Source organism: Hippichthys cyanospilos, chromosome 12 (genome assembly GCF_059441005.1).
Source record: "Hippichthys cyanospilos isolate Australia breed blue-spotted pipefish chromosome 12, RoL_Hcya_1.0, whole genome shotgun sequence".
In the NCBI taxonomy this organism is placed as follows: Eukaryota; Metazoa; Chordata; class Actinopteri; order Syngnathiformes; family Syngnathidae; genus Hippichthys; species Hippichthys cyanospilos.
The window spans coordinates 3014208-3075930 of NC_142380.1; the positions used below are offsets into that span (position 1 = coordinate 3014208).

The 61723-nt window shown below is 40.0% G+C and overlaps 3 protein-coding genes across 3 annotated transcripts; 1 reads left to right on the forward strand and 2 right to left on the reverse strand.

The window, feature by feature from the left end:
• Positions 1 to 25994: 25994 nt before the first annotated feature.
• dsc2l (desmocollin 2 like) lies at positions 25995 to 38611 on the reverse strand. The gene is made up of 16 exons (XM_088430213.1): positions 38371 to 38611; positions 38206 to 38296; positions 37932 to 38131; positions 36745 to 36843; positions 35025 to 35180; positions 34311 to 34455; positions 34069 to 34223; positions 33852 to 33986; positions 33110 to 33295; positions 32787 to 33034; positions 32569 to 32711; positions 31072 to 31296; positions 30766 to 30987; positions 29333 to 29448; positions 28634 to 28879; positions 25995 to 27899 (listed from the first exon to the last, which is right to left on the reverse strand). The coding sequence occupies exons 1-16, from the start codon at positions 38407 to 38409 to the stop codon at positions 27699 to 27701; spliced, it is 2607 nt and encodes an 868-aa protein (XP_088286339.1). The 5' UTR covers positions 38410 to 38611; the 3' UTR covers positions 25995 to 27698.
• Positions 38612 to 43169: 4558 nt separating this feature from the next.
• dsg2l (desmoglein 2 like) lies at positions 43170 to 52195 on the forward strand. The gene is made up of 14 exons (XM_088428792.1): positions 43170 to 43380; positions 44587 to 44700; positions 45574 to 45729; positions 45816 to 45957; positions 46036 to 46199; positions 46753 to 46887; positions 46955 to 47140; positions 47210 to 47487; positions 47567 to 47709; positions 47810 to 48031; positions 48415 to 48645; positions 49394 to 49515; positions 49591 to 49899; positions 50176 to 52195. Exons 1-14 carry the CDS (start codon positions 43330 to 43332, stop codon positions 51238 to 51240), a joined length of 3318 nt encoding a protein of 1105 aa, XP_088284918.1. The 5' UTR covers positions 43170 to 43329; the 3' UTR covers positions 51241 to 52195.
• A 1828-nt stretch (positions 52196 to 54023) lies between these two features.
• Positions 54024 to 58920, reverse strand: LOC148414400 (tubulin beta-2A chain). The gene is made up of 4 exons (XM_088429651.1): positions 58770 to 58920; positions 57778 to 57886; positions 56275 to 56385; positions 54024 to 55278 (listed from the first exon to the last, which is right to left on the reverse strand). Exons 1-4 carry the CDS (start codon positions 58824 to 58826, stop codon positions 54206 to 54208), a joined length of 1350 nt encoding a protein of 449 aa, XP_088285777.1. The 5' UTR covers positions 58827 to 58920; the 3' UTR covers positions 54024 to 54205.
• Between the last annotated feature and the right edge of the window lie 2803 nt (positions 58921 to 61723).

Here is a 61723-nt window from a genome sequence, read left to right on the forward strand (position 1 = left end):
CCCCCGGCGGCCAGTGCGGGAGAAATAAATCACGCCTGCTTGGTCTTTTCACACGCTCGGGACAGCCGCTGAAATATTCCAGACAACTAGCGGAGGGCTGTCCGGGGAAGATAGGGTTCATGAGTCAAAGCCTCGCCGAGGAGTAGGTCGACGCCCCCGTCAGGTGGAGAGCGCGGGCGCTGGCGCTGCTGCAAAAACGCACAAGTTGTGATGATTGACAGCTAAGGTTGGATGGATGCTTGCATGAATGTCATGTCCATACCTAAAGGTAAGCAGAGCTGCATTGAGTTCTGTTTGGTACACAGTTAGTGATTAAACTTGATCACGCCATCAAAATGATAAAAGTGTTTTTTGTTTTTTCATGGCAGAAACAGCTCATTTCTGTGCGATGTGTATGTGGTTCAATGACACAAATAACTAAACTACACAAAATTAATTATTTTACCATGGAGACTCAGTTCTTTTAATGCCGCTTATGTAAATAATTACTCTTGAGATTTTGAAGAACATTGCAATTATTAACATCATAGTAAAATGAAATTGAGGTTTTCTGCAAATTAGTCTTGAAGCTGTATGTGTATACAAAGTATGTATGTATATAATATATGTATATATATGTATATGTATATATATGTATATATATGTATATATATATGTATGTATATGTGTATATATATATATATATATATGTATATATATATGTATGTATATGTATGTATATGTGTGTGTTTATATGTATGTGTATGTATATATATATATATATATATATATATATATATATATATATATGTGTGTGTATATGTGTCTATATATGTATATGTGTTTATACATGTACTGTATATACTGTATGTATATGTATACTTACAGTATATAGGTATGTATAGGTATACTTGTGTGTGTATGTATATACAATGTATGTATATACAATGTATATAATGTACGTGTGCGATGCTGTATCTGGGTCAAGCCGGTGGAAGTTTCCACTGGGAGAAGACATCAAGCGAAGTAGTGAGAGGGAGACAAATTTGAGAAACATCTTGTTCCGCTGCTGCTACATGGAAAATAAATCAGAGATCAATCAGCAGCACAGCGCACCCACCGCTCCAACTCTCGCCGCCCGTGCCTGTTTTGCCTTTTTCACAGCACACGCCCGTGCGATGAAAAGCGGCCGCAAAAGGCAGCGATGGAAAACTTCCACCGAGCTAAGCCCCTCCGCTACCCGGGGCCCTGGTGTCACCGGCCTGTTAAGAGTTTAATCATGGCGGCCCGAGCTGACAGGCTGTGTTATTGGAGCGCATTGCCTCCTTGGCTGGCCATCCCGCAACACGGGAGAGCAGCGCCGCAGCCGCAGACTGTCTCTTTTGGGGGAAGCGGGGAAAGCGGAGGGGGGGGGCATTTTTAACGGCGCACCAACCCCCAGCATGCTCTCCCAAAGCCGAGAGCACGCGTGATGGATGTTCTTATCGCTCGGTGCACTCGGTCCAGGTGCCCGCGCGGCGGGGAGTGGAAACGAGGGAGATAGCGTAAAGCTCTTCTGTTTTATGCCCTGCTAGCTTCCTTTTGCTGGCAGGTGGGGGAAAAAAAAAAAAAAAAAAACAGCGCTGGGGTGTTGGGGCCATTCACCATCAACTTTGGCTAAATTAATTCCACAAAAGCTGGCCCTCTTACACTGAGGGCTACTTTAAAAAAACTAAATTGCTATATTACATATCTGTAGTTAGTATTTGCAGTTCACGGCTAACAAATTAGCCTATTAGCGTGGAACCTATCCTATAGGTTTCAATTGCCCGCCATCCGACGATTCCGCCTTGCGATCTCAACCCCGGAACGGATTAATTTTGTTTAGCGGGGGTCCACTGTCAAGCACCAGGTTTGGGGGTGGGATCAGGACCTGCTAATTTGCTTTGACAGACCGCATCAAACAATACCGTGGGCCAAGTTTGTCCCCAAGCCTTATGTTTGACACCTTGCTGCATTTATCTTAGTATTTATCCAAAATTGGGACTCCCACACAGCTGTGCACGTTTTTTTTGTTTTTTTTTAACCATCCACTTTTCTTCACTACCACAGGCAAGACGACAGAGCTGTCGAATTATGTCAGGGACCAGATTGTAGACCTGGAAGAGGCCCGAATGGCTTACAAGGCTATCAGGAAAAAAGCCGGGCGAGATCGGACAACTACCGACGCCATTATTCCAAAATGGAAGACGCGCAAAATGACCCTCCATTGTTGTGGGTCTGAAGTGCCCTGGAGCGAGGACCATCGCCGAAAAGGTAAGGTTCAAAGAACATGGAACGGACCTTTTAATGATCTAACCCTCACAGCCCAGAAAGTTGCCATGACAGCCGGATCGGTCCACTAATTTCAAAAAGTTCTATTTTGACCTTGGCAGACATAAGGAAAAAAAAAAAAAGATAATGAAATGTAAAGTGTTGTGTTGCTGGTTACCTTTTGAATCGCGCGAATGTGCGTCATTGTGTTCCGAGTATGAATGTCCCGCTTTCGTTCCCGGTGTTTTATGAAAGCAAGAACACGCGGTTAGGCGGAAAGGTTGACGCTCGTATTGTTCAGGTACAACAATGGAAAAACTGCTGGAGTTTAGATGAATTATCGACAACTTTTTTTTTTCTTTCTTTTCTCAATTTAAAGACTTGGTGTTCCTGCAACGACTCTTCCCTTTACAAAGCGATACCGTATTTATGACGGGGCGACGCGACCCGATGGTAGAGTGGTCGTCTCCCAGTCGAAAGGCCGTGGGTTCGATCCCCCGACCATCAAGACCATGTCTAAATGTCCTTGAGCAAGTCTCTGAACCCCCAGTTGCTCCTGATGCTGCGTCGTAGTAAATGACTAGCTAGTGTAAAGCAGTGCTTCTCAAATAGGGGGGCGGGGTCCCCTTGGGGGGGGCGCGAGGTGATGCCAGGGGGGGGCGCGAATAATCCCAGGACAAAGGCTTTGTTTTTGTCATGTGGAATGCAATGGTCATAATTTTCATCATTTTCTTTTAGTTTCAGGCACTTTGGTGCACGTGCTTCTTTTTTTTTCGTTTTAGACTAAGCTATAACCTGTATAAACGCTATAAAAATAAGTTGCTGAAGGTTGATTTATATTGCGTTTTTCTGTCGTTAATGTTAAAAAGGATACATTTGTAGGTATACTTAAACAATTTTCATCAATAATAATCCTATTTATAGTCAGTTTATCGATTTTTTTTTTCTGGGGGGGGCTGGTAAAATATAGTTGAGAAACACTGGTGTAAAGCGTTTTGAGTACCTAAGGTAGAAAAGCGAAATATAAGTGAAAGTTCATTTACCAAGTCCATGAAAACTCACGAAAAACGTGATCACAAACCGTCGCGTGGAAAGACGACTTGGTTGGAAATTTCCCGGCCAAAACAATAAAATACGGGAGGCGTGACTTCAATCGTCATGACGACGGGCCCGTTTGCTCGCAAAAGACTTAAATAAGCCGCCGACAATTTTTCCACCTGATCTTCAAGAACACCGCCCCGCTGAGGTGCCCTCATTTAAGACTTCACGCCGTTCGGCATTGAAGAGCCTCGGAGAAGGAAAAAAAAAAAACTGGTGCCAATCTTTCATTTGTGAGCACCTCCTTTTGTCACACAGCTTTGTGCTCTCTGATAAGCGCCCTTACCGGGCCAGGCGGGACCTCAAGGTTCTGCGGTAGCGTGAGCTTATTTCCTCCCGTTTGGACGGCGTCGCCGGGCATGATCAAAACCGCACCCCATACGGACTATAGCACAATAAGTCCAATCAGCGGCGCGGGGCCAGCGGCTCGGCTACAAAAAGCAAAATGGGTTTCGGCCCTCCTCGCTCCGGTCGCCCTGCCGGGCGAGCGCCTGGATGAAAGGGCTCAGCCGGTGACTGGGTGAGTCACTTTTATAATAGGCTTTGCGAGCCAACGGGCAGCGGGTGAGACATTCAAGACATTCAAGGAGAACTTGACTCGATAAGCATGCGACGACATCCAAAATGTCTTTGATTTTTGGCTCCTTAGTATACTTGTAACTCTGCTGGAATACTACAACATAGTGAGGGGTTTTGTCAACGTATTATTTATTTATTTTTGCACAAGATATTTTTCCTTTTTCACCCCAAAAAATATATTTATTCCAAGCCTTTTTCTATTTTTTTACTTACTTAGAGGTTATGGAAATTCCCTTTTTTATGATATCATGAAAGAATCAATAGAGAGGGGAGAAAAAACACTAGGGAGCTGAAATTTCCAGCAAATGATTAAAACATGTAAAATTTCAAAACGCAACGATTCTGACATTTCTATGTGATTGCAGCCAGACGTGCCAGATTTTGTGAACAAAACTAATCATTGTCTGTTTTTTGGACCATATAAAACCATTATAATTACAATATTTGCGATGTATTTTAACAGGATTTATGACATTGATTTTCCTGCGGCATTCAGTTGAGTGGCAGTCAAGCTATGTCAGCAAACAGAATTTTTTTTTGTTGAATTGTTCCACCTCAAGACAGTAGGTGGTGGTAGAGACCAGTTAATGGCTGTGTCTTAAAGTGCCACCGAACAATTTGAGTGGTTGAAGGAAAAAATATTCATAAATAACTTTCATTATCACACCTTTAAAAGCATTTACAAAATTAGGGGAAAAATGCAATGTGTATAGTTTGCAAAGTGTGTGCACAATGGTGAAAATAGACTTATTTGGATTTTAAATTTGCCAAACCAACAGGTTAGTAATGCCACTTTGATTCCAGCTAATTATACAAAAAAAAAATTGCCAAAAGATTAAGCGTTTAGAGTGAAGGAGTCCATAAAAATCTCTAAGCACTGTTGGGGTTTAAAACAGACTTGGTCATCTTAAGAACATTACGGGTTCCTCTCTGGAGATGAGGTCGTTAATTCAAATGAGTCATTACTTAAAGTCTCCATCACTAAACAACTAGACTCCCCTCCTCTTTTGCTAATTTCTCAATTTCACTTTCCACACATGTATGCTCGCTTTCACAGGCCTGTTCTTAACAGCTAATTACTATAAATTAAAAAAAAAGATCTCCTTTGGGGCACAAATTTCATCCAGTGTCTGATGAACAGAAATTACATCTCAAATGGAATGGAAGAGTGGCGTAAATTAAAGAAATGACACGATTTTTTTTTTTTTTGGATCACCCAGAATTAGATTTTAATTTGGCCCACACGTACTCATTATGGAGTGCGGTAAGCTTTCTTTGGCTCCTTGCCTAATGGCCTCTGGCTTTTGTTACGCCTGCAGGGTTCCCGCTGTATCCATTTTCAGCTCCACTGGCCCGTCCTTTAGGGGCGGAGCAGGAATAAGACTGCCAAAGTGAGTGAACTCCAACCCAACCCTGAGGATTGAAAAACCGTTGTTGAGACACTCATGCTCCTCAATGCGTTTCTCAACTCGTATGCTATACTATCTCTCTCAAACTCTTGTAAATTCTACTTTGCAAGTAGTCAAAAATGCCCTTTCCGGTTTTTGAAACTTAGGCCAGTGCGGTTCTGCCACAAGAGTACACAAGTCCATGCGGGCATGTTTTTTTGTTTTTGTTTTTATAACATGTCTGTATTGGCAGAATTCTCTCCATTTCGGTACAAACACCCGCATGGCCTCAAGGAGATGTCCATGTCTTAGGACCTCACAAAATGTACCAAATATCTCTCATAGGAAACTTTAGAGAGCTTAGACTTTATTTGTTAAGCGTAAAAGCACAAATAATACTGTATATCTATCTATCTATCTATCTATCTATCTATCTATCTATCTATCTATCTATCTATCTATCTATCTATCTATCTATCTATCTATCTATCTATCTATCTATCTATCTATCTATCTATCTATCTATCTATCTATCTATATCTCTCTATCTATATCTCTCTATCCATCCATCTATCCATCTATCTCTATCTATCTCTCTATCTCTATCTATCTATCTATATCTCTCTATCCATCTCTCTATCCATCTCTATCTATCTCTATCTATCTCTATCTATCTCTATCTATCTCTGTGTGTGTGTGTATGTATATATATATATATATATATATATATATATATAAACAGGGTGTTCATAAGGTCTCTTTACCATTTAAAAAAATATATTAAAAATGCAATTGATTAGATATTCAGTGTTTATTAAAGTTTGGTTTTTTTTATCACACTGCATTTGTGTGATAAAAAGATAAGATAAGGGACACTACTGGCCTTAAGCAAAGGATTACTGGTGCTTTTGCCACAATCGATGAGGCTTTGCTACAGCGAACATCAAGAAAGAAATCGAGTACCGTCTTGATATGCTTCGTGCAGTGTATTAAATAAGTGTATTAAAAGAGGTAAAAAAAAAAAAACGTTATCAAACGCTGAATACAATAGAACAAATCTGAATAAAATATCCAATCAATTGCATTTTTAATACATTTTTGAAATGGTAAAAAGACTTTATGGACACCCTGTGTGTCATCGTATCTATTTAGCATAACTTTGTTGCATCGGTACCTTTTAAAGTCGAATGCTTTGTTTTTGCTTTGCAAAAACGCATTGCAGAGATGTAACAGATGAATTCAACTAAAAAAGTGAGGCCAGTCACATTGAAAATGTCAACTGACAAAAAAATGTAGAGGAACTAGGAAAAGGTTATTGGTCATCACCGGTACCCACGCGTGTTGGCCAGTGGCGATATTTTGTCGTATTATTCGCCATTGTTTGACTTGTATTTGTATGCGCACGGGAGTGAGGCAGTAATTGTATTTATTGAACGCCGTTTATTGGCAACCTTTAGGATCATGACTCCTCACCTCGCAGTGTGCATGCCAGATTACCTTCAATCAACGTGGCTTATTGTTCATCAGATTCAATGGGGGCCCGCGCGTCATACATACTAAAAAATCTGCAACGATTCTGGTTTTACTTTTGTTTGATGTTTTTGTAGGATTACTCGCTTTCAAAGGGTCCTTTTGATATTATTTAGCGCAAACGAATGTGGACTATATGTCACTGCTTATTATAAGTCGATTCTGTTAAATGTAGAAAAAAAAAATGTTGCTTTACATTTCGTGGGGTAGCGTGGACACAAATCTTGACCAGGAACAATAGAAGACGCATTAGTCCAAGCAATTTCGAGCATTGTACAAATATGGCCTTCAATTATTCAAAGCAACTCAAAAAAGGAACCCAGCGCTTAGAAAGAAAGGAAACCTTTTCAGCCTGAGCGAGAAAAGAAGAGAAATTTACTGTGGCAACACAAGATGGCCGCCAGTGGCTTCACTTCTTGCAACAGCGAGTAACTTGCATTGTTCGTTAATTCATATTTAAATCCAATCCTTTTTTATTTTTACCCGATTAAACGCATTCATTCATGTGCAGAGGTAAATTCATCCTTGTGCAGTATTTTAGCCAATAGTACTGGCAGTTGGTACATTTTACTCCAAAAGCAAAGTATTTAAATAAGACACGGGGGAGCTGAAATCGCACCCAGATGTGTGACATCATGTCAAAATTTGACATTGCACAACCAAATTAGTTATCGAGCTTCCTGGAAACTGCCATCCCTTGGCTAAAATTCTGCAAGTAGACTGTGGAGAAATTTCGCAGAAAAAATTGACATATTACTGCACAAGGGTGAAAGAGTAAACTTGCCCGAGCAAAAATAAAAAAAAAAGCTGAACACAAATGGCCTCCAAAAGAAAGTTCTGCAGATTATAAACTGAAGCTATAAAATATGCAGCCAATGCAATGGCCAATTATGTACCTTCTGTGATTTAAAAGAACAGCTGTAATTTTAATATTTAACTCAAAGTATTGTTTATATAAGATTATGAAGAAAACAAACACATCACTCCTTGGTACAAGTTGCAGCACCAGCCAAACTATATAAAAAAAATTGTCTGAAATACAGTATAAAACAATATGTATGTGGTCATAAGCTCAGCATAACATTTGACGTGTGATATATCAAGATTAAGTCTCGTAACAATAAAAGGCCACTTTAAAATGTGCTGTTTATCCAAAATATATTTATTAAACGCTGCCATTTGGCATTTTAGTGCAAGGGACCTTTTCAGTATCTGACGCGGATGCCATTTGTACCGTCTTGTTACCGTCTTGACAGGTGCTTTGACTGCCCTTGGGGTGGTCTTTTTTAAAAATTGGTACCAAAATAGAATAGTAAGTGCGATGTATACATAATATGCATGTACACAATCAGGAAAAATCATAAATAAAAATATAGAAAGGAATTATTTACCTTTGAGTGGCGCTTGTTATGCCCATATTACCTAGCAAGGGTAGGCTAGGCTAGCTTCATATTTCTTGATCATCTCCAGCTTCGTTTCCATATATATCATCTTCTTACTTCTCTCTTTAACATCACTAGCAATCTTGGGACTCATGGCTAACCCATTCAACTTTGAATTAAGCATTAAAATTCACTATAAATACGCTTTGTAACCAATCATGATAGAACCAAGCCGACCAATAGCAGACCAGCATTGCAGTGACATGTTGCATGGAAGCAGTTTGACGGCAATAGTAAATAAGTTCAATTACCTAAAAACGCCAGCTGATGGAGGCAAAACAACACAAATGCAGCCAAGCCCCTAGGGTCATGACAGTTTTATTTGTCACAAAGCTGGGAAAATACCGTAAAGGGGATGAAAAAAGTCAGTATTCCACATCACAACGTGAAAAAAATGTAAGCCAGGGATGCTGTAACATGGGGGTCCACTGTATATGTGGATATGTATATATATTTATATATATTCAATTAATTAATTTGTTTATCATTCTTGCTCTGTCAATGGGGTTGTGTTTTGCAGATGTACAGATGTACAGAACGACAGACGAAATCTACTGTTCCTGCGGTCTTTGTACGCCGTTTTTAAAATCTTTTCGTCATTTGTCGGTTCCACCTCTGCATATCACTACAGTTCCAAAACTCATAGTAATAACCTTCTAACTTTTACTCAGATGTTGTGGGATAAACATACCCTGCCGACAACGTTGGTGTCAAGTGTCTTTTATTTATTTATTTTTAATAACTTTTGTCAGTTCCCCGTGATCCTCTTCTTGCTTAAGAGGAACGGCTCGAGGGGGGGGGGGGATGCCTTGATCTTCTCAAGTGGTCATGCAGACTTGTTTGCTCAAAGCGCGCAACAGCCCGCACTGAGCAAGCTTCGCTCCCCGCTGCGCAAGAAGCAATCAGTAGTTGCATAAGAGTTCTTTTAAGAAAAACCCACAAGCTAGCCGAGGCTGTCCAAGCGCGGTTAGCGTTTACACGCCGCTCTATCTCCAACATGCCTTCGACATATTGTCAACAACGTTCTGCTGCGTGCACGCTCGCAGTCAGGCTGAGCTTAGCCTTTAATAGCGCCATTCTTACCATACACCCGCTTTTCGAATCTATTCCACCTGAGCGGGCTTTCTGAAATCCTTTCATTGTAAATAACCGTGAGCGCCGCAAGAACTTGTTGTGCGGAATGTTTGTCTCCTCCCTCTCGGCTTATCTGTCAGATTTGCCCAAAGACGAAAGCGAAAGAAAGGACAAGGTGCTGCGGCTGAAGTTAAAAATAAATACAAGCGTTGCCCATGGGAGGCCGGTTGCCAAGAGCTTTAGAGTGCGCTTCAAGAGGCCAAAACTAATGGCCCCGCGGGTCACGCTTCTGTTTGTGTTTGCAGAGGAAGTTGAAAATGTCAAACAAATGTTTTTTTTTTCGACTCAAAAAAAATCTATCATATATTATATATGATGTTTACCCTGTGAAAAAGTGTGGGAAATAAACTAAGGTCACCGAGAAAATATCCAGACTTCTGTAGAGCAAAATCATGAATTCTCTCTCTACCCTTTGCGAACTATACACATTGCAATGTTTCCGCTCATTATTTTAAATGCTTTTAAAGACGTAATCAAGTTATTTATGAATGTTTTTTTTCCTTCAACCACTCAAATTGTTCAGTGGCATCAGTTCTATCCTTACATATCGAGATTAAATTTATTAACACCCACAAAAAATTGAAAACTGGAAATCTGTCTTTGTGACGTGACGATGGCACTTTAACTCGTTTCTACTGCCACCTACTGTCATGTGGTGAAACAAGTCAATAAAGAATTTTCTGTTTGCTGACATAGTTTGACCGCTCAAAGGAATGTTACAAAAATCGCACTAAAATCAATGTCACAAATCTTATTAAAATGCATCTCAAACATTGTAATTATAATGGTTTTATATTGTCCAAAATTTGGACTGGTTATTTTTGTACACAAAATTTCGCACGTCTAGCTGCAATCACAAAGAAATGTCAGGATCATTGTATTTTGAAATTTTACATGTTTTCATCATCAGCTAGTAATTTCAGCGCCCAAGTGTTTATTTTTTCCTTTGATTCTTTTACGATACAAAAAAAAAATCAAAGCAGTTTCCATAATTTGTAACATAATACCACAAGGGTTAATAATATTGACACAATCAGTCAATCAATCAAATTTTATTTGTATAGCCCTGAATCCTTCAAAAAAAGCCATACACAGCGCCATCGTTTTTTAAGTATTACTCTATAATTCAAGGCAACTTTAAATAATAAAAACAAACTTTTGACTGGATAATCTGTGTACAATCATGAGTCACAGTAAGTGTAAATAGGAAACAAAAAAGCAAAGATGGAATTTTGATAGCGACAGATGGTAATCTGCACTACCTATGTGAAATTCTAGCCAAATAAATATGCAAGCGGTGTGTCAATTAAATCAGCGACTAATTGCCAACAGAAGTTGGCGGAATATTGATGAGATCACCCACGTTTAAATCAATGCGGAGAAAGAGTCAGCTCAGGTCAACCAGATGGATTGTAACCTTTTAATATCTTTGTTGTTGTTTATTTCTGTGTTTTCACATCCCGGTGCTGATGCCTTTGGAGTAATTTGCATGCAATGTCATATCCGATATGCGTGTTATTTGAAATCTACTCAAGGCCTTGAATTGGAAAGTTGGTCTCTGATTCCAGCTTTTTCATTTCTTTCCCCATCACAGTGGATATCCAGAGTTTCCTTATTTCCTTTTTTTTAATGTGAGTGTTAACCATCATCCGGTGCGAGGGTTTGTCCACAGCTCAGTTAACCTCCCCAACATATTGAAAAAGCGTCCAGAGTTATTGCAATGCAATGTTGAGCAGAATAAATTCAAACGCTATGGGGACAAAGGGAGCGTTACAATCCACAGATACAGTGTCCAATTTGTCGCATTGAGAATTACCTGCGGTAAATGAAAGCTCCGGAAGGGTTGGGGGAGATAAAGCGTGAGTGGGCAAAAATAGAGGAATACGCCCGCCGCTTTGCGATTTGTTATGCGAAATAAGCGTCCATTATCTAGCCCGGCCAGGCTGGTTTGGCACTGTGAGAGGAATGCTAAGGCTTTTAGGTGCGCGCGTCCGTTCTCACGTGTAATTAACAGATAAAAACTCTTGGTTCATTAGGTGCGCATATGCTGTTTTGCATTCAATATTTTAGTATTGATCACCCTAACATTCCTGCTCACACCTTAACCCTAACCCGCCACCTTCATATTCACAGAAATGCAAAAGTAGACCCTTCTTTTTCCAGCAAACGCCGCTCCCAGTCTGAAGCCAGACCAAGGACGGCGCAAAAAGGAAACGCGGAGCGCGGGAGTAAAGGTTGACAGTTTAAAATGACAATGAAAAATGGAAGTGGCGGAGAAATGGGGGGGTGAGCATAGTGTAACGCGGAATGCAGGCAATAATGTCACCTTGGAATAATTCCAGTGTGATTAACTGAGCAGCCAAGTCGTTTCTCTGTGATGACAGTATCTGAAAAACAGTCAATAAAAACGGAATCCCAAGAACATACCTGTCCACTTGTACATGCTTCAGATAACCGCTGCGTAGTACCTCATAGGAATACTTGGAGGAATGGTAAAAAAAAAAAAAAAAAGAAGTGGAGAAAGATTGCGAGGTCGCTAATTTCCCCTGTGGATGTGCTGTACTTAAAGGAGACAAATTATGCACTTTTTCACTATTTAAAACAGTTCCCATGCGTCTTAATAATATGTCTGAGACATGCTTTCATCTAAATACCCAAAGGATGGAGTATTATAATACAATTTATATCCTGTTTTTTTTCCTTGCTGAAATTTGCCGGTGTGAGGGGGCGCTATCGCATGCTAATGAGTGACTGTGCGGACTGTATACCGCCACATAGTGTACGTTTATCGCTGGAGAGTCTGACATTTTTTGGCTGCTATTGACGTCTGCGGAGAACTCAGTTGGCATATCGCCATTGATTCGTCTTAGCATTGATCTAAAAAGTCTTTTAATCTAATCAAGTGCTATTTTTCTTCCATTTTTCAAATCATCTTTATTCATAATTTCTGATTGAAAAGTTTGACTGACCTATCCGTTTTGTTGACATTCCCATTCGCGCAGCGCCATCTAGTGGATGCTTAACGCAACCCCAGCCACTACTGTAGCTTACATTTTATTCTATTCTATATTCGTTGAAGGTACGGCTTATAATTCCATGCGCCTTATAATGCAAAAAATATGGTAGATATGCAGGAATCGGTACACTGCAATATTTTGATGCCTCTAAAATATTTTTTCTTCTTTTTAGTATGATGTCATTAGTGTCATTTAAGATGTTTAAAAAAAAAAAAAAGTGTTTTCAATGCAATGCCCCAATGGGTGGGTGCTAATGTGAATTAGCTGACATCACAATTTGGCTAAATAAAAGTTTTATAGGTCATTCGGGAAACATATCGCGTCTACTCGTGTCACCGCATGGATTGTCGTTGCTCTTAGAAGTTTTGTTGTTTATTTGCGCAAAAAAAAAAGAGCCTAATTGATTGTACAAAGCTATTGCTTGTTACACCAGCGCATTGGAGCTTGCTTGTCTTGTCAGCGGCAATCTGAGCGAACGCAACACACTCATGCGTTATGCAGGAGACAGACAAGCGCTGTGATGAAGATGATGATGATGATGATGAACGTGTTCAGGCTCCATTATTAGCAACAATGCTCAACCGCTGTGTTTTGTCAGCTATAATGACTCTACGCTCATCTGTGGAGAAGACAGACATGACAGTTCGGGTAAACAGTATGCTTAGGAGTCTGAAACATGCCTGTCAAAACAATCGCAACTTACATCATCCCGTACCACGCAACTGAAGATGGCTAAGAAAACGTAGCGATTACCTTGTGGTATTATGTTATACACTATGGAAATTCCTTTGAATTTTTTAGTGATATCGTAAAAGAATCAATGGGGGGAAAAAAAGACAAGGGAGCTGAAATTTCCAGCAGATGATTAAAACATGTAAAATTTCAAAATGCAACAATTCTGACATTTCTATGTGATTTGCAGCTGGACGTGTGAAATTTTGTGTGCAAAAGAAAATAATTTTCCAAATTTTTCACCATTTAAAGCCATTATAATGACCATTTTTGAGATGCATTTTATTAGGATTTATTACATTGATTTTCCTGCAATCTTTGCAACATTTCGTTCAGCGGCGGTTAAACTATTTTTGTTGACGTGTTTCACCTCAAGGCAGTAGGCGGCGATAGAGACCAGTTAAAGTGTCATCATCACATCGCAGGCTACAAAGACACACCATCCAATTTTTCAATTTTTTTGTGGGTTTTAATAAATGTAACTTCCATATGTACGGATAAAACTGATGCCACTGAACAATTTGAGAGGTTGAAAGAAATTATTACAAAGAATTATTACGCTTTTCAAAGCCTTCACAAAAGTGCGCAAGGCTTATATGCGCTCTTGGTGGGATTTTGAAGAGCTCACTGTATGTTCTCGTTCATACGCTACCGCGCGACGTTTACTTGAAGGTGATCTAATTAAGCCGAGGGGTAGATGTAATTACATGCAACCTTCATCTGCCCTGTTCTCTTTTGTTCCGGCCACTTGCAGCCCATGGTCAAAGCCGTCGTATGATGCGGCTGGGAAATAAACATCGTTTATATTAATAAACACGCAGTATGTGCCAGCCCGAAGTCTATCTTATCTTTCCGTGCGGATGTGTACGCAGATCCCATTAGGACCTCGTCACTTAGTTTGATAATGGAATGTTATAAAATAATTATTCGCATGAATAATGAACGGGTCCTTGTGTATTTTAAATGAGCAACAATTTCAAGTGGAATTTTCTATTCGCTAGTTCTGCGTGTGCTCCTAATGAACCTGAAGATTTGAAAGCACTCCGTTACGTTCGTCACAGGCTAAAAGCAGATTATCTCTTCAAGGTTTTATTTCCACTTTCCAGCAACCTTGCTGTTTGGTTTTCGGGTTGTTAGTGGGAAAGTTGTTTTGACTGAAAACTGCTTCTCAGTTATGTGAATTGTTCTTGAAACTGTTTTTTTTTTTTGCGTGTGTGTCTTTAAAACGCACTTAAAGCAATGCAAACAAATTTGAGTATTATTCAGTTTATAGTATACTGAGAGACAGCAAGTACAATAAAAAAAGACAAAAAAAATGCAGTGTTACTGCACTTGCATTGAAAAAAGTTCTATTTCATTTCCATAACGCATTATCTATTGCACAATGTACGTCAGTCATCCTGCAAAAAAGATATTCATTATAAAATGATCCTACAGCCTTGCTTTTAGCAAAAATAAATATTAAATAGGATCTGACATTGAATAACCCTCTGAAAAAAAATAGACTGAGCAAGAAATCTTTCCTGTTTTCATTCTTTCAATTTTAGTAATAAGAAAATAATACTAGGCCATCATCTAGTGGCCGAGAGTGGTATTACATCTAAAACTCGCAGGAGTTGAACCAAATTAAGCAGTGCAAAAATGAATGTTAACTCTGTTTATTGCATTTCCTTACAGTTCAGCTGCCATCGGAATGAAATGAAATATGTTTTCATTTTTAATGCTGATAACATGTAAATTAATTTTCAAGATAAAGATTTAACAATGACAGCCCTAATAATATTTTATACTTTATTTGCTCACAGATTTATTATTACAATCAAATCTAAGTGCCGATGGGAGTGACCAAAACTTTTCTTAAGAGAGTTATTACCCAGATACAATTAATGCGCTGCACGCTACCTTTGGACAAAGCAATCCTACAAAATAAAATCGCGTTGCTAAATTAGCTCCTTGGGGATCTCACATGTACGAACAAGCAGTGTTTTCAGTTTTTTTTGTGTGTGTGTTTTTTACACCATTAGTGTTTTTTTTCCGGTACTCCTGCCTGGACCTGTTAATGGCCGTCTGATTGTAAATTAATAATGTTGTTTACAAACCCAGAGAATACGATGGTGTATTTGGATCAATAGAACAACATTTCCACAGATCCGCGCAACACGCGCAGAATAATTCTTCCGCCGGCACCGTGACCTTATCACATTTTATTTACAATTAGCGCTTGACGTGATTGTGATCTATCCTACTGGTACCAATTAAGGATAAGAAGGCAATGTGATATAATGTGAAGGTGAAATTACTGTAGGTATTAATTCCGTTTTTTTTTTTTTAATCAGGAACTCGATCATCAATTATCTCTGGCTGTACGGAAAACTTTGGTGAGGGAAGCTCTAAATCAGGACTGCATGAGTTATGGCAGGGTCCGGCGATGGAGGTCACTGATAAGAAATGTTATCACGCAAGCTGTCACCCATGGCAGCCATTTGCTGTTTGTAATTAATCACCGGCAGAGGCTAATACATTCATTACACCTAAAGAGGATTCATCGTCTCGGACCCTCCAAAGGTCAAATTCCAAAAGCGGCTTTGACTTTTGGAGATCTGTGTTTGTAGGATGTCAATATCACTGAACGGAGTCAAACACTTCCTGTTGTAATTGACTTGCTTGAAAGTAGTCGCGGGATTCGGTTAAAAATGGATTAGTAGGCTTTGTTTATTCATCGCATTGAATAGAATAAATGCGATTTGGTCAACAAGTAGGCACCCTGGAACGAATATTAATGCGCTCACTAGTCCCAACACGGCATTCGGATTGAAGATGATATCACCTGTTTTTTGAGTTTGGTCACATACTTTTGCAAGTTGAGTCGTGATTGGTTGTTAGTCATGAGCAACTGTGATGTCGTTTTCAGTCAACTACTGGCAAAATACGCACCCCTTGAGATGGTTTAAAAAGAGATGATTTTGCTGCTTAATGTACATATCGCGGACACAACAATGAGAATATGAGGTTTGTTTTGTTTTTTGTTTTTTACTTCTGTAGTTAGCTAAAAAAAAAAGCTCATGGCTGTAGTTAGCTAGAAACGCTAATGGCTGTAGTTAGCCACAAAAGTTAATAGTTGTTGTTAGCTGGGAAAGCTAATGGTTGTTGTTCTTAGCTAAAAATCTAATGTTGTAGTTAGCTAGATAAGCTGATAGCTGGAGTTAACTGAAAAAGCTAATTGGTGTAGGCAGCTAGAAAAGCTCATAGTTGTTGTTAGCTGGAAAAGCTAATGGTTGTAAGCTGGAAAAAATTAATGGTCGTCGTTAGCTGGAAAAGCTAATGTTGTAGTTAGCTAGATACGCTGATATCTGTAGTTAGCTGAAAAAGCTAATTGGTGTAGATAGCTAGAAAAGCTCATTGTTGTAGTTATCCGGAAAAGCTAATGGTGGTCGTTAGCTGGAAAAGCTAATTTTAGTCATTAGCTGGAAAAGCTATTGTTTGTATTTGGCTGGAAAAGCTAATGCTCTTAGCTGTAAAAGCTGATGTTGTAACTAGTATCGTTGTAGCTAGCTGGAAAAGCTACGTTTGTACCAAGCTAGAAAAGCTAATGGTTATAGTTCGCTAGAAAAGCTGGAAAATCTAAAGGTTGTAGCTAGGTAGAAAAGATAAAGATTGTAAGTAGCTGGAAAAGCTAATTGACATGGTTGTCTAGAAAAGCTAACGTTAGTTAACTAACGTATCTTTTCATTATCCTTGTTGGCTGTGATACGTTTGTATTACGGTAATCGTGTAGGCTTGAAGCGCTGCCGGAATAAGATAAGTCTTTGTGGAGTCTTAACACATTCAACTCCCAGACCTTCTTTAAAAAATTCTTGAGTACGGCCTCCCTATTCTAGACATATTTAATACGTCTGGAAGAACGATGCTAACACACGCAGCGATTCATTCCTCGTTGTGGGAATTGCAAATGACGTCGCTTTGATTTGACCTCTCTGAGGCGAGGATTAAAGGTCAGACGAGAGGAAAGACTGTGGAATGTTCCTGCATCGATTTTCCCTTCCTCCATCACTCCTTTATCTGTCACTCAAGATGGATGGGGGGGGATTTATTTGGTGACTGGGACACGGTGTGTCAGTCAGTGGAAAAGAGCACAAGAATTCGGAAGGGTGAAGACCAGGGGAAAAACAAAAAAACAAACATTCATCATCTTGAATGCATTTTGGTGAAAAAGCAACATCAGCTGTCTTGGTCTTGGATTTTGACACTTCTGGTCCCTCAATAAAGTGACGTTGTGTGTACATTTTTGCTTATTTTTTCAAATCAGCACTCTTCTGCAACCCGCCCGGGAGCCCGGGAAACAACAACAATATATTTTTTAATCATACCTGCCTATCACACTTTGTCATTGGATGAAATGATTGGCGCACATTGAGGAGAGTATACACGCGTCTATTATTTTATACACAATATTACAGATTTTTTTTTTTAATGTAGATGTCCCCAACCGCCAGTCTGCATTGGCATTCATTTGTGCATTGTTTGGTTTTGTTTTCTGGCGCCGCCTCTGGCCGCCTTTGGTATTACATTTTGTAGTGAGGAAGGACGGTGACGCGCGTTGTTCTGTCTCTATGTGAAATCTGACCCACAAGTGTCAAAGTTTTTTGTAAAAATGTCATTTCTGATATGTACTAAATTAAATTGTTGATCCAACAACCTGTGACTGTGGATAACATGCTAGCTAATGTTAGTTCTTATCTTCAGTATGTTATATAGTGCTGCTTTGTGTGCGTTTAGCTCGTTAGCATTTTCGTTTATGCCAGGTATTTCCCTTTGTTAAATGTTAGCATATGCAAAGCTTTTGCCTTGATATGTACTCATTTGCATCTAATTAACATTTTGTATTGAAATAAATCATATTTGTAATTCACTCCCCTGTGGAATATTTTTTCAGCCAAGTAGCCCCTACCGAGCGCACAGCAATTTTAATGGGAAAAAAAAGGGTCTTACATGTGCATGTCTGTTTTTTTTTTTTTACATTTGTAGTGGTATTTCTAGACAGATTTTATTCTAAAACAAGACAGATCATGATACATAATTTGTTTTAATGTTTAGCTTAAAAAAAGCATACAGTGTTTTACAAAGGAGCCACTCAAAACAGTTTAGTAAAAGGTTGGTTCATGTTTCAGTTCATTTACTCTTAATTTGAAAATACGAACTTCACATTTTCACGCAATTCATCACATTTTTCACAAACAATTTTCTTCAAAGTTTGTACAGAACATTCTTTTTGTCCGCAAGAGTGAAACAAACATGGCAGACAATTTTTTTATGGAGGGTAGTCGACACTCCTGACTAACGCCACAACAGCACACTACCATCAATGTGTTTTAGTAACTTATATTTCCCTAAAACATTAATTTAATAATTTAACGAAAAGATTTTTGCAGACTTGCAGGTTTTTGCATGTTGATTTGAAAGTATGCGTCCCTGTCAAAAATTATGCAAAAATTATACCTTTGGTTCTGCAGGTTGAAACCTTCCTCAATCCACTCATCGACCAATCAAAACACGGGTAAGGCCGCAACCGTGTGGCAACGGCCGTCTAAAATATCAATGCTAGGAATCACCTTTGACCACATTGTTGTTTAAACAAACCCTTCAAACCCAGATTCCTTTCATGTTCTAAAGCCGGACTTCGGGCGGCTCGGGAAATAAAACCGATCGATCTTTCTGCCAGTCTTGGCTCAGCGCTCTTCTATCAGGAGGTTGAGCACCTCGCCTGGCGCCAATAGAACACAAATAGACGGCAAATGACAATGTGTGCCGTGGAAAACATAGGCTTTGACCCTCCGCATGTCATGCGGCTGGCAACGGAAAAGGCCGGCTTGAACCCAGCCGAGTCCCGGCGAGCACACTTGGATTGTTTTCCCCAAATATTGGCAGTCGAGTGATAGATGCCAGTGAAAATCTGATTCAACTGAGTGGGTGTATCGAATTATCAATAGCAAACAAAAGACTCACGGCAGCTCGGTCGAGCGGAATGGATCGAGCTTGTGTAGCAGACGCGTGGCGCGCCAATAATTTGAATGAAAGTCAGTCATTATACCTTTCGTGTATATATATATATATATATATATATATATATATATATATATGTGTGTGTCACAAACTTTTATAGACCTTATTCAATTCATACATTTTCACAATCATTGATTAACATCCTTCAGTTCTATTTCATCGTTATTCCATAACTTGACATCTTGAACAGATACCTGTAGTTTGTCTCCTGGTGGCTAGCAAAAAAAAAAAAAACTGCTGTGGGGCTGCAGGGCTCAAGTCACGAGAAAAAAATACGGTATCTAATTTCAAACAGTGGTAGCTAAAGAATGGAAAAAGGTAGAAACAATTTTTTTGAATATTTGAATGATAGAATCTAATCTTTTGCATGCTTCCACTCTAGTTTGCTTCAACGTAGCAACCAATATTTTCTCTGCCATGAAAGACAAGTGAAAATGCTCAAAAATGGACGGCGCTCCATTTGTTGCTTTTTCCCAAAACACGTGGCACTAAAAGAGTGACTGACTCTGGCTAGGTTGTCAATTTACCTTTCTACTTGGTCTGTTTTCCCTGTTACGGATGAAATTGTTTACCCAATCACCTTGTGAGTTATTTTCAGCCGCGAGCTTGATTTGTTTTTTGTTTTTTTTCACGTTTTTTTATCAGCTCTTTCCCAGATGGATTTGTAAAACAACCCCCCAATCTGTGAAAGCAACCATCTGGTCCATCGTGTTGGAGAATCGTGGCCTTTTCGTCCACAATTGTTCCCATCTTTTTGTTCGGGGCTAAGACGCCGAGTAGACCTGTTCTTCCGCGTGGAGCCTTCTTTTCGCCCGGGTGGGGGAAGAAAAACCTTGAAATGTAAATGCGTAACCAGCCAATTAAACTCCATTCACAGTCTGCGCGGTTATCCGGCCACGACCCCCGCCTGAGACGACAGGTTGGCGTCTCTCAGCCTCAAAGTGCCGCCGGAGAAGGCGAAGCGGCAAGTCGCGCGGAAGGTGGTCTATAGATCCTCGCGGCGGGGGGAACGCGTTGAGGCCGGCTGACTTAAAACCTCGACATCGAGCTCCCGATTCAGCTCGCGAGCCCACACGCCGCTTTTTCTTCCTTTCCTCCCTCTCCCGGTGCAAGACACCTTTCATTGTGAGGGGGATGTTTGATCCGCGTTTCGGATTCCGACAAGGCACACTGTGAGGCGTTTAGGCTCCGCGCCGTCTTTCTGACATGTCTGTTATTGACGCTAATTGTTTTGCCAGCTGCGCTTTTTGGTTTGACGTTTTGTCTTGAAATCCCGTCAGTGCTCGTTTTCAACTACAGTGATAGCCTAAATATAAGAGGCACTTTTTTTTCCCACTCCAAATAATATTTTATACCCCAGTGGTTCTCAACCTTTTTTTAGTGATAAATATCTTTCCAGCCAAGTACCCATTAACCAGTGCAAAGCATTTTTTTTTTCTTCAAAACATGCCATCAGTTTCTGATTTATTAAACTTTGGACCCTTTCAAACATCATTTGGATTGGTCCTCAAAAAAATAATCAACCTAAAGTGTCCTCTATTGGATCATAGAAGAAATCTGTCATCAACAAGAAATAATTAATTATTAATACATATTTTTCCACAATAAAATAATATAAAGTGTCAGACATGTTGTAAAAAAAGAATCAGTATTAATAAACATTTGTCCACAGAAAAATATTCAACCTAAAGCGTCCTGTTTTGGGGTTGCTGTAGAGCTTTGCAAAAATAAATCATAAACTTAATTATTAATAAATATTTGTCCAGACAAAATAATCAACAAAGTGACCTGTTGACAAAAAACATATATAAATAAATATTTGTCCACAGAAAAATATTCAACATAAGCATCCTGTATTGGGATTACAGTAAAGATCTGTTCACAAAACTGAATCATTTAATTAATTATTAATAAATATTTTTCTCTAAAAAAGTAATCAATATATAGTGTCAGAACTGTTCTTAAAAAAAAAAAAAAAAATTTCCACAGAAATATTAATCAAAGCATCCTGTTTTGGGGTTACAGCAGAGATCTGTTCACAAAAATAAATCATTAACCTAATTATTAACAAATATTTCCCCCTAAATAATAATCAACGTAAAGTGTCAAACTTGTTCTCAAAGAATATTTTTCCAATGAAAAATGTTCAACTTATAGCATCCTCTTTTGGAATCATAGTAGAGATGTTCACAGAATAAATCATTAACTTGACAGGTAACGAGCGGAGCCCCGTAAGTCAATAATTATTTTGAAAGGATTTTTGCATCTTTATTTAAAATCTCGAGTACCCCCTGAAGTTCCCTCAAGTACCCCCAGGGGCACTAGTGCATCCATTTGAGAACCACCGCTCTAGACTTCCTAGAGTGTATCTCACCAAAGTGTTGGGCGCCTCACCTATCTTTTCTTTTTTTCTCACATTGATACATCACTGGTTCCAATCATGCTGCGCCGGACTTTAATCATGTCTTTCAGAATTTTTGCTCCGAGCTGTGGGATCTAAGGTGGATCCCGGCTACAAGGTGGACAGTAATGAACAGGAAGTGCACCCTGTTGCGCTTTTATGCTATTAAAGCAACAAGCGGCTAACGCGGCGGGTTCTGCTGCGACCACACAGATGAATAACCCGAGGACCACCGACTTTTTGCACCTAATGGTAATAAATGTGTGACATTTACTCTGCTGTGGCGCACACTCCACAGCGAGACGCGTTTGATGGATAGTGCAGTTTGATCCGCGTTAGATCCTCATTAGGAGGAACGAGATGAAAGTTGTGTTTTCATCCCACATTTTTTTTTTTTTTTGGTTTCCTCCCTTTTGTCATTTGCTCTTGGTTAGTCTCTTATTTTGCAGTCTATTACGCTTTATTTGTGATTTATTCATACAAAAACCGCCCACTCTGTAACTTCCTGCCACAGTGTCTGCGTAACTATTTGTTACTTTGGTATAATTCAGGTTTCAGGGGATAAAAAAATGATTTAATGATTACAAATCAGATCAGAGAAAGGTGAAACTTACAACTGCTTGGGTTAGGGTTGCTTTTTGATTGTTTTTTTTACTTCAAATATTTATTAATTCAATTAATGGTTTATTTTCGTGAACAGATCTCTACTGTTGCCCTAAAAGAGGATGTTTAATGTATTTTTTGTGGACAAATATTTATCATGATTTTTTTTTTTTTAAACAAGTCTGACACCTTGTTTTGAGATTTTTTTTGTCGACAAATATTGATTAATAATTACACGTCTTACATTTTTATTACATTTTCTATCGCGGATTGTCATATATGATTGTTTTTTTTCAATCAGACCAGTCAAAAATAGATTTGTTTTCATTCATGACCGTATCTATTGCAGTTTTATCTCACAATTATGCTTTTTTTTTCCCCCCACACTTTTACAACTTTCCCATCTCCAGCTTCACACTGCAAACATCAGTTGATTCATCTAACGTCACAGTTTGTGAGTGGTTGTGCGTGTAGCGTCGTCGTGTAGCAGTCTTTTGTGTCTTTTAACGAGACAGCAGGTGTGTGTGGGTGCGGAAAAAAAACTGAAGTTGTCAAACAAGTGACAGTTAATGCTTAATTGAAGCGATGTCAGGTTGTTTGCCTCAGATCCGTTGCTTTCAGAACTCTTGACAGCAAGTCTTCATAAATGAGAGGTAAACACTGCCATCTAGTGGCTGTGGTGGTGATATAACAGCTTGGACAGCTTTTTTTGTGATTAAAGAGGAAACGAATGAAACGCAAAAAAAAAAAAAAAAGCTTAATTTGTTTTACCTTTGTTCGAATTTATTTTACATATTTACGACCACCGTTAAATTCATTAATACGATTGGGAAGAAAAAAATGCAACATAACAACATGTGTGCATTATCTGGAGCAATATTTATCTCATGACACGACTAAATATTTTCAAAAATTACTCGACAGTTTTAACCCTTGTGAAATATTTTCCTTTTCAGCGCCTAACCATATTTGTAAATATAATCTCCAGGTTACATATTATTGTGCAACTCCAGATGATCGTATAACCTCTGTTTTAATTCAAGCTAGTCTTTTTTTAAAATTAAACTTAATAAAACTTAACCAACTAAATATATACACTCTTTTGCAAAGAAATCACCATAACATCTTGTTACAGTTAATTTCCTCTTAATTTGAAAAGAAAACGGCACTGTTCCTGGCATTAAAAAACGTGATAAAGGACTTGGTGATTCCTGCATGAACCCTCACTTCCCCTAAAGTGCCACCAGAGGGACTCACAGACCCACTGAGAACTCATTCACTGCCATTGACGGCTATAGACGTCAAAGCTCCATTCTTACTCAGCCGACAGTGAATACGCTCAACTGATTTGAAATGTTCAAAGAATTTGCACGTGACTGCATCCTATCTTTAACCTGAGTGAAAAAAAATAATCACAATCACATCTGTCACAAATGTCACCTCAATAAAACCTGGCACAATCGGGAGGCGTCAAAGCGAGTCTTGTCCTTTTAAGGTGAAGGAAGGAAAGAATCCTATCTGATGATTGTTTTCACACCCGGGCTGCAATCTTTTTAACAAGCAAAAAATTAATTTCACGCTACTGCTTGGGAATTAATTGCATCTTAGCAGAAGTAGCTCTGATAAGGATGGACACCATGCTGTCTATTAAATGAGCAGCTTCTATCACACGGGCTTTGACTCGATGAACTTGATGATCTTTGAGTCACATACTGTACATTATGTGTATAAAAAAATAAATAAATAATATATATATATATATATATATATATATTATTTATTTACATATATATATATATATATATATATATTATTTATTTACATATATATATATATATATATATATATATATATTATTTATATATATATTTATATATAATATATATATATATATATATATATATTATTTATATATATATTTATATATAATATATTCAGTAATTATTCAGGTTTATTTTTACTTTTCAAGATTTTCTTAATTGGCCTCAGTGGAATTTGGGTTTGATGTTTACATCTCGAATACATGCAGATGATATCGTTGTGTTTTTATACAAGCGTTGTATTTTGTAATGCGCAGTATGGCACTGACGCATGATCTGCATGCTTTGGAAACAATGGTCTGCGGATGGTTTACCGCGAAACCGTTTATGAATTAATCATCTTTGCGTCTTTGTTAAAGCGAATTTCAATTTGGTTTTTATTTCATTTTTCATCATGTATTACTTATTTATGGTCGTCTGAGCGTACTGTGGGTAAGCTTGTTATCTACAGAATCTTCCTTCATAAAAGATGCCGTAAATTATTCATTTGAAGGGAATGTTGATTGCGTGATACATTGCTCTTACGTATTGTTCTTGTTTTATGTTTTTAAAGACGTTGCCTGTTGAGTATTACTACTGACGTCTTTTTCTTCAAACAAAATAATGATAATAAATGAATTATCAAAAATCTGTCAAACCAGATGCCAACACATCTGTTGTTGGGGCCTCCAACGTTAAATAAATATTTATTTTCCATTTATTTAGTCCGGAAAGTGTGAATCTTTAGAGGTCAGTTTAATATTTGGAGGAAGGAAAATCAAGCATCAGCCCAAAATAATCAGCAAAATGGCCTACGTTTGCAGGTTATTTTCACTTTTTATCTTTTGTGTACTCCATAAATCCATACCATAACCTTATATCCATCTATAATTGGCAGAAAACATATTTCATAGAGAATACATCACTGAAAAAAAGGTTGTGAACCACTGCTCTCGTCTAAAAGACTGTCATACTAGATGCGTACTCAAAGCTCAACTGGTCAAATTTTAATAATATATATAATAATATACTAATATTCTTATTAGTGCGCAGAAATGTCAGTGATGAACACTTTTTTGTTCAACTCGTACACGGATTGGCGTCATCCTAGTTAGAACAAACAGCGTAGCCCGAATTCAACCCTTATGCACACACTTTGTAAAGTATACACATAGCATTTTTGTAAATGGTTTTAAAGGCATAATAATTAGTTATTTATGAAAATTATTTGTTCTTCAACCACTAAAATTGTTCAGTGGCATCAGTTCATCTATGCACATGTGTAGGTTCATTTTATTATCACAACAAACACGTGAAAAATGCCACTTGAAAACGTAGCCATTAACTGGTCTCTACCGCCACCTACTGTCTAGAGGTGAGACACAAGTCAACAAAGAATTTTCTGTTTGCTGACAGTTTGACCGCCGCTCAATTGAATGTTGCAAAAATCGCAGGAAAATCAATGTCATGAGCCCTATAAAATGAATCTCAAAAATTGCGATTATAATGGGAGTTTATGCTCCAAAATTTGGACAATGACGATTTCTGTACACAAAATCTCGCACGTCCGCATAGAAACATCAGAATCGTTGCGTTTTAATATTTTTCATGTTTTAATCATCTTCTGGAAATCTCAGCTCCCTAGCATTTTTTTCCCTATTGTTTCTTTTATGATATCATAAAAAAAAATCCAAGGAATGTCCATAATTTGTGAAATAATGCCACAAGGGTTAAGTAAGGCTCAAACGGCTTTCCATAGTCGTAAAGGGTTGTGCACCGTGTAATTTGACCCATCAAGGTAGGGCGCTTTGCAGCAGGTGTCCCGCAGCACGTTTGAAGTATGCAAGCCCAGACTGCCACACCCAGTAAATCATTCACAGCGTCCGCCAGCACAAAGAGCAGATTCCTCTTCCCCCCCCCAAAAAAAATAATCACACTGGTACAAGAGAGCATTTATTATCTTACAGTCGCACACAATACGGTTGTTACAGTGAAAAGACATTCAGCCCGTTGAAGTCGAATGTTCAATAAGTTAAGGCAGATCTACCGTTGCGTTCTTCAAGATGATTAAAATGTTCGTAGAAGGTAGCAAACCGAAGCGAAACGCGGAGATGCCGGATTCGTCGTCTTCAACTCGTCTCCTGTCGTCAGTCTTGTGTCAGTCACACGTCGATCGGCGAGTTGACGCCCTTGTGCAGACTTTCACACGTTCGGCAGAATGTCGCAATAACCGCTGACGGCGGCCGCACCCGCGAGCGCCGCTGGAATGCGTCTGCACACATCTCGCGCGGTTCAGATCAGAGTAGTCAGAAAAAAAAGTAGGGAAGGCTATTTCAATATTTGCTCAGTTGATCAATTTTCAATTCTTTGAAAATTTCCATTGCCAAAAATGCTTCACGCGGTTCCATACGTATGTCATGTTGACCAATTTGTACAAATTTTCACCCAAAAGTTGGCCGTGTGGGTAGCAGCCGACAAGTGCCGATAATTTCTGGTGGTAGTTGATACTAGTCACCGATACTTAACTCTTTAACTCCAAAAGAAGAAAAAAAAATGTCTTTTTTGTTTTTTTCAGTCCAGAAATTCAATATTAGGTATCTATTTTTTTCTGGTAGTGAAAGAGTTAAGGCAGGGGTGTCAAATTTATTTTTATCGTGGGCCACATTGTTGTTACAGTTTCTGTCAGCGGGCCGGAAGAACTGTAAAGTCAAATAAGTTTTCAAGTTGGTCACACACTTATTTTGAAATCAGATATCAGTAAAAACTGTTCAAAATTGAGATAAAAACGGTTCTTTTTTTTCCCCAAAAAACTATTAAAGACAAATTGCAAGTTTAGTATTGTAGCCAAAAAACTCAAGTCAGCAATTGACGGGCCACATAAAATGATGCGGTGGGCTGGATATGACCCCGGGCCTTGAGTTTGACACCAAATGATTCCCAAGTCCTCCTGTGCACTAGTTGGCGCTATACTTGCAAGACCATAGCGAAGTCAAGAGTCAATTTTTCCTCAAGTTGTCTAAAAACTTTCATCAAAGTATCTTTTTCAGTGAGTACTGAAAATTCTGGTGTTGAAAATCCTTATTCCATTTTTTTTTCCTTACCCAACCCTACTTTAAAGTCTGTTTCAATGTCTTCCAGGCAAACTGTATCATTATTTTAGCTCATATTTCATCATAGAAAAATATCAAAGCTCTTTAAAAAAAAAAAAGGGGGGGGAGTATTTAAACAAATAACCAACCCCAGTTTGCACAATGTGTCAATTGCTATCAACATGTGGAATTAGTAAGACCCCAAACACCTTAAGTTGTTACGAAATTATGAAAAAAAAAAAGACCCAAAGCCAGTCACTACACATCAATGCGTCAGCTACTAACGACCTGTAAAACCAGAATGCAAAAAAAAAAAAAGCGCAATGCAACAGGTATGTACAAATGACAGTGTCAGCGAACGTATCAGTGCTTGGGACTAAGGACAAGGCAGCAGAGATTAAAAAAAAAAAAAAAAATCCAGCAAAGTGACAAACACGTCGACTCCACTCGTCTTCCCTTTCATTCTTCGTGTTCAGGCTGCGGGGAAGGGGGGGGCGGGGCCTGCGTCCTGTACACCGAAAAGGCAAAACATTGCGACTCTTCCGGTTGGATCGCTCATGTCTTTTTGCAGACGCTTGCGAGATTTTTGAACTTGGGTCCAAGCGCGTTTAGGAAGTCCAGGTTGTCGTTGTTGGCGCCGTCGTCGCTGCAGCAGCCGACGGAGCCGGCCGGCGAGCCCGCCCCCTCGAAGCCGTACTGGTGGATGATGTCGTCCGCGTAGCGCCCGTCCTCCTCGCCGCCGAAATAGGAGAGTTTCTGGAAGGCAAATGAAAAAAAACCTTAAACGCTCAAAGGCCTCTATCAAATCGATACTTCCAATAATTATTCCAAAAGGGAATTTCTATACATCAAAATTTGTATGTTAGTAATTGTAATTAGCATTAGCACGTTAGCGAAAACCATTTAAAGTCTGCCTTTTAGTTGACACATATGTAATGTGCTATTGTAATAGTGTCCGTAAAGTAAATATTCCATGAGTAAACTTCACAAATAGAGCTGCTATGAGGTCGGTAACTTCCTGTTTTTCTTCTTGATTAGCAGACTGGGCACATTTTATGCTTGACTGCCTCTTGGTTAAAATGTAACCACCTTAGCCTATATACATTGTTTTTGCTGTGATGTTATGTTTCGGATGATTCAGCCTTAGTGACGTTTGAGAAGTTTTTTTTATTTTGGGATGCTCTATGTGCTAATACCTCGGAGGAAAACCTGCTTATTATCAACCATGTAACCACTAGGTGGTGCAAAAAAAAAAAAAAAGATGCTTGTAGAAAATTGTCACAAATGGTAGAAAATTGTGGACTTGTTTTTAAGGTGGATTGACCCAACTTGGTCAACTTTTTTTGAGTAATTTTTAAAAATTATTTTATTTTGTCAACTGAAAATTTCACGCCGTCAAAGATGAGATGGCTGAAAACTAAAAATGATTAAAAAAAAACTTTTTTTCCCCTTCTAACAAAACAACAAGCAAAAGAGTTCGAACCCCTTACCTGGTGCAAATAGCGTCCATTCGTTTGCCACGTGTTGAGAAAGTTTGCGTCGTAGTTCATCTGTTGAGTTCCGTACTGGCTGTCGTAATGCCCGGTGAAGTACTCGGTGTCCATGGCCCCGAAGCCCGTCTTATAGAGGGCGGTGTCTTGGCGTCCGATGGTGGAGCCCTTAGTTTGCCATTCCTGATTCACCACTGAGCCTTTGATTTCAGAACCGGGGACGGGGACCTTGATGAGGCTCGCGTCCTAACAAACAAAAAATAAAAAGCGTGCGTTTAGAAAAAAATAAAGTGGACTTTTAGTTGAGGGGTTTGCAACCTTTAACATTCAGTTTTTTTGACCCGTTTTCCACAAATTTAGTTGGGTGTTAGCAGCCAGAGGAGTTGCTTACAGCAAATTTGTTAACCAATGTTGTACCATATTATTTTCATTAAGAAGCAAGCAGACCGAACCAAAGTCTGAATCCATCCGCGTTCACCAACAGGGGCACTGAGATTTATCCTATCCAAAGAATTCTTCAAGCACTTTAGTTGTAATGTTCAGTTATATCTTGCTCTGAAAATGTGTGCTTTTTATTCTGAAAGGCTGCGCTATATTTCCGCTTCCTGTTTTAAGGAAACAGAAGGATGAAAGAACCCCAGGTTGCCGACCCGTTTCGGTCGATTTGCATTCAAGGAAGCGGCATTTTTTCGTCCTTACCACTTCTTCCCCCGGGGCTTCTGTGTTTGACTTGATGAGGATTCCGCCGCTGTCAGTTGTGTCCTCCAAGATCCGCAAGTCTGGCTTTGTCGTGCAGAAACAAGCAAGCAGCAAAACTGCAAGAGCAAAATGGCTTCCGTTAGATGTCGGCGGAAAGAATACAAGTCAATTTTACTGTATGTCTACTGTTACAAAAAATTCAGTATACAGAGGGTGAAAATCATCATCACAACCCGTGAGGTCTATTTGTTACACTTTTTCATGCATTTTTATAATTTATCAATATGTCGGCTTGTCCACTAATTAGAGACACTAGTTCTTTGCACCGATGTTTACTGTGGTCTTGCATTTTTCATCTTTACACGCTTCAAGCACACTTTCCAGCAACAGAAGTTAGTTCTGTAGAACTAATAAACACACAATACTCATTAGCTACGGCTAATATTGTTCATATTCACATACTATATCGGGCTGTCGTGTCTAACAGTAGCAACGTTAGGACATTGTTAGCACTTTAGCAAGAGTGCTAAATAACATCACACAGGAAGCACTTCACATGACCGCAAACAAAATGGAAATAAACTTACATGCTCAAAATGATTTCTAAAGACTTGTAAATGATACCTAGATCACTGGAGATGTGAAATAAAAATGAACAAATAAAACGACCAAAGAAAGCTTCCTACATTCACCACCAACAGCGAATGAACTCCATGCATATTGTCAACTGCTACGATTAATATGATTAAAGGGTTTAGGAGCGTATTTTAGAATTGATGATGTCACAATGTACCTTGAATTCCATGATTATTATACACTAATGTAATTCTAATAAGTATTTGTTATAGTTTTTGATTTATAATTTGTTAATACTGTTCATTAAAGGATTTGGGAGCAATTTGCATTTACAAGGAAAAAGGAATTAATTTTGTAAGTAGAGGTACCACTATCATATTTTCCATTACACTACACTGTTTATGCAAAGTACTACATTTTCCACACGATAAGGCGCACTGGATTATAAGGCGTACCTTCAATTATGGCCTATTTTAAAACTATATTTGTATATAAGGCACACGGCATTATAAGGCGGAAATAATAGAAGCTACAGTAGTGCCTGGGGTTGCATTATTTATCCACTAGATGGAGCTGTGTTAAAGAGAATGTCAACAAAACCATCAAACAAGACAGTCAAACTTTATTAATAGAATTTCAATTCAATATTTTTTTAAATCAAATTGCAACCCAAAACATTCAAATTATTGTTTTGTTGATTTAAAAAGAGTTTCTGGCTTTATTTTATAAAATTGCGCTTTCTTTTACAAAACCTCGCGATTTTCGCACCTTTTCCCCTTTCTCCCACTTATCATTTTGAAGCTTTTTGGCGCGCCTTATTGAGCGGAAAATACGGTAGATAAGGAGGCGTAACCTACGTAGCAGCAGGAGGAGGAGCAGAGGCAGGAGTAGCGCCAGCCAACCCATGGGGCCGAGCGAGGCGGACCAAGGCTTGGTCAGGCAGGCGCCGTTCCTGCACTGGCAGAGCCTGACGTTCACCGTCTGGATTTTTCCGCTGCCCTGCAGATCCTTGATTTCCACGGGAACTTTGTGAATCCTCAAAGGAAGGTCTTTGACCTGACGCAATGTAGCTGCGGTTTCTGCGAAGGGTCAGAAGGACGCCGTCCGTTTAGGGCGCGCTTGGAGTACAAAAGAACGGCTTGGCAAGGAAAGCAAGCTCCTACCGTTGAATCTGGTCAGAGACCATTTGCCTTCTTCGTTGTCGGGCAGACTAAAGGTGAAGGGGCCTTTGAAGGGCGCGTTGTCGGCGTCTTCGGCCACGAGGAGCACGGAGCCCATTTCTCCTTCCTTCTCGCACACCACCCTCTCGCCAGGGGGGACGATTATCGGGACGTTGTCGTTCACGTCTTCCACCTGGATGATGACGGTTCCCGTGCCGGTTTTGGAAGCTATTCCAAGGGAAGTTCAAGCGTCACTCATGCACGTTCTCATTTATGCGGGATTTTGATCTCCTAACAAATATTTGGGCCCGAGCCAGGTTTGCTGTGAGTCACTGAAAATCAGGTCGGACAAAACCGGGGCGGACGGAGCTCAGACGGATACTGCCGAGGAGAGGGTGGAGTTGGTGCTCCTCGTAACCTTGGGCGGTGCCAAAACGGCCAAAAGAAGCAGAGAACCTCGTCTGCTGTGACTTGAGATAGGGACGCCTTCTCAATTTGCCGAACCCAGTCACGAGCAAGAGAGGGCAGAAGCTTCGTTTTTCTGGACATGCCTTATCTCACGCAATTATTAGACGACCAAAAATTGTGCGGTATCAAACAGATGTTCTCAGACGGGCGTGGCCACCGCGTTTTGAGTCTCGCAAAGTGACATCAACCGATCCAGAGATACTGGAAGTACTGGTTGATTTATGGTCCGTTGTAAATTTTGCCATTCAACACCTGATTATGCAAGGGAAAGTTGAGCAAATTGTACAAGTGCATTTGAGAAGGCTAGCAAATTTGTCATGAAGTTAAGCAGTCAATGTGTTTTAGCTTATCCTGAAATTTCAGCAGAAGCCGAAAATCTCAAGCATTTTGTACAGTGATCCCTCGTTTTTTTGCAGTTAAGGGGGACCGGAACCCCGCCCTGCGCCAATTAGCATACACACTGCATGGAATTTTCATGCATGTGTATGTAGGTAGCTGATTTTTTTAAATGTGAATGGTATTTATACTTTACATCTTTTATAGACAGTATATTATATATATTTATATTAGTATATGCCCTCCTGCTATCGACCAATGAGGGCAGGAGTTGTAATCTACTTCAGCCCCAACTCCCATTGTCGCGCCGGGAGCCAATCACGTGTCTTGTAGGAGTGCCCCAGAGCTGTGCTTCCTCAAACTCACACACGCGTTGACTGAGGTGCAAATGGAGAGCATTGTAAATCTCTTACCGAGATTTCTTTTGTAGTAAATTGAAATTTCAAGTGTAAACTGATTGTTATCACGTTTGGTCAGCTACAGGCTTGGCTTTAATCAGACTTGCGGGCGCCGCTGATATAACCGCGGCTCTCCGCGAGACTGCAGCCAAAGGGAATGAGAACGGTACAGTTAGCGTACAGTTTTAATGTAAATGTTTCTTTCCAAAACAAAAAACAAAAATCTGCACCGATAGGCGAGGCGCGAAGTGGCGAGGGATCACTGTACTTGAAAGCATCCGTTTCAAAAGCCACATACTTGCGTCGACGGCTCTCATGGTGATGTTGTAAAGTCCGTTTTTGACAAAGTGAGACTCTCTGTCGATGGTGTTGGCTACCCTCAGCTCGCCCGTGTTCCTGTCCACGTTGATCCAGGCGGCAGGGTCCATCACCTTGTAATACCTGGAAGAAAGTAAAAAAATAATAGATTCCCATTCTTTGGTAAGGACCACTAAGAGAGCGGAAGGTTCCGCTTACTTGATGCCGTCGCTGCTCTTGGTTTCCGGATCGATGGCTTTGTAGGTGCCGATCGCCGTGCCGTTTGGCGTGTTCTCTTTGACGGTGAAACGGACGGTCGGCGCCGTGAATTCGGGGCCTTCGTCCACGTCGCCGACCGTCAGGTCCACGGGGACGATCTCCCACTGGGCCGTGGTGCCGGTCAGATCGGCTTCGTTGCGGGCCATGACTTCCAGCCTCATTTTTTGGGCCTTCTCATAATTCAGCGGCTGGGAAGACGACAGGACTCCCAAGATGACTTCGGCTTCTCGCGGTGTTGACCCCAAAGTAGAAAATCGACTCACCTTTGAGATGTACAGAAGCCCCTCGTTGGTTTTGGGGTCGGTCTCCATCCGGAAGTTTCCATTTTCATTTCCCTTCGTAATAACGAATTTAGAGTTCCAGTTGGGGGTGTCTTTTAAATCCTTATCTTCCACAGGCATTCGGAGAATAAGAGTGTTGATTTCATTTTCCTTTGCGGTGGCTTCAAACTGCGAGATGAGACGATTGCTTCATTAATAACAAAATCATTGCCGTACATCTAAGAAATAGGATTTGGAGGTACAACAATCGAATCAAGAAACAGTCAAATTAATCGATTTTTAGACGATTAGCAATTAAAAATCTAAAATCAGGCTCTTTAATTATAATAGTAATAAAAATCAAATATTAAATGCAATATGTTTTTTATAGAGGGCAGCTGACACCCTTGACTAGTGCTTATCTAATATTGAGCCAATTGTAGTGATACCTATGCCCACTGGATGGCAGTGTTGCCATATATACTAAACATAGATGTAATTCTAAGTAAAGAATGGAAACCAATATTTCGAAAACACTCTTAAGAATTTGGGATTGAATGAAAAGACATGTAAATTTGTATTTGCAATGGTATGCTAATTATTAAAGTAGCAGGACTAAAATCCTTTTAATGCTGAAAGCTGACACATCACATAATAGGTCAATGATACACTCAGGAATTTAGCCAGACTCCATTTTACATTTGGGACAATCCCATTTTGTAGTTTTGATTCGTCAATCGGTTACCAATTTCTTCGTGAAGGTCGGCGGGTTGTCGTTGATGTCGCTCAGTGTGATGGTCGCCGTGCCCGTGGTGAACAAACCGTTGGCTGCGCCGTCCATATCTTTGATTTGCACGATCACCTTGTACGTGTCTTTGATCTGGTGAGGGAAAATTCCATACGCGTCGTACGTAGAAGAATCGATTTGGGTCGAATGCTGCTCAGGCTCCGCCCATCCTCACCTCTCTGTCTAACGTGTTAGTCGCCGTAGTGAAGACGCCCGTCGTTGGGTTAATGGCAAATCGATCCAGTTCGCTCAAAAGCGAATAACGGATCTTCACGTGGTCGGTACCGGGCTGATCCCTGTCCGTGGCGTTCACCTTACCCATCATTGTCCCTGTGACGTGACAAGACCATTTTTTTAGGTCGTTTTCGACACAATGTAATCGGCGAGCCGCAGCGGTGCGTAGATCGTATTCCTCACCCGCTTTGCTTTTTTCTGCCACGGAAAACTGCATTTGGCCTCGGAACTGCGGCGCATTGTCGTTCTGATCGTCCACGTGCACGGAGACGCCCAAGGGGTCATCCGTTTCCTGCCGCGTAGTTCGGTCGAAAACTCTGGCTATTAACTGAAAGGAGGAAGTTGCGATTAACCGATTGAGTTTCGAATATTTCGAATATTGGGTAGGTAGCGAGGTGTGGATTAGCGGTTCTCATAGGGGTCTCTGTGAAGTCACCAGGGAGTATTTACATACTGTTTTTGGATATATAAACAGATATCATACCTTTTAATGCCAAGACAGCATCGGTAACGTTTTCTTTTCAAACTAAGAGCAAAACGATTGAAACGTGAAGTACCTTATTGTTAAAATTGTTTTTATTGTTAGGGGTGACACCACGTCTTTCAAAATGATACGCGTACGAGCAGGCAACTGCTAAGGTGTCGCCGATTCCAAGTACCGATTCCACTAGTACTTTTGAATAGAAAATTACCCCCCAAAATGCTATCTATTCCAATATAGAATTTTTCTTAAAAGAATGGCATTCTTTTAAATTGTCCATTTCAGCAAAAATACGGACACGACTCAGATGGGCTGACGTTGCCAGTACCGATATCTTGAAAAAAAAAGTTGAAAACTGATTCCAAAATAAATGAAATTTCACAGAAAATTCCGAAGAAGGAAAAGCGCCAACTCACAACAAACTCCGGGAACTCCTCTCGATCGACTGCCTTGAGCACAGTCAACATTCCGCTGTCGCTGTCAAAGCGAAACACTCCCTCTGGGTGCTTGTCATAACCGGGCCCCGACAGAGTATAGTACACTCGGTGTACTGCTTCCGAGTCAGACACAAGCTGCAACGCAAAGACAGAGACGAGCCCCAAAATATAAATTCCACCTAGGCGGATTCTCCCTTTATTGCTGAAGTCAAATTTTTACCATAAGAGTGGATGCAAACGATGCTTAAATTCATATATTATTTTTTATGTACTCTTTTTGCAATGTTAATGGGCAATACAGTGTTTCAGATTTTTTTTCCTCCATCAACGTTTAGAGGTTCTTAAATGAAGCTTCATGAAGCACCTGTGCTTATATTTTTAGTCCTCAAGATAAATCTCGGTTTGAAAATAAACACTAGCGCAGTAGAAATGTATTGAATTTCCTTTGCTCCTTTGAATTAACAGTGCCATCTAGAGGAGTCAAAAAATATCACAAGTGTCTCATGAAGCTTCGTTTGTCTCTCACTAGTGGTGGATTTTTAGTGGAGCTAGTGCTCATGTCCCGATGAAAAAAATTAAACTGTTGGGGGAGAGGTTTTACTGATTTATTTTTCTTATTTGATTTATTTACTTTGTTATTATTATTTCTTTATGAATTCATTATTTTCATTAATAAAAATAACTGTAAAATTAATGTAAAAAAATCTGTAAATGGAAAAAAAATAGTCTAATAAAAACATGAAAAATATGAAAAAGCACGATCATAAACAAAAATATTATTTTAAAAAAAGTCACATACAAAACAAAATAATATACTTTAAATTGAAAAACATACAGTACAAGAAAAAAACTGATAAGCAAAAAAGCATATATTGGTAAAACAAAAAAATTAAACAAAATTAAATTAAATAAACCCCATAAAAAATTATAGTAATTAAAAAAAAATAAAAATCAACCTCTACTTCATGGAATGCATTTATTTATTGCAGGTGTTTTTTGGAACGTAATCCTCGTGATAAACTATGAAAAACTGGATTATTTTTGTGCAGCCAAACAACTCAAATAAGGCTCAAATGCATTCTCTTATGAAAATAGTTTTATCGTGCAAGAATAATTGAAAATGTGAATAGCTAAAACAAATACAAAACAAATTACAACACAAATGCAACATATCACTTCATGATATAGTTGTGTGTATCTTGTAAAGCTTATAAATGAAGGCGTTTCCCTTTTTTTTTATCTCAAAGCCATCGAGACGATTTTTTTTTTCATTTTACAATTGTTGGCACATGTACACACACGAGCATGCGTACTATAAAGTGTGAGTCACCTGTCATTAAATAATTGTCCCAAGTGGCCATGAGAAATACTTTTATGGCATAAATGTATTATATAAGAAACGTGTGTTGTTTACCTGGCTTTTTTTTTTTAATATATAAACAATATTAGGATTTACAGGTATCAGTTGAGTGTTGATATGTGCTTATTGTGTGTAATGAAGCCGAATACACACAGTTAACGATTAATTTAGGGTTGGGTGGCAAAATATTGTGTACTTTGCTCAAACAAACGTGAACACATCAAACAGGATCTTATTACAACGGAGCAAGATTATGTGTCAATAAACAGTATTTTATTGTGATATTTGGCATTGATGAAAAATCGCTTGCGATGTGTAGTGCGTGTTTTCATACATTACCCTTTCAATGTCTCTTGGGTAGGGACCGGGGTCATTCTCCAGGATATTGAAGGGTGGGGGGCTCCAACGTCTTTTGGACCGTTTCAGAACATCCGTGGGCTACACGCAAGTCCAATAAGGTCAATTCAACTTCAGGCAATTGCATTGGTACAACAGCACATCAAGTATCCCGGTTTTTCATTTTTATTTTTACTCTTTATATTCCAAAACATCTGTGTTTTTACTCCTTGCTTAAAACGTTTTGATTGATTGAATTTGTATGACATATTGTGATATATTGAAAATGCCAATCTGATATATAAAACAACAACAGTGTGACCCCCCCCCTCCAAAAAAAAAGAGAGAAAAGGAAATTGTATTTATGTAACACTAGAAATTGCAAAGTGATTGGTTGAAAACTAGAATATTTACACACACTAATAAGCGAACATTAGAAACAAACAGAAGCGGTTTTAAAGAAACAAGATATTCCCAATCGACATTTTTACTTAAGAGAATTGAGTTCTCGCTTTAATCTGGATACAAACACAGGTAATAAAATTTGTAGTAGTAGCATTATAATACACTAAAGAGCTACCAATAAAAGTTTATAATTGATTTGATAACTACATTTTTGTACAATGTACAGTTAATACATTTAAAAGCATTTTCACGTTTGCTGTCAACTGAAAAAAAATGACATCACCAGTGCTGCAGCTCACCTGTTGGTCATGTGACATCACAAACTGCACTGTGATTGGTCATTACCTGAGTCCAGCACAGGGGATGACATTTCGGATGACAGCAAGGGGCAGAATATTTTGAAAAGTAATAATTGCACTTGAAAAATTATTGTCTTAACTTTTGCCTGTGAACTATCTTTTTAAGGTAACATGTTTTGACTAGCTAACACCTGAGCATGTTACCTTTGTTTCCCCCATGTAAGTGAATGCAAGAAAGAAACCATTTTGTTTGCAACCTTTTATCATCGAATTGCTTATTTATAACTGCAACCTTTTATCATCGAATTGCTTATTTATAACTGACTGCCAAACTATTTTTTACATTGCAGTTCACCTCAGTATTTGTTTTTTTTTGCTGAAGAAACAAAGTTGATCGAGTACTACATATTGTGAGAGAGTATTTTTTTTTTTTTTACTGTGCGAGTACTTTGCAAGCACGAAACGTGTTTCGCATTTTTTTTCTACCTGTCTGCCCATTTGTTCGCTGGCGATGAGGTTGACGTCCATCTGCATTTGCGACCCGTCGACGCGTTGAGCCCACAAGGAGAAAGTTCTGCCTTTGGACGGAAACACCTCGACGCTCGTTGTAGCCGTCACCGAACCGTTGGGCCAAACCGTGAAATCGCGGTCATCGCAAGTGACGCTCGCACAGCTCCCCACATTGACTAAAACACACCAGAAGAATTAATAGTGATTATTTATTTATTTTTCAACTTATTTCATTAATAAAAAGAAATACCTCTCGTTATCTCGTATCCGGCGAGGATACTTTGCGGCACCGGGACGAAGAGGACGTTCGGGATAAAGCATGACTCGACTCCGGCCAGGATCTAAAGTTACACAGCGTTCGTGTCAAATATCACACGCGGCTCGAATGTTCTTAAAAACCACACGTTCGACTCACCAGCACCAGGCACAAATGAAAAATGACAGCCTTCGCCATTTTTTCTCTACGCAAACGTGCACTGCACTTTGCCACTTTGCCCCGAGCAGAAAGCGGTCCTCTCACAGCACACGAAAAAATGAAGAAAAAGTTACAAGTGTTCGGATGGTGGGTTTTGGAGCCTTAATGGCGAAGAAGAAAAGAACCCTGCTGCTCCTACGCCTCCATGGCACCTTTTGCGACGCTGTCTCCGTCGCTGCTGGCGGTGTGTCAATAATCCGGACACACCTTGAACGCCCCACCCTAAAGGCAGAGCCTCCCCAGCAAGGAGGACTGAACAAACTTTTACAAGTTTGAAAATTCTCCAGCAGGAGGCGTCGTTTCCCCAATACTTTTATCGGTAATTCCGAGTGTATATTTGTGAACAATTAGGGATTTTAGAGCGTCTTTTTACAACGCCTCATCGCCTTAATATCAATATTGCTGTAAAGTTCAAGTTATATCGGCCTCCGAAGGAGAGCACGCGTGTTTTGTGTGCATCCAGTCCCGAAACAATTGTCTCGTCTACTTGTTTTTCTAGTGTATCCGGTCTGTGGAAGCTTTCCCAAGTCAGCACAGATGAATGACCTCTGCCTGCCCCTCCTCTTTCCTTAACACAGCTAAGGCTCCTCTCTTAGAGCTGCAGGAATGTGCACTAAATGAAGCCTGGCAATAGGGGAGTCTGTCCTCCCACTCACTATCTCTAAAAAGTGTTTGCAAAGAAGAAAAAAAAAGGAAAGAGTGACCAACAACACCGTGGGCCAATGTCCTCAAGCGTGAACTGAGCAGAGAGAGAAATAAAGTAGAAATGAAACCAGACTTTAAGCGCGTACAGGAAAGGTGAGAAAAATGTCAGGAAGATTGAAGTGAGTCATGGGCGTGGATGCAAGAAAACCGCCCAGAGGGCCGAGAGCCATAACAGTAAACGCAAAACAGACTCAGCAAATAGTCCTGTCACTCCCAGAAAGAAAGTGACTTATGAGCCGTGTTCAAGCTGAGACGTGTGTGTGTGGACACACACACACACACACACACACACGAGTTTTCCTCCCCCAATAGCACTCCACCAGTTCTGACCTCTTGGCTTTTAGTGATAAACTTGAAAATGAGTCATTTTCACTGGGAACTTTGCTGTTTCAGTAAACTCGCAAATGTGGAACTTGGCGGAAAAATTATGTCAGAAATTTGTACGAAAACGTCTTTGCGATCATTTGTAAACAATTGCATCCTGACCTCCTGAGGGCACAAAGTTCATACAATAGAAAAATATGTTTACATTCTAGGGGTGATCATTTACTACAAATTCAACATTTTCTTTTATTAAAGTCATTTTTGGTGATATTTCTCTTTTTTTCTAGTCATATAAAAACATACTTTTATAGCAACGATGTATTTATATAGTAACCATTTTTTCTAAAACGCATGTATAGTATTACATTCTTAAAACAAAATTACTTGTAAAAAATTGGCTTTACATAATATGACATGTTTAAAAAATGCAATGCCTTCTCTCAAATATTTTTTTGGCACTATTCTCTTTATATATATATATATATATATATATATATATATATATATATATATATATATATATATATACTCACATTTGTTTAAATATCAATATTGCTATACATAAAATATTACATTAAAAAGCATAACTTATTTCATGAATTATTGTTATTGGTCACAGAAGGTTTATTTCATTGCCTTTTTTTCTATTAAAACGTGATTTCATTCTTGTGACGTCATAACGTTTCATTTTTAAAGGGGAAATCGACGCCTAAAAATATTTTTACGATATTTTCTTTTCAGCCCCACTAGTCTAAAATTTATATTTGGATTAATTTTTAGTTTTAAATGTGAGTTAGACAGTAAAATTGGGTGGCCATTTTGCTGTTTTCTGTCACCTGGAAATGACATCACAGTTGCTCAGATAACAGCCAATCATGGCTCAGTTTGCTTACATGACATGCACAAACTCAGTAAACAGCTTTGACATGATTGGACATTTCCTGATCCCAGATGACCTGTGGACAGCAAATGGCAAAATGGCCGCCGACTAAGATGAATAAAAATGGTGGATTTTGCTGCTTTATTTATATTCCTACCAATACAAACGCTACCTCGACACGTAAACTAGCATGACTGCTTATCACACAAATGTTTGACACTAATATCGCTTAACATTTTACACATATAAACTAGTTGAAAAAAAAAAAAGCTGCCTGGAAACCATAACAAATGAACAGTACCAGCGTTTAATTTGTATTTTATAAACATAAACACAATGGACACGTGTCCAGAGTTAACGCTCCCTCGGAGCCGTCGTACATTTAATCTCATTGCAAAGGTCGTATCAATGTCACAAGATTATACTGGTGTGCCTGAATGGACTGTCAACTTAGGAGGTGCACCTTATGTAACCGCTCTTGTCTGGGAGTGTGTGTGTGGCAAAGTGGCGACTCCCGACGGGCACGCCACGTGCGCTTTGCTAGTGTTTCCGGCGAGACACGTTGCTTGACAAACACACCCCCGCAAATATTATGATAATGAGAGTTTTGGATGAAACTCATTACTGACTGCGCACTAAAGAAATAATCTATTGAATATTGAGATATCCTACTCTGTGTGTGATAGTTAAACGCATCTCCAGCCGACTGCTAGTGAATACAGTTCTCGATTTTTTTAGTTTAGAAACGTCAGCTGTTGAATGCGAGCGTTTTTTCCCCCTGCAAAATCGTGATCATAAAACTGGCAATCAGTTGACTTTATTTCCCATGATTCATTGACACTGAAGCAGGAAGGTGTTGTAGTTCTGCTATGACGTGAAACTGCCGCCTTGAGTTTGGTACTGTAATTATTATAAGTGAGTATGGATATAAAATATATAAAAATGCACATTTGTGCCTCAATATTTGGCTTATGTGGTTGACAGATTAATCTTTTTTGATTGGTGTTGAATTAAAAAAAAAACATCTAATTTTTATTTTATCATTTATAGGACGCACCCATACTTTTGGCCTTCGTTTTGGGGGGGTAAAAAGTGTCTTATGCATCTGGAATTACAGTCATTTGCTTTTTATTTGAAAAGAAAAATACACTTTTATGGCATAAAAAGTAATTAGATTTCATTTGAAAACCTCTTTGACATTTTTATTCCTAAACTTGCAGGTATGATGCACACATGAACGTTTTCACCTTTTTCACAATTACTAATGCCGGCTGTAAATTCATTCCAGCGCACCCTAATTCGGACTAGCGGAAAAATACGGATGAATTTTGACAGAAAAAAAAACACAAACTCCATATTGAAACATATACAGAGTACTATTTAAATACATTGGTCAGCCTTAAGACGGATGTGTTCTCACACTGGCGTCAAAGTTGCCCCATACCTGTGACATTCCCTTAGAGCACACCTTTGGCACCGCGTGGCCTTCACTGACTTTTCCAGTGTGTGTTTGTTTAATGCAAGCCGGGGTGGGGTGGGGGCGAGCGGGAACAGATAAGAGAGGAGCCTGGCATTGGCTGACAATGTTGTCCAAGGCAAAGGCGTGGCACAGGATGTTATCTGGTATAATTACACTTTATTTTTTATTTTTTTTTTACAGGGAAATGTTGTCTGTGTGTTTCTGGGATACACACACGCTGAATTGAATGCATCATTTAGAGGTGGGGTAATACAAAGGTGGAGAACAGATGGTTTTGCTGATTAAAACGGCTCTGACAAGTACATGATAAAAATCCTCCCATTGTGTGAAAGGTTCGTATTCACGCTGTTGCGAGACGCTTCGCTAACCTTGAAAATGAGTCACTTGGTCTGACGTCGGCGGCGTGGACAGTACGCAAAACTGCCGACGCATAATGTTGCAATACCAAGTGTGCAAGGAAGGAATTACATGAATAAATAAATTCTATTTGGGAACGGGAAGGATGGGCTTGCACGTGGCTCCAAGCTAAAAAAAAAAAAAAAAACACAACAAAAATGTAACATTTTATTATAATAATTACTCATGAAAATTGGTAAAAAAAATACATCCTGGGGGCCATTTTTTGGCCTGTGACACATGAAGTAAATACATTTTGATATGGCTTGTAATGCTGTAAAAAAAAAAAAAAATCCTTATTTACCTCATTACCGTCTCCAAAAAAGGAGCAGTTTTTTTTTAGTTATTCAATTCAGATTCCCCCACCCCCATACTAGAATGGTTTGATCCAACTTGTCACGTGCCACCTCTCGTTACCTGTCAAGTTAATGATTTATTTTTGTGAACACATCTTTACTATGATCCAAAAGATGACGCTTTAAGTTGGATATTCATCCGTGGACAAATATGTATTCACAAATATTTCTTTTTGAGAACAGGTCTGACACTTATTTTTGGGGACAAATATGTATTCATCTATTTTTGCGATCCATTATTTTTCTGTGGACAAATATTAATCCATAATGATTTCTTTTTGATAACAGGCCCGACACTTTATATTGATGATTTTTTTGTGGACGAATATTTATTAATAATCGAGTTATTTCTTTTTGTTAACAGTTCCATGATTCAAAAGATGACACTTTATGTTGATTTTTTTTTTTTTAACCCCAAAACGCTGGTTAAGGGGTACTTGACATATTTCCCAGGGGGTAAAAAAGGTTGCGAACCAGTGATCCAACTAAAGGGGCGTTTCAACGGGGCAGTCGTCGGTCGGATTCCCACCAAGCGAATGACCAGCGGTGCACCTCCTTTCTCCACCTCCTCCCTCCGGTTATCAGCAGCCCAGCCAGGCGCAGGAGGGAAGGAGGGAGGGAGGGACCAGCCCGTTGCTCTACATGTTCTTCCTCCTCGCCCCGCGAAGGGTCAAAGTTTGCCAGCAACAATAGACGGGAAAAAACGGCCCCGAATTTCGCGGATTATCAAGCGGACCCGTTCCATTCCCATCACGGCGATGCCTCGGCTGTTGAGATGCGCGCTTTTCGGTCTGCTTTGCTGCTTTACGGTGAGCGTGGAGAGGTTCAAAGTTGTTTCACTTGCGAGTAACGGACTCGCCTCGCAGGTGGGGCGAGAGTGCGTGCGGGGTTTACGGTTTGCGTGTCAGGACAAGCCAGCCAAAAATCAGAGTGGAATTTATCCCGTTTGGGCCGCGAGGAAAGTGAACGCGTTCACTTTCGCGTCGACGTCAGACAAATTCAGAGTTTTTTTAAATGGCATGTTGTGATTTTTTTGTACTAGACGCGGATTATTTCCTGTGCAGACTCAAGGGAAAAAGTTGAACCGGAATAAAGTAAAGATAATTTTAATAAATCTACAGTATAGATTACAGCATTAGAACAGCACAACGTCATACTCGCAACTGGATTATGGCTCAGATTGATATATTTTTTAAAGCAATAGCACATTAAAAGGTATAGTTTTTACGTAGTTTTCAAACATGAATTTAAGGATTACTTACGTATTTTTAATATAGCGAAAGGAGAGCCGTAAATGGTGATCAGTTCTTAAAATTCTTGTAATCATAGTGAATGTATATTTTTAATTTTATGGGCTAAAATGGGGAATCAGAATATGTAATTAGTGAGTTATTAGAGAGTGAAATGTACAGTAAAAAAACGTTCACATTGAAATTTATGACAATAGAATGTTGTATTCAGAATGTGACTGTGTTGTTTTTTGTTTCAAGGATTGAAACAAAGTCTGTTGACAAAAAAATAAAATAATATTTGTATGCATGTGTGCAGATGTTCAGTATATTAGTATTTCTCATTTTATACAGTATGGTTATATTGTTTTAAGTGAGTGTATACAATCTGCAATTAGAATGCTAATTTTTAATGTAATAAGTTATTAACTTTAAAACCTGAAATGTATTTTTTTAATGGATCTTGACACCTACTTCATTGTTTTTTGTTTTAAATATCCAAATATTGAGTCATGTTGACATGAATGATTCAAAATCAAATAATCTTATTTCATCATGAGTGCAACATTAACAAATTATCATTTGTGGTTGTTTATATTATTGTGTCTCGTTTTATGGTTATTTTCTTGAAAATATAGAGAATAATTGGTTATTACCTCACCTGTCAATACCTACACCATTATGATCTTGAGAAGCGCCGCACTTTTGTACATTTGTGACACACTTCTCATGATGTGTGTTTCTTCCCACCCCCATCCCTTCTCCTTTCCCTGTGCATACCTGCAGTTTGTTTCTGTGCGGGCAGAAGGAAATATCCTGCACAGGCAGAAAAGGGATTGGATCCGTCATCCCAGGCAGCTGAAGGAGAACCATGACTACTCAGGCATAAACATTGGCAGAGTATGTTTTGTTTTTTCTTCCCCTACACGTGTGTTTTTAATAACATTGCAAATATGCAAAAGCACTTTTTTTGTGGCTACATGAGTGTCGAAAATAAGTTGGTACTGAATCAAGTATTAAGATATCAATTACTTTCGGTAAGTATTGAATTACTTTGTGTATTTTAGTCCCTAAAGTAATAGTTTTCTTTGGTCCTTATCACTTAAAGCAATCAGTAATCCGTTATTTTAATAGTTATTACCTAGAGGAATGACTCAGTTTAGGATTTGATCAATAAAGTCATTAATTACCAGAATACTTCTGTGCCAAGTAATCAATAAATTACTTTAGCGGTTTTGATCGTTTGAAGTCATAAAATAATTGATTACTTTCGGAACTAAGTACCTCGTATTCAATACAATAATTACTTATTCACCTGCCATTTTAAGACGCTCTTTTAGCCAAACACTTGAAAAAATATATAAATACAAATAGTGGGTAATAATATCAATATAAATATTGAATGTCTGTATACTCCTGTATATCCTCATATATATATATATATATATATATATATATATATATATATATATATATATATATATATATATATATATATATATATATATATATATATATATATATATTAGTGTGTGTTTATGTCACATTGCCTCACACGATGGAAAGTTTAACTGGTGTGTTAATATTCATGTTAACCTATATTTGAGTGACAAACTGGACCAGCCTCGACACATTTTCACATTAGCACGACTTAGCATGCTACTTTTAAGTCGTGCGCCAAAATGGAGCCGTTTTATGTCGCGCCCGGCTGACATTTCACCATATAATTGAGAATAGTGAGCTCATCGTAAAATTCTTTTGTGTGTGTTCCAGATCCGCTCCGATAAAGAGAACTTAACAACGATACTGTATTCGCTCAGAGGGCCCGGCGCTAACGAGCCTCCCATCGGTGTTTTCGGGGTGGACCAAAGAACTGGATTTTTGAGAGCCTATAGAGTTTTGGACCGAGAACAGTTTGCCTTTTATGACGTAAGGTGGCTCACGCCTACGTTTATTTGAAAGCCAAAACCGACACGTTGTAAATTCGAAGGTTTTTTCGTTTTGTTTTTTTGTAGCTAAAAGGAGTGGCGAAATACGAAGACGGGACTCGTGCCGAGAAGGACGTTGACATCAGAATTACTGTCATTGATGAAAATGACAATACACCTGTCATTAAAGTAGGCCAGGTGGGATCCGTCAAGGAATCATGCGCCGCAGGTATCAGACGACGTCCCCTCCAAGTGCTTGCAACCTTCCGTCGGTTGTTTTATTAACGGAGGATCTGTCGGTCGGCAGGCACAATTGTCATGAGTGTGATCGCCACCGACGCGGATCAAGAGGGGACCATCAACTCCCAGATGTTTTACAGCATCGTGGAGACCAAAAGTACCGCCGGCATGTTTGTGGTCAACTCCAAGACCGGAGATGTCTCGGTTCTGAGAAACACCCTGGACAGGGAGGTGAGACGCCGACGGCGGAAAATCGCCAATGGCTTTTGGGCTGACTTTGTTTCTCGTATTACCAACGTTTCGAATGAAATCAGCTCATCGAAGCTAATGCGTCCCTTTCTTCATCCGCACTCTTTCCCGCATTTCTGTGTCTTTCTCTCAACCCAATCGTCCGACATGGACGGTCCCCCGAAAGGTCCTGGGTTCCCATTGGGTTTATTTACTTGCCTCCATTGCCGATTGTTAGCTCATGCGGGTGTTAAATTGGTTTTTCTTTTACGTATGAGGAGAGTGGTTCTTGATAGTGTTGTAGTTCTCAAGACCGGTCCGGGTCTCAAGACCGCTTTTTAACCAACCGACAACCCTCTTTTAAATCAGGGTTTGCTTCTGCAAACCTTGCTGATCAACTGATTATTTGAATAAGATATTTTGGTCGAGGGGAAAACTCAAAAACAGGCTGGATTGTTCCTCTTGAAGACTGAACTTGGCAACGGACCGAGAATAAAAGTTTAAGAGCTTTCAAGGTTATAGTAGGGTTATTCATGAATGTTCTCTATTCTTTCAGACAAAGGATTCATACAAGGTGGTTGTCAAAGCTGCCGATTTGAATGGACAAGCTGGGGGGAATGTTGGATTCGGCGAAATCGAGATAAAAATCCTGGATATAAACGACAACGTCCCCACGCTGGAAAAAGAATGGGTACGTCAGACAAAATGACTAGTTTTTAAAGGATCCCTTCGGCGCACTTGAGCTCCTTTGTGTGCAGTATGAAGGCAGCGTGGAGGAGAACACCATCAACGTGGAAGTGCTGAGGATCCAAGCCGTCGACTTGGACCTGAAGTTTTCGGACAACTGGCTGGCGGTCTTTCAAATCATCTCTGGGAACGAAGGAGGCTATTTTAGCATAACGACGGATGCTAAAACCAACCAGGGGATAATAAGGATCCAAAAGGTAAGCAGTTTGTAAAATAACGTAAATAAAAGAACGCCCGCGATAAGAGGTCGCGCTTTGCCTTTGCAGGAGCTGGACTATGAGGAGATAAGGTCTCTCAACTTGGCGGTGGTTGTTTCTAACAAGGCCCCGTATGATTTCGGAAGCTCTTCCAGCTCCACCTCCATAATCTCAAAGTCGTACTCGGTGAAGATCAACGTGATCAATCAGAAGGAGGGTCCCCGCTTCCAGCCGTCCGTCAAAGTGGTGACCCTGTCCGAGGATCACACGTCCATCTCCATCAACTCGGTCATCACCACCTACGCCGCCATCGACAGCGACACGCACCAGATTGCCACCAACGTCAGGTCCGGCTTGTCCCGACGCACCGCTAGCGGTACTGCGTCTAGCTAACATTGGAGACAAAACGTCTTCTCATTCCTTCAGGTATGTCAAATACCGCGATGACGACAACTGGCTAATCGTTCACGAGAAAACCGCCGAAATAAGGCTGAATAAACTGCCGGATCGAGAGTCCAAGTTTTTGATCAATGGAACGTACTACGCACAAATCATATGCATCAGTGAGGGTAAGTTCTGTACAAATACGTTATTGTTATTTTCCCTCTTTCAAGGTCAAGTGGGACGGATGTTAAATGATTTGAATGGAGCAAATGCTTTACGTTCTAGAAGTTTCCTCAAAGACCGCCACGGGGACCATCGCCATTCAAGTGGAGGACTTCAACGATCACTGTCCTAGATTGACGACCACAAGTCACACCATGTGCTACGGAGAAAATGTCATCTACGTCACAGCTGTGGACGAGGACGCCTTTCCCAATTCGTCCCCGTTTGAGTATAACGTGATTTCGACAAAGAGCCAAGGGAAGTGGTCAGTGGAACATCTCAACGGTAAGACGGAGTACACGCTTTTCTGCTACCTTCTTAGAAACGTTTTTTTGACAATCAGATCCAATTCATCGTTGGTGATAGTCGATGAATCCTTTCATGAAAATTCAAATATGTTTTTGACATCCGATTAATCGACAGATTAATCGACTGTTTAAATAATCGTTACTGTCAGAGCTCTACTATTGACACTTTACCTTAAATGCTCATACGACATGTCTCAACACCGCTGAACACACATGCTAACCTTAGCTTAAGTTCCCTCATGTCCCTCGTCTACGATTTTAACTTTATCGGCAATCCTCTTGTCTTCGCTCACTTGCGATACAATTATGTGATCCCCTGTTTTGCCCATTTTCAAATGCATCCACTGCCTTTGTCTTCAGGGACCACAGCAATCCTGCGAGATCAAGAGCACTTGTGGCCGGGCATGTACAAAGTGGTTGTTGAGATCAAGGACCAGCAAGGAGAGTCATGCGCTGACATTCAGATGCTGGATGTGGTTGTGTGCACCTGTGAAGAAAATACTAAGACGTGTTTGGCCCACATCGAAAGGCGTTCAGATTTCGGTGTTGCGGGAATTCTACTTTTGCTGTTGGGACTGCTGTTGTTGCTCTGTAAGTGTTTACCTTTACCTTTTTTATTTTTACCTTGGAAGTGAACTCTTCCCTTGAAAAAATGAAATTACATGTTTGTTTTTCTTGTTCTGTTGGTTTAATTCACACTGACATTAATCTTTATTACTCGTATGGGCAATCTATTACTTGCTGTAAAGGTCAAAGTTTGACTTTATCCAGGAGAATATTACTCAGGTGTTATAAACGTCACTTTTCTCCCACAAGTAGAAAATTAATATAATATAATATAATATAATATAATATAATATAATATAATATAATATAATATAATATAATATAATATAATATAACGAGTCTTTGATTAATTTGAGGACCTCGGGCAAAAAATGCTCTAGACATTTTTTGCATTACACCTGCTTATTAGCATACACGTCATAAATAATGTCAAGCCAGAAACGCGGTGAGAAGCCCAAATAAAATGAACCAGTTTACCCAAAAATATATGGAGATGAATGTCTTGTTTGTTTGTTTTTTATTTTGAAGTAGGTGTCGTGGCGTAACAGCATCTGTTGCTAGCATAAATTAGCGAGCAGCGTTCGGGTGCTCCATATAGGCTGGCGTGATAAAGATAAATGACTCTACATGCTTTGATGCTGGCAACCCATCCCAAAAATCAACCTCTAATTGTAATCTAGAATCCGCAAACCGTGATTCACCAAGATTTTGATAACATTATACTTCCAACCTGAAGGAATGAATCTTCTGAATTGGTGTTGTGTTTCCGTAGTGGTGCCACTTCTGCTGTTATTCTGCCTGTGTGGAGGAACTGCGGCAGATTTCAAAGCCATTCCGTTTGATACCAAGCAGCAGCTGATCTCCTACCACACTGAGTGCCAAGGAGAAGATAGGGTACTTGGATTTTTTTGGTTATTCCGTAGCGATAAAAGATTCATGTCTGATGGCTTTTGGGCTTTTATCCCATAGGAGGTTCCTCTCCTTCACACACCAGATGGTGGACAGGTGACTATTTCCAGGGACATAAACACCTTGGGAGGAAAGGGCTACCTCGGCGGACTGGTTGATGGGGGTGGAGCAGGCTTCAACGAAAACGGCATCTTAACAACAGACAACTTACATCTGTACAATGAGTACAACCGGTTTTCTGGCCACGGAAGAATGACCGGCATGGAAGGTGGGACGATGATGGGACAAGGTCACTTTTCCCAGTACGGAGGCGGGGCCTTTGACGACTTGGCTGTATCTGATCATTTCCTGGAGGAATACTATACCAGCGTGAGTACCATTCAACCCCAGGAACTGCAAAACGCATAGAGAAACTTTTTCCTCCGAGGGCCTGATTGAGGTTTTGACAAAATGTAACCAGACACTGATGGTTGTGACACACACAAGTGGGAAGACCCTCTTGAAATCACAATACTCATTCTCAAAGCTTTTTTCACCAGGTATCACCTTGTTTCTTTTCGGAGATGAACGCCGGGCTTTCTCCCTGGAATACTCAGTCTTCAAGATGACCACAATTCAATAAATGACCGTTCTGTTTTCTTGCAGAAATCCAACCATGCTGCCCAGCAGTCCCAGGAGAAGGATGGCTTACTAGTCTATGACTACGAAGGCGGGGAGTCTCTGTCAGGATCCGTAGGCTGCTGCAGTCTCCACGAGAACGACAACGACCTCTCATTCCTCGATGACCTGGACCCTAAGTTCAAAACTTTGGCAGAGATTTGCAGGGGGTCTACTCAAGTGGATGCTGGTCCGTGTATCCAGCCACCAAGACCGGCGTCTCCCATCAGGCCCTCCACTCACATCCAGACCCATACTGAAATTCGAGACAGGGATCGCGTCCATGTGGACACTCTCAACACCTCCAAGGTAACGTCTGGAACATCCACAATTGTCCAAGAGGGATCCTCCACCCTCTCAAAGGTTCACGTTCAAGACAGCGTGGTGATTCCCAGTCAGACTCTGCTCGTGCAACAACCCGCCTTGTACTACGCCACCGCGCCCATGTATGTTGTCGAGCCCCAGTCCCAAATGGTGCTTGTTGCCGGAGGCGCCCAGCAGGGAGTAGGGCAGGTTGGGCTGACACAAGGCCTGGTCCAAGTCAATCAACAGGGAGTGTCCCAGGTTGGGGTCACCCAAGGCTTGGTTCAAGTTGGTGGTCTCCAAGGATCTCAAGGCATGGTCCTTGTGGATGGCCAAGTAGGGCAGGTGGCGCAAGGAACCTTACCAAGACAGGTAGTAGTGGTGGAGAACGGGTCCACGGGTGGGGCACACGGTGCACAGGTGGCCCTCGTCCAGACCGGTAAGGGGTCTAGTCAGCAAGCAACCTTATCTAGACAAGTCCTGGTGGTGGAGAAGGGATCTTCGAGCGGGGGTGCGCAGGTAGCCTTAGTCCAGGCGGGTCGGGGGTCAAGTGAGCAAGGATTGGACATCAGGGGTCAAAGTGTGAGGGCTAAGAGTTTCTCACTGGCTTCTCAAGATTCCAAAGGGTCAAAGGAGGACTTTGTCCTGAAAGCCGCACCTAAGTCGCAAGTCGGCCAGAAAGTGGTGGTGCAGCAGCGGAAGAAGGTGTCGGTTACAGAGAGGAATATCGAATCTTCGTCTAGAGCTTAAAGTAAATGTTTACCATCGGCATGTTCACTGGAAACTCCATATTCGCTGTATTCATTTTTGTACACTATGCTGGACATACCTGTCCGTGTCTCCCGTTTTTGATTATTAGAATGGGCCTTTGGAAGGGCCTTAGAATGGGCCAACAAAATTCTTTGTTGACTTGCGTTTCACCTCAAGACAGTAGGTGGCGGTAGAAACCATTTAATGGCTACGTCTTAAAGTGTCATCATCATTTCACAGGCTACAAAGACAGACCATATCATTTTTCCACTTTTTTGTGGGTGTTAATAATTTAAACCGACATATGTATGAATAGAAGTGATGCAATTTGAGTTTTTTGAACAATTTGAGTGGTTGAAGGAAAAAAAAACACAAGTAACTTTAATTACTACGCCTTTAAAAGCATTTACAATATTAGAGAAAAAATGCAATGTGTATAGTTTGCAAAGTGTGTGCACAAGGGTTTATACTAATTTAATGCTCATTACATTTGCTGTTATTCTGTTAAAAAAAAATAGTAATATTTTAACTTTCGGCATGCCTGGAGCTGACCTTGCAAGTATTGAACTTTAGTTATAGTGCAACTAATCTGTGACTGGGTTTGCGTTGTAAAATAGAGCTACTGAAATAAGTTGAAAGCACTTTTGCAAACAAAACAAAAAAAAACGCTTTTATTTTTTAAATCCTGCAATGAAACTAAAGAATTTACTGCAGTACCTTTTTTTTTGCACTCCTGTCTTGTTTTACAAAAGTGTTGTTCAAAGTTGCGTCCTGTTTGTATGTGTTGTGTGTGTGTGGGAGGGGAGTTGGTTGTTTTTCCAGGAAATGCTGTGTATTTCTCCCCTATGCTTTTGATACGCAGATGTCTCAAACAAGTTCTAACATTATGAATGTAAATAGCCCCAAGTGCATTAAACACGGCCAGGTCTGTCATAATAAAATTGACTAGACGGCATTTTGTTGTCTTTGGGGTCTTTGTTTGCCAAAGTGCAAATACAGAACAACTACTTCCTTATTCAGAGCAGGCCGGTCACGCATCCTTGCTTTGAACAAAAGCAGGGTCAAAAAGTCGGAATCAGGTTCCTCTCATAGTTCAGTTAGAGAAGAACTCGTTATTTTCGACTAAATTGAATCTGAAGCCTCCTTTCAAGTACTACAAACTCACAGTGTATAACAATCAAACCGAATTTCTTTTCAGTTATTTTTTTCATTCTCATAATAAACAATGGAGCTGTTTCTTATTGAACCTTCTTCACTTCAGCAAAAAATAAAATAAAAACAAAACGTTCCTTGCTTTTTTTAAATCAGAAACAAATCATTACTGAGGTTGAATATATTAAAAAAAAAAATCTTTAATTAGTTAAAAGAAACTTCTATCTTGCATTTCCTGGCCAAGAGCCAATCAGAGAAAGAATGCAAATTTGCTCTGCATTCATTGGTTACTTGAATCGTACCAGCAAGAAAGCTGAAACCAGGACTAAGACAGGGAGCAACTACCAAAAAACAAAAACAATCTCTGGTAATGTCAGCCATGTTATCAGCTGTTGTCCAAATTGCTCACACAGAAACCCGACTTGCGTTGACGTCATTTGTTTTACTGAACTTGAACAACGAGCCCCGCCAACACGCACTCCCACTTTCTGGTCTACACCGAATCGATGGTGAATAGCAGAAGTGACGTCAAGCCACTTTATCGGCTTCCAGCGAAATTTCAAACAAACGTTCTTTTCGTCCTGTTTGGTCATCTGCCATCCTATTGTTTCTGGTGAAAGTTTTTTTTCTAAATCTCCTTTCCTTGAAAAAGATTTGAGGCTTAAAGCGCTTGTGTGTTCTTCCCCTCTCAGGCCTCACCGCTGCACTGATGTGTGTGTGTGTGTGTGTGTGTGTGAGGTCATCAGTCATGTCAATGCAGATGTTTTCATAATGAGACATTCCAGCCTGACAGACAGACGAGATAGGGTGTGGCCGCGTTTAAAAAAAAAATATCCACCCCCTCCCTGTAACGCTGATGGAGAATTTTGGAACGCTTGTCAATGATTAATTGCTTCACGACGCTCCCTTCTGGTGTGACTTGCCGTCCGTCGCTCCTCGCAGTTTCATGTCCAAATTACCATGACTGATCGAAAAGCAAAAATAGAACTTGGATTTATTCCGGTATTGGCGGTTATTTCACATTGAACATATTGGGATTCAATCATTACCAGTAAAAGTAAAAGTACTTTAAAAGTAAAAGTAGTTTTTTTTTTTTTCATCTACACCCTTCCCGATAAAGCACATTAGTTTCAAAGTAGTAGTACACTCCTTCATAATCACAATATTATTTTGTATAATAGGATTTGGCACACATTTGACAGTGATTTATGTTTTGGTATTTTAATTTATAGACAGTCAATAATAATCAAATTGATTACAATTGATTGCAATTGTATGAAGATGCTTTCTACACCTAGAAATATTTTTTGTGCAGCACTTTCAGTTAACTGTATTGTAAAATGGCAGTGTTTTTTTTCTATTGTTTTTGGACCTTCTGTCACGATCGCAGTAATCCCGCGTAGACGTTCCAATCGACTGCTGCTGTTGTAACCAATGGGGAAAGAGGGGCGCGACCTACGCCATAAAGCAGTCAGCACATTTGTAGTTTTTTAAGTTGCGCGGTTCCTGCCACCCTCCTTGAAGTCGCTTAGTGTCGGTAAAAATGAGACGGGCCCCTATGCCACAGTACCATTCAAATACAATGACGATGAGTTGAAAAGTTATTTTGCGTTGTGTTTAAAAAGACGACGTTGTTAATTTCGCATGTGACTTTTATTTGAGGATGATGGATACTCGGTTTTGACCAGACGATCACAATGGCGGCTTCGGGGTCGAGAATGAGTCACACGTACTAACCGGATGATCTACATTAGCATCTCTTCTTTTTCTCGTAACTTTACGGTCGGTTTCCAGTTCCCGAGGCAGCGGCGTCTCAATGGCGGCCGTCGTCGTCGTCCTCGAGCTCGTCCTCCTCGTACTCCCCCATCTCGTCGGCGGTGGCGTCTTGGTACTGCTGGTACTCGGACACCAGGTCGTTCATGTTGCTCTCGGCCTCGGTGAACTCCATCTCGTCCATGCCCTCGCCCGTGTACCAGTGCAGGAAGGCCTTCCTGCGGAACATGGCGGTGAACTGCTCCGAGATCCTCCTGAAGAGCTCCTGGATGGCCGTGCTGTTGCCGATGAAGGTGGCCGACATCTTGAGGCCCCGCGGCGGGATGTCGCACACGGCCGTCTTCACGTTGCTGGGGATCCACTCCACGAAGTAGCTGCTGTTCTTGTTCTGCACGCTCAGCATCTGCTCGTCCACCTCCTTCATGGACATGCGGCCGCGGAAGATGGCCGCCACGGTTAGGTAGCGGCCGTGGCGCGGGTCGCACGCCGCCATCATGTTCTTGGCGTCGAACATCTGCTGCGTGAGCTCAGGGACCGATAGGGCTCGGTACTGCTGGCTCCCCCTGCTGGTGAGCGGGGCGAAACCCGGCATGAAGAAGTGCAGGCGGGGGAAGGGCACCATGTTGACGGCCAGTTTACGTAGGTCGGCGTTAAGCTGGCCCGGGAAGCGCAGGCAGGTGGTGACCCCGCTCATGGTGGCCGACACCAGATGGTTGAGATCTCCGTAAGTAGGCGTGGTGAGCTTCAGCGTGCGGAAGCAGATGTCGTAGAGGGCCTCGTTGTCGATGCTGAAGGTCTCGTCGGTGTTCTCCACCAGCTGGTGCACGGACAGCGTGGCGTTGTACGGCTCCACCACCGTGTCGGAGACTTTGGGCGAGGGCATGACGCTGAACGTGTTCATGATGCGGTCGGGGTACTCCTCGCGGATCTTGCTGATCAGCAGGGTGCCCATCCCCGAACCGGTTCCGCCGCCCAGCGAGTGGGTCAGCTGGAAGCCCTGCAGGCAGTCGCAGTTCTCCGACTCCTTCCTCACCACGTCCAGAACCGCGTCCACCAGCTCGGCTCCTTCCGTGTAGTGACCTTTAGCCCAGTTGTTTCCTGCTCCGCTTTGACCTGCGAGGCACATCAGGGGTGTCCAAACCTTTTTAAGTGCCACATACAGCCAACGATTAACTGCAAGTTTTGTTTTTGTTTTTTTTATCTTGTATTGTATTTCAAAAACAAGCAGAATATGGGCAGTCTGTCGTGAAATATTTGGTGTTAGCATGCTAGCTCCACAACTAAACAACAAAATAGTCTAAATATTTGATACCAAACTATTATTTATCTTTTTCTGCATCACAAAAACGCGCAGAATAAGGGCATTCTGTTGTGAAATGTTCGGTGTTAGCATGCTAGCTCCACAACAAAATAGTCTAAATATATGATAAACTTTTTTTTTATCTTATGTTGTATTACAAAAACAAACAGAATATGGGCAGTCTGTCGTGAAATGTTTGGTGTTAGCATGCTAGCTCCACAACAAAATAGTCTAAATTTTTGATACCAAACTATTATTTATCCTTTTCTGCATCACAAAAACGTGCAGAATAAGGGCATTCTGTCTTGAAATGTTCGGTGTTAGCATGCTAGCTCCACAACATAATACAGTAGTCTAAATATTTGATGCCAAACTGTTATTTATCTTACACTGTATAACAAAAACAAGCAGAATTTGTCCATTCTGTCGTGAAATGTTTGATGTTAGCATGCTAGCTCCACAACAAAACAACAAAATAGTCTAAATATTTGATACCAAACTATTATTTATCTTATGGTGTATATCAAAAATGAGCAGAATAAGGGCATTCTGTCGTGAAATGTTGGGTGTTAGCATGCTAGCTCCACAACAGTTGTCAGCGTATTGGCAGTCCTCCCTCACGACCACCAGGAGAGCTGACAGCGTGTCACGTAGCGCCACGCTAACAACTCGCACAATACCGCCAAGGATCGCGCGCTGCGGAATGTGGCGGCTGCTCTTGGGACACTCAAACTGTCAACGTGTTTGTGCGCATGCGGCGTGTCTTAGTGTCCGCCTTTGGCTCTGGGGGACGTCATAATTCCACTCACCAAAGACAAAGTTGTCAGGCCTGAACAGCTGGCCAAATGGGCCCGAGCGAACCGAATCCATGGTCCCGGGCTCCAGGTCCACCAGAATGGCCCGGGGGACGAATTTGCTGCCTTTGGGATGACAAAGAAGAGACAGGAACTGGATGATGTCATTCCATCTCCGTCCGTCCCCGACGGGTTCAATATTTTGTCCCCGACGCGCCTTTTTTGCTGAGCGACATACTGCATGGTTTCTTCCAGACCACTGGGCCTCTTAAAGTGCTGAGGTCGGCACAGTGGGTTGGAGCGAGGACCTTTCCAAAAATGTGTCTTCCTTTCAAGCCGTGCCTTTGCTCCAACAATTGAGTCCCTGTGCTCCCAAGCGGCCAGTAAGCCGCTTTTTGTTCTCCTAGCAACTTTACGACTTTTTGCAAAGAAAAATGACTTTGTTCTCAGAACATTGCCACATCTTTTTACGTGTCGAAAAAAAAAAAAATCACATATACCAGTCAAAAGTTTGGAAAAATGCTCTATTTCATTTGGATGAATTATCAGCCTTTTATGATGAAACTGATGGAATTATTTGATGGATTAAAAGAAAAACACAGTTTATATATATATATATATATATATATATATATATATATATATATATATATATATATATATTTTTTTTTTTTTTGCTTCAAAATAGACATTGTACATTATTTACATATAAAAATATATTATATTCTAGCTACTTTTTCTGAAAATATTTTTTGTAGTCATACATCTCTCTCCCAGATTTTTTTTCTTGGAGAAAAATGAATGAAATGACATTGCATTATACATTTTTTTTCCCAAAAATACAATTTCCATGTTTCCATTGTGTGTTTTTTTTTTTTTAAATCAATCTCGGGTAGCCATTTCATGACTTGTCGTCGACTAAAAATGACAAAACGGAGGTAAAAACCAATCACGACTCAGCTTGCTGATGCCACATGACCAAACTCAGGAAAAAGATGAGCCGTGATTGGTTACCTGAGCAACTATGATGTCATTTTCAGTTGACAGCAAGTGGCAAAATTCCTCATTCCACAACTGCAATATTAATCCGAATGCTATGTTTAGACTTGTTGGGATTTATATTACGTATTTTTCTTTAAAAAAAAAAAAAGACTTTACCTTTACCATCACTTCCCCAAGACTTTTTGTTAACAAAATCAATATCCGTTTGTGACATCATCACATAATGAAGATGAAATTGAGCCCCTAGGAGGAGTTGCAAATGAGTGTGAGGAGCTTGAAGGCCCAGCGAGACGTGACCTGAGGTAACCTCACTGCAGCAAGATGAGATGAGATGAGATGAGATGAGAGTGCAGATACCTGTGCTCCCTACGGACACGCGGGCGGAGGCCGACATGGAGATGGAGACAAAAAAAAAGGAGGACAGATATTTGGGCTGCCGTTCACCGTCCTCAATCATTTGTGGCGCAGAAGGTTCTGCATGATCATATTGTTTTTTTTGTTGTTGTTGTTGATTACCTGACGCCTCATTGTAGTACACGTTGATCCTCTCCAGCTGCAGCTCACTGTCACCTTGGTAAGTGCCCGACGGGTCGATGCCGTGCTCGTCGCTTATCACCTCCCAAAACTGGAAGACCACAGTTTTGAGCAAGCTGCAGTGACCCAATACTTTTGTCCAAACTCCACATCGCCGTCCCCTCCCAAAAGCCTTATTATTATCTTTAATTTTATTCGTCACGTTATTTAACTTGAACATGTTTTTGTCTCGAGCGTGTTTTTCCTTGAATGAATTCACCCGCAATTATGTTTATTTGTAAATTAACTTAAAGTTGCTTTGTTTTGAATTTATTTCACGTAGCAAATTGCTCGCTTAACGCAGAATTATCGCACCTCCAAAATAATCACTTTTCATAGTTTGAAAACATCCACATGTTTATAGACTATTATAAACATTTTTTTATTTTATGTATTATTATTAATATGCATTTATTAATATGTGTTTATAATAATAATAATAATTATTATTATTATTATTATTATTATTATTATCCCACAAGTAATATAGATTGTTTTAAAAATAGGAAATTTATTCTAATCGTTTTGTTGACATTCCCTTTAGCGTAGCTCCATCTAGTGGCTACTTACTGCAACGGCAGCCACTACTGTAGTTTCAATTTTATTCTTTTACCTCTTTGTCAGTCCACTTGCGTGGGTTTTTAAATTGACAAATTATCAACAAAATTCCGCCTGCCGCCAGCGACATGCAAACTTCAAACAGGAAAACCATTCAAATCCACTGGGGGAGCCACAACATTTCCTGAGTGAATACACTAGCGTAGATGTTATCAGAGAAGAAGAGCAAGAGACAACTCTGGATCCAGTTCCAAAAGCCACGCCCTTTAGAAATATCTGCTATCTATAATCGAAATTTAGTTATGTATATAATCATGCAATTTTTTCTCTATGACCGAATGGGACAACTTTCCGCATGGTTAGAATAAATCTCGTACCTTGGCCCCGATCTGATTGCCACATTGCCCGGCCTGGATGTGCACGATTTCCCTCATGGTGCAGTGCGTTGCGCCGACGGACGGTGACTGGCTCGTCTGTATGGTGCGTCCGCTTGCGCCGACTCGCCGCTTTCCTCTGAGACGTTGAGGCGGCGCCGCCCGTAGGATGACGCGGCTGCATCCTCGCCGGCCAATGGCAGAGCTCGGCCGTGATGCGGCGGGGCCCGGCGTCGATGTGCTGCATCATCAGCGGCAGCATCAGCATCGGCTGCGCGGCCATGCTGTTTCTCTCTCCGGCAGCTGGGCCGCATACACATATGCATCCGGGCATGACGTTTGCTTTTTGTATCTGCTCATTTTGATCAAATAAAAACATAAATACATATTAATAAATGACCAGAAATACTACAAGAAACATCTGAAATGCCTTACTATACAAGGCAGTTTTTTCCCGCTTTTATACTATTCTATACTATGCTATACTTTACTATGCTATACTATACTATACTATACTATACTATACTACACTATACTATACTTAACTAATTTTAGAACAAAGGCCTTAATATACATGTTTTTTTTAGATACCTTACTTAACATGCATACTATGCTATACTATACTATACTTTACTATACTATACGATACTATACTATACTATACTTTACTATACTATACTATACTATACTATACTATACTATACTAAACTAATTTTAGAACAAAGGCCTTACTATACATGTTTTTTTTAGATACCTTACTTAACATGTTTTAAAAAAAAAGCTTTACTTTAGTACATGGTTATTTTGTAAAAAACTTTCAATAAAATGTCAAAATATGCCTTACTGTATTATTTTATTTTGACAAAAAAAGCCTTCAAGAAATGACCACGTAAGATTTTTGTAGATGCCTTTTTTAACTATACTATACTGAACTAATTTTAGAACAAAGGCCTTACTATACATGTTTTTTTTAGATACCTTACTTAACTATACATTAATACTTACTATACATGGGCTTTTTAAAATGTCGACTAAACATGGTCAAAAATTCCTTACCTCACTCTATTTTGATTTCACTAAAAAAGCATGGACTTTTGTAGATGCCTTACTGTCAAAAATTCCTTATACTATTTTAATCTGACAAAAAAAGCCTTACTATACATGGACTTTTTTTTATGCCTTACTAAACATGGTCAAAAATTCCTTTCCATACTATATTTTGATTTCACTAAGAAAACATGGACTTTTGTAGATGCCTTACTGTCAAAAATTCCTTATACTATTTTACTCTGACAAAAAAGCCTTACTATACGTGGACTTTTTTTTATGCCTTACTAAACATGGTCAAAAATTCCTTTTCATACTATTTTATCGTACAAAAAAGCCTTACTATACAAGGACTTTTTAAAATGTCTGACTAAACATGGTCAAAAATTCCTTACCTCACTATATTTTGATTTCACTAAAAAAGCCTTACTATACATGAACTTTTTTAGATGCCTTACTAAGCACTGTCAAATATTCCTTATACTATTTTAATCTGACAAAAAAGCCTTACTATACGTGGACTTTTTTATGCCTTACTAAACATGGTCAAAAATTCCTTTTCGTACTATTTTATCGTACAAAAAAGCCTTATTATATATACATGGGCTTTTTAAAATGTCTGACTAAACATGGTCAAAAATTCCTTACCTCTCTATATTTTGATTTCACTAAAAAAGCCTTACTATACATGAACTTTTTTCGATGCCTCATTTGGTTGTTTCATTTTAAGTGACAAAAACAAGGCTTACAACTTCTCACCCTTAGAAAAACCAAGCCTTCCCCCTGCAAAAATAAAAAGCCTTCTCTGCATGGTCGTGCCACCCCACCCATCCAACAAAAGCCTTTTTTTTTTTTTTTTTTTTTATTTCTTAAAGAGAGGCGTTCCAAAAAAAAAAGAAAAAAAAAAGAAAGAAAGCCCATGTACTGTATCTGGCATTTTTTTCCTGTTTGGCTGTAGAATAAAGGCGCCGAAAGCATGTTTTGCTCTTTCTTCCCGCTCTCTCGCGCACCCTCTCACACGCACACTGCAGTGTTACCTTTTTACCGTCCCAGGGAGCTATTCATTAAGCTGCCCTTTGTCCTCCGTGAGTCAAGCAGAGCTTGTCTTTGGCAGGGATCGAAATCCTGCCGTTGCATTTTGCGGGGAACTCTTAATGGTGCGTATGCGCGTACGTATATTTCCACAGAGCTATCAGTCAGGAGGCGGCCATAGTGGAAAGCGTAAAGGCGAGACATGTTAACAGCGGGGGCATTCTTCCTGCGGGGCGGATGGTTGCCAAGCAACCTCATTGTGTCCCCTGCGAGGAAATTGTCCAGGCCGGATTTAGGGTTTGTAGCAGGATTTTGTTACATGGAGTCACACAGTCAGCGCACAACTTATTCTTACAGTGGCATGCTGATGTCGCAATCAGCCTTAGCAGTTGCGTCCACTCTAGTGGACATTCGTTTTTGGGCTGTATCTTTTGACTCATCGGAGATAGTGGAGTCTTCGTGTGCGCAGTAGAGGACATCTCGGCCTTTCCGATGATGTCTCATGTGCTTGGGTGACTCAAAACTAACTTTGCTGTCTTTGTTGAGACAAAATGGACACAACAAGACCACAGTGTTTACAAATGAGGTTGCAGTCGTTAGATTTACTGTATATACAGTAGGTTATCCCATATTTGTTTTTGCAACGTGTGTTGGTAGACATGGATATTCTGTTGGCGCTGTTGAAGATCTGAGAAGGACAGGTTCTGTTCGCTCTCCTCGTGAGAAAAAAGTTTGTTATCTTCCTTCTGCTTTGATGCTTATTAAATATTCTAGGTTGAATCTTCATCACCAGTCACTTTATCGCATGTACCTAATGACTCCTGCACAGTTCAGGAAAGCTGCAAAATGCATAATATTTTGCACTACATTATATTTTG

Bases quoted from the DNA above. Each gene is read 5' to 3' on its own strand.
- dsc2l (XM_088430213.1), bottom strand. From the start codon at position 38,409: ATGGCGAAGGCTGTCATTTTTCATTTGTGCCTGGTGCTG. The intron at 29,449-30,765 runs GTAGGTTACGCC...TTGCTCTTGCAG, and splicing joins GCTCCTCCTCCTGCTGCTAC to TTTTGCTGCTTGCTTGTTTC. The intron at 27,900-28,633 runs GTAAGGGGTTCG...TTTGCCTTCCAG, and splicing joins ATGGACGCTATTTGCACCAG to AAACTCTCCTATTTCGGCGG.
- dsg2l (XM_088428792.1), top strand. From the start codon at position 43,330: ATGCCTCGGCTGTTGAGATGCGCGCTTTTCGGTCTGCTTTGCTGCTTT. The intron at 47,141-47,209 runs GTAAGCAGTTTG...TTGCCTTTGCAG, and splicing joins GGATAATAAGGATCCAAAAG to GAGCTGGACTATGAGGAGAT. The intron at 48,646-49,393 runs GTAAGTGTTTAC...GTGTTTCCGTAG, and splicing joins GGGACTGCTGTTGTTGCTCT to TGGTGCCACTTCTGCTGTTA.
- LOC148414400 (XM_088429651.1), bottom strand. From the start codon at position 58,826: ATGAGGGAAATCGTGCACATCCAGGCCGGGCAATGTGGCAATCAGATC. The intron at 56,386-57,777 runs GTAATCAACAAC...GTCATCCCAAAG, and splicing joins GTACTACAATGAGGCGTCAG to GCAGCAAATTCGTCCCCCGG. The intron at 55,279-56,274 runs GTGAGTGGAATT...TGTGCCTCGCAG, and splicing joins GCCTGACAACTTTGTCTTTG to GTCAAAGCGGAGCAGGAAAC.